The sequence below is a fragment of the Pinus tabuliformis genome, chromosome Q (genome assembly GCF_031772625.1).
Source record: "Pinus tabuliformis cultivar Carrire ecotype Pingquan chromosome Q, CPIR1, whole genome shotgun sequence".
In the NCBI taxonomy this organism is placed as follows: Eukaryota; Viridiplantae; Streptophyta; class Pinopsida; order Pinales; family Pinaceae; genus Pinus; species Pinus tabuliformis.
The window spans coordinates 174553589-174625677 of record NC_142296.1 but is presented as its reverse complement, the minus strand read 5'-3'; positions in this window follow the sequence as shown (position 1 = coordinate 174625677).

The following is a 72089-nucleotide window of genomic DNA, read 5'->3' as shown; positions in this document are numbered from 1 at the left end:
TTTCTCCCTCATCCCCAATGAGGCTCATCAATGGATAAATTATATGGACCTTGATGCACCTCCAGCTTACTAAAATAAACTTTTCTCATAATTCTTTACATGTTTTGATTATATTTTTCTTAATGAGAAGAGTAAATATAAGATGTCATGTCTAGTGGTCTAATGTGCATTGATTGCAGGTTTTTGAGCAAATTTTGGCTAATTAAAGTGCAATAAATTGAAGGAGAAAAGCAAGATGGATTATAGGAGATAAGATCCCCCTCCTTAACTCCTCACTCACTCAAATATTCGTCAATCAAATCTCATCAACTTGGGGTTGCAAGCAGTCGAGCCATTAGGATCATTAGCAACCCAGCTAGTGATAGTCGAAGACAAGTTGATCTCGAGATTGGGAGCCAAGACTCCCTAGATTTAAGGAAGTTTTCGGTAACTTTAGTTTTATAAATAAAGATTCCTAGAGCCTCATTAGGATTCAGATTTTTTTTCATTGTAGCCAAGAAGCATTTTCGAGTTGAAGCATTGTGACTGATCACTCTTGTGTATTTTTTTTATATTTTAATGAAAATGAGAAGCATTCCCTTCATCCAACACTGAGTCGACTCAGAGGGCTGAATCTCTTATGTTAGGTCCCGACCACAGCAACAAAGGTTCCTCTTCTTGTAGATGTATGCTTAGATTACATTCATAGTTAGATGTTGAACTAATTTTGTTGTTGTTAATTTGCAAGTATTAGTGTCATTAAATAGTTTTCTTCCATTTTTGGATAGTTAGGATAGTAGTATCATAGTGACAGAAGGAATTTTTGAAAAGCTAGTGATAGTGGTTTTCACCTCATCTCGCTCTTTTGGGATCAAGACTTGAGGGACACTTTCATACAGTCCAAAAACTGAGTTCTTGCTTTGTTGCATAAACTAGGGTTTCTTAATGAGTAGTTCTTTGTCTTTAGGTTTATTAGGATAAGTTGCAAGTGTCAGTTCTAATCTGTTAGGTTTTGTATTGGTTTCAAAGCACTTTTGTATTGATTTCAAGAACTTCAATTCATGCACTTAGCCATCAGATGGCAACAACTCTGTTTTCTTCCATGTAATAAATATTTCCTATGCATAGATGAATTTGTGTATAGATACAGAAAAGAATGTGTGTCTGTGAAGGAGCTTCTTCATCGCATGGAGACCTCATCTCGTTTGCTTCATCCAAGCCTTATCCACCCATGTTGCCAAAATCCACTAAAATCTCAATCCGAATTCTTGTTTTATAAGCAAACATTGCCATTTCCATTGAGAAAATACAACCATATCGAAGCACTTTCTTGAGCTATGGGTAGTGTCCACCACCTCTAGGCCTTATTATCCCATTATTTACCTCTTCCAAGCTTCATTCCACCTCCTAGACCACTTCCTAAGTTTTTGGCATGTTCCTATAGTAAAACAGGGGATCCTGTAGGAGAACTAGGACATCTTGTAGTTTTCCTATAGGAAATCCTGTAGCAGCCTATTTAGAGCCTGAATTGAGAAAAATCATCACTAAAGCTAGGATTAGGCCTCTACTTGACCTCCATGCCATAAAAAACATTCTAACCCTCTTCCTTCGTACATGTCTCCCCTACCAAAGAACAAGGAAACATTAGCATTTGCGTTCATAAAATGAAAAGATAAATAAAAAAGAGTTCTTTTTATTTCTTAAGTAGCACATGCATGTAGTAGTTAATACTCTCTAGATTAAATTCCATACTCAGTTAGTTTGAATCATTACATGTGATAAATAGGGTTAAACTAGGGTTATTTTGCAAGCAAAATGTGTCAATGAGTAGATAGAGGATTTCATGTTACTTTACAAGCATCTTCCAATTCAATTTTTCATTCCTTAAATTAGGCAGCATTTCTTTTCTCTCATTTAGGTTAAATTTCCCTTCTCCAGTTGGTAGTCAAACTTCTTCTAGTCAATAGAAGGTTGGTTTGAGAAACCCTAGTGGTACATCACCCTAGTTGAATAGTGACAAAAGTAGACCTTACATCTACTTGTGTATACATCACTGTCACCACTTCATCAAGTTTGTACGAACCCCGTTTGATGAAGTAACCTTGGTTGCCCCAGGAGTTGTAGCATTATTGCTCCAATACGAGTGCTCATCACTTTTTGGAATCGTTGTCGGGGAGGTGTTTGAGTAGATGTAATTTATTCTTTCTTTCTTTCTTTCCTTATTTCTTTCTCATTATGCAATTAGCTCCATTCAGTAAGTAGTTTCAATTTAATTTTGGTTTCTTTCCATTTAGCAAGTAGTTGCAATTTAATTTTGGTTTCTTTCCATTCAGCAAGTAGTTGCAAGTTGGTTTTTCTTTCTTTCCATTCTGCAATAAGTTCCATTGAGCAAGTAGTTGCAATTTATTTTTGTTTTCTTTCCATTCTACAAGTTGTTCAAAACAAAAGAAAAACCTGAAAAAAACACAAAAAAACTCCTTTCATGCCTCGTAGGAGTAGAGACAACTTAGGAAAAATTTTGCCAAATACCCCCACAACATCAGAAAACCAACCTCCCCTCTTCTTTGGTGGTTGTGAGCTATAGGACCCCTTAGGTGAACAACCATATAATTTTGAAGAGCCTATGGGGGAAGAAGAAGAAGAGACCATTACACCAACTTACACCATGGGTGAAAATAGAAATGAAAGGGGAGACAGAGATAGAGTTGAGGTTGATTTTCCCATCAGAGAAACTAATGGGGATGTTAAGATGAAAAACATAAGCCCCTCTGCTCTTCCTTACTTCCATGGCCTAACCTCAGAAGACCCAGATACTTTTTTTTTGAGTTTATTTTCATATGCAGAACTTATGATTACACCTCTCACAATCAAAAGTTAAAATTATTTCCATCCACTCTCAAAGATGTAGCCCTAGGCTAGTTCATGGGTTTACCTGGGGATAGTATCACCACTTGGGCTTAGATGAAACAAGCCTTCAAAAAAAATTATAGGGACTACTGCAAGTCCAAAGATACCAAAGATGAAATTTTTAGAATGACCATGGGACATGATGAATCTTAGAATATTATGAGGAAAGATTCCAACTCAGCTACAAAAGGGCAAGGTGCACCCTAAATCATGAATCACTTAAATTAGTCCTTCTCTGGGGGATTAGGAAAGATCTCCTAGAAACCGTAAACTTGTTGTTAGGAGGGGACATCTACAAGTTACCCTATGATGATATCAAGATAGTTTTCAAGAATCATTCTAGGGCATCTAGAAAGAAGGCTAGGGCTAGTCAAGGTGTGGCCAGTTTGTCCTCTTCCAACACATCCATAAAAAGTGAAATTGGGAAAATGTTGGAAGACTTTAAGAGTGAAATGTTGCATACCCTTGCTTAGCAAATGGACACCATGCAAATCAAGAGGGTGTAGGAGGAAGCAGAGAGATCCTTAGCTATCTTCTGCCCTAGATGTATGAGGAGGCACCCCAGGAAAGAATTTCCATTGAATATTATAAAAATATGCTTGGTCTATGAGAAAAACCACTCCATAGAAAAGTTCCCTTCCCTACTATTGATGCCCCGAAAATCGTTGTGTCAACATTGGGGGATAACCACCCGGTTCGGACCTTAGTACAACTCCTTTTCCGTTTGGAATGGTGGCTCCGACTAGGGATAATGGGACCAGTTTCCCAGAAATGGATAAACGGGATGAATGAATGATTGGTTGACTAATCTAATGATAGGCGAATAACTTAATCTATCGGCGAAATAAAAGAACTACTACTAATCCCGGGAACTATTGTACTTTTAAAGTGTAGTGCTTGATGATCTATGTTTATAAACAGGCATGTAGATGACTCTATTAAATAAACATGGACTTTTATTCTTTCAAGAATTACTTTGCGTAAATCGTTAAACAAAGGGATTAGCGCAATATTGCTACACTTTATATATCATAGATACATATATGATCAAAGGAAAAGAATCCCATAAACATCCAATAGTGGAGGGAATAAAGAAATGTTGTTAAAACACATACATATATTCGATAATAGCAAAGGCAATCAAATAACAATTCATATGGAAAGAATGAATTCAGACATAGATAATAGTACCATATGAACTGCTAGTCACTCCCAATGTCAATCGCTATTTGAGATTCTTCTTCCAACATAGAAATACTTTCAAACAAAGACAGTAGTGCACATTTGCATAAAAGCTTCCTTGTCAAAATTCGAATAATTGGTCCAGTTTTATAGAAGAATATGGTTGAAGCACAATAGTGCAACTTTAGTCTTTAAGTCAAGTACAAAACTTTACGACCCTTTCTAAAACAATGAAAGGGTCTATAAATACTTAATTAAGCTAACTATCTATGAAACTGAAATCCTACTTAATTGGTATCAATTGATTTTGATCATATTTTCCTCAGCAACCTGGCAGTCGGCGGCATGAATCATCAAGTAGGCTGTTTGCCTTTAAATCTGAGCTGACTTATCGCAAGCATCGGCTCCACTTCGGGCGTCTGTTGAGGCAAGAGCTAAGCTGGTTAGCATAGGTGGCATCCTGAATATCGGGGATAATATTCCCGATTGCATCTGTAAGGCACTTGGCGGCGGCTCTTTGAGTATGTGGTTTTAACAAGAAGAACCAATAGGTGTCCCATGTTAAACTGTTAATTCCAGCAATTAATCTCCCCTTTTCCTCTAGATCTGGATAACATGACTGCTCCAATGTTTTCATCACTGTCAATTTTCCTGGCGTGGATTGGGAAATCATATTTGACAAGTAGAGAGTGTTATTAACCAATTCAACCAAATTGCTTGTTGTTGATTTGCACCTTGAAATTGCCCTCTCTGCTTTCATTAACTGGGACTGCCATTCTGTAAACAATATATCTTTATGTGACTCTAAAATTCTTGGTAAATTCGCCGCTTTTCCCTGATCAGTATCCTACCAGTCAAGAAATGCAGCTATCGTTTCTTTAGCTTGATCCAATTCCGTTCTAGCCTTTTCTATTTTCTCACTTATTGATGTTGTCAATTCACATAGTGGCTCCGCCTAGGCGATTTGTTGACATAGAAGCTTGATTTGGGCTATTAATTCCGTATTTATATGTAGTGCTTCTACTGTGAATTCAGTTATTTGTGGAACTCCCTTTGTCTTCTCAAGCTGTGCTGATAGTTGAGCAATCTGCTCATCTTTTGTTTTTAGCATTTGCTCATTTGCTGCCCTCAGTTGTGCCAAAGCCTCTGACAACTCTTTCTGCTTTTGGATTGCGCTGTGATCAATCCTTTGTTTCTCTGCCTGCAATTGTTGAGTTAATTGACTATTTACTTGTTGTTGTGTCAACAATTGTTGTTTTCTGCCTGCTCTGCTTTCTGTTGTGCTTATGTTAGTTGTGCCTGTAATAAGAAGATTTCTTGGTCTTTTGTTTTCAATAAAAGACTCACCTCCGATGCTTTGTCTATTGTTGCTGCCGAATAGGCTCCAGCATATTGTGATAGTTTTTTCAGGTCATCAAAGGGGTCAAATTCCTCCTTCCAAACCACATTGCCCGTGACCGTCTGTTCTGGGAAAAGGGAAGGTTGATAAGTCCTTCTTCTCTTCCTCTGTCGTTTTACTACAGCTTTATGCCTTGGGCTATAGAAGACATCCAAGGGAGGAATCTCTTCTACCTGCAAAATGATTTGATCGGAGGGGTCCTTTGGTATTATTTCTACTTCCTTCGAACTGGGTAGGCCGCTGGTTCCACTTGGAACCTGTTGTGAAGTGGTTTCCTATTTGTCTGCTGCGTTCGAAGTTTCGATGTGTCCTTTGAACATTCCAGACTGCTAATAATAGAATCAAATTGCTGCCATTCCTAGAGAAGTTTTGGATCAATATGGGTATCCACATTTACTTCAATGTTGCTCTGTTTCTGCTCTTTAGTCTGGGTCTCCTCCCGTACTTTCTCCTGCTCTTTAGTCTGAGTTTCCTCCTGTGGTTTTTCTTGTTCTTTTGTTGTAACCGGAGGTTCCTTTGACTGTTCCCGTTCAGGCTCGCTTGATGATGTTGTTGGGGTTGTTGCTAACAGATCTAGAGGCAGAGTTTGCAACCTCTGTTCTCTAAGTCTGTTGAATTCAACCAACCCTTCATCTTGATATTTCATTCTGGCAAATGCCTTAACCTGCATTATTGACTCGGCTGAGGAGAACAGGTCATCGAAAATATCTTCTTTATGATCAAACTTTTCCAATTTGGCGTGTTCAAGTGCATTATAGGCGACTTTGTTGGGATCAAATTGCCTATTAGGAAGAGTTGCTAGAGTTAATGATTTTATCTTTGTAGATTCTTTCTCTGCATGTTTGAAATCATGCAACGTGTAGACACCACATCTCAAAGGAAAAGAGGGCCAGCCCTGCTTCTTATTTTTCTTGAGAGTCTATGTAACTCCCTCGGCAATGATCTGATAGGTTATTTCCCTCGCAGCAGTTTATCAGGTATGTACAAGGGAAGGACATGAGGTTCGGCTTGGCTACCGAAAACTCTTATATAAGTGAACTTTTCCTCCCCGAACCATCTTCCTACTGATGTTAAGTCAATCCCGGCTTGGTAGGAAATATTGGGAGCAGGTTTATCAAAAATAGAGTAATGAATGGGTAACATAAAGCCATTGCAGACTTGGTATAAATGGTGCTTATAAGAGGATTTCCACAATTTCTGATGGTATATGTGAATAGGCATGGGGTCTTGTGATGTCCACCTCCAGCCGAGCACAGGAAATTCATAATTAAAACATAAGGTATCTAAAATATAGGCACTGTAGTAGAATGGGGGAATTAACCTTTCAATAACACGGGTCTTATTTCTAAACTCAAGAACAGCTGTTGCTAGTTTATCTGACAGTATAGTTTCCCAATCCATTATTTCACTATTACACGCTGCTTCCATCAAGGGAACCATTTCTATAGTGAAATTAGCGGAATCGTGCAACCCCCACAATCTACACATGATTATCCCAGCATAACAATAAGGAGAGCATATGGAATCAACAGAATACTTACCCGAAGATTCATGCTTGTGTTTTGCTGGATTTTGTCTCCAATCCCGGATGGGTTCGGATTCAATTTCGTTTTCTTTTCAGAATTTCTCCAAAAACGCCTTGTTGTACTTCTTCTCTGGCTCAGGAAAATGATACATTTGCCTTAAATCATCAGCCTTGAATGAACCGAAAATTCTCCCGTTTCTGGTGCAGAAGGTTCTGTCCATGATTGGGATTTCCTCAATTGCCCACCGCACTACATCCGTATATGAGAGAATTTGTTCCCGAGCTGATATCCGATGAAGGAAGGAGTCGGCTAAGTCCCTTAAAGTACCATCAGATTTTCGAGTTGAATCTGTAGAGGCTTGTACTGTTGTCACTTCAGGTTCTTCGGCTTCAATCAAATTATAGGTACTTTCCCAAGTAGTTTTGCCGAGACCAGAACATGTAGTATCAGATATCAATCCTTTCTTTTTATTTGTTGGATCAGCGACGGCTTGTCCTGTGGCTGGCGCAACAGAAGCGAATGTGGTTTTCTTAGACTTCTTCCCCATTCTGCTTGAGTTGTCTGCGTTGGAAGAATTATGCACAGGCGTGAAAATAAGCGTAACACAGAGAATTGGTAGTGAAAATCGAATATGAGAGAGATATATTGATCAATGCATGATGAGATATTAACTTTAAAGTGGCTGCGGATACAATCTATGGGAAGATTTTAGGACTTACTATTACATTAAATGGCCATTTAAAACTGCCAATCCTTTAAATGCCCATCATATCATTAATCGGCCGAATGATTTGTTTAAGCGTGCCTTGGATGTTTTGGCGGTTGAGCGCAGGTAAATCATTGTTCGACAGATCAGGCTTTTAATATGAATTGATCGTAATATCCCTCTGTTTTAACGACTTTTTTGAAATTTGCGCTTTTGGCTTTATCGTAATCGGGCGTTGGGGAAAACTTAACTCCTTATATTGACACCTTTTGAAATCCCCAATCGCCGATAGCGATATCGCATCGCATCGGGAGTATGGGCACTCTACGAAAACATGCATAGCATATCGTCGATCGCCGATAGCGATATCGCATCGCATCGGGTGTATTACCTGGGGTGATTTAAGAACATGCATAGTATATTGCCAATCGCCGATAGCGATATCGCATCGCATCAGGGTGAAAGGAACATTATTGCATCGGGGAAAACCAATGGGCCGTTAAAATATGCTTCCTATGTCATTGCGATATGCGATCTTGCGATCGCTTTATCGCAATGATAAAAGATTGATTATTTATATTATAAGATCAAAATTGGTTTATCGAAAAGGTTTTTATAATGTTTTCATTTTGTTTTCGGACCTTTTTTGAATAATACAATGTTGATACCAATCAAAACTAAAAGGGACCCATTTCATATGATAGTTTTTTTTGAATAAATAATGATATGAAATGGGGGGTTGTTGTAGAGCACAACAATTGGCGATTCGCTGGAAGAAATAGTTATCTCTGAAAAGTATGGAAATACTTAAACTTTTTCAAAATAGAGTTCTCATTAAAGGGGAAAATTCTAATATAACTAGGTATATATGCATTCTAAATAAAATGAATCTATCTTTGTTAATTTTCTCTCTTGTTTAAAATTAGATACATTTTAAGTTTTAAATTGGCCTTTATTGGTTTATAATGATAAAACGGAGAACCTTTCCAAATCAGCTTTTAAAATTGACTCCTTTGACATAGGTAGAGCCTCTGCTGCCAGCAAACGTTCATAGTTTCGACAGGGATACCTTTAAACCATATTATTGTCCATTGTCCCATCCATTTAAGAGTGCGATTAACAGAATGAATTCAAAACATGTTTTCATATTTTTTATTTCCTTTCTTTTTCTGTTATTGCTAAGATAAAAATCCATTGTCCTGTTTTGGTGGCTAGCTATTAACAATGCCATTCACTGGTAGTAATCTAACCGAACAAGCTGGCTCGTGATGAGACCCCTTGTCTTATAATTCTAAGCATTACCCTGTTTTGGTATGCAGTATTGGTAATGTCGGTTAACTTTTCCCTATGAACATGGTAAGAAGGCTTGTAATAAGACCTCTTATCTATTTATATCAGATATTTTAGAATTACACTCTGAGTAACCATAAACTTTGGTGATGGGATGGACAATTTTTTCCTTAAGAGTAAATGGATGACAGGGTAAGAGTTAAAGATGTTGAAGTTGGATTAGTTTCTGTTTTGATATTGATAACCCTTTTGTGGCCAATCTGAAAACATAAAATGATTTACAATACTTCTAAACTTTGAGAAGGGTTCACAAAAATTGAAGTGTGATTTTGGAATGCAATTATACCTAGTTTCCTAGAAATTATCCCTCTTATGTAAGACTTCTATTATTTAAAAGTAAATATCCACACTACTTCTGTTGAGCAACTTTTAAGTACAGCAAAGGTCAATGGAAGATACCTTACAACTTTATTTTCTAATGGTCCTACAAACTACAAAACTCTATTAAACTAAAAAGGAGAAGGGGTTACCTCCTCAATTAAAGAATTTCTTTAAGATAAGGCCATTAACAGGGAGAGAATCTCTCAAACCTAATAAATCTTGTAATATGAAGGTTGAATGACCTATCTTCTCACAGATCTGAAATGGCCCAAGCCACATCTTCTAGAACTTGGTGTGTTTTCCCTTGTCCTCATGGGCTTTGTCCCATTTCAGAACTAAATCACCGACTTGAAATTGTTTTGAACCGGATGAGACTGAATCAAAGGATGACTTGATGATTTGCTGATGTTTTGCATGAATAACCTTGGCTTTTTCCCTTTCCTCTTCTAATTTTAGAATTTGGTCATGTCTAAGTTGAATAGAAGAAGAAGGGCTTTCCTCAATAAACTGAACTAAGGCTAGGGAAGGAAGGACAAGATTTGTTGGTAACACTGCTTCTTTTCCATACACAAGGTTAAACGGAGAAGATCCTATGGAAGCCTTTTGTGTTATCCTATCAGCCCATAGTGCAAATATTAAGGATTTGTGCCATGTTTTATGGTTCTGTTCGATAGTTCGCTTAATAATTTTAATCAGATTTTTATTTGAAGACTCTGCTAAACCATTACCCTGAGGATAGTAATTAGCAGAATATTTTAATTTAAATCCTCTTTTAATAGCGAAATCAAACATAGCATTGCCTGAAAAGTAAGATGCATTATCAAAAACAAGAGCATTTGGGACACCAAACCTGGTAATGATGAATTGATCTATGAATTCAATGATTGCCTCAGAATTTGTTGTCTTCAAAGGAATTACTTCAACCCACTTAGTAAAATAATCAGTAGTAGTAAGGATATACTTATGCTGTTTGGAAGAATGCAGAGTAATTTCCCCAATGATATCCAATCCCCATTGCTCAAATGGTTGTTCAATGTTGACCGGCTGCAAAGGAAAAGCTGATTTTCTTTGTCTTCCACTAGAAGTTTGAAAATTTTGGCATTTCCTTACATATTCATGAGCATCTCTAAACAGAGTGGGCCAATAATAGCCAGCATGAATGATTTTATGGGCTGTTGTGTCAGCTCCAAAATGTCCTCCTGCTGGTGCATCATGTAATTCCTGCAAAACCTTTTGTGCTTCAGGTTTTTCTAGGCATCTTAATAAGATTGAATCATAATTTTGCCTAAAAAGCACATCATCAATAATTGTGAAATTTTTTGCTTTTAATCTAATGGCCCTTTTGTTTTTGTAAGATAGGTTAGGAGGTGCATATCCATTTTTCAAATAAAAGATTAAGTCAGCATATTGTGACTCAGAATCAGTAATACTTATCTGGTTGATTTCTTCGGTTTGATCTGTATCACCTGATTCTGGAATGTTGGATGCTCCTGCCAATAACCTGCAAAAACCTTGGCCTCTAACAATCTTTGCTAGTTTAATTTCTAAGTCATATTCTTGAAGTACTGTAACCCAATTTGCCCTTTTTTCACCTAGTTCCCTTTGGATCAATATTTGCCTTACTGTAGGAAAAGGAACTATAACTTTTGTGTGGGTTTTTAAAAGGAAGGGTCTGTAATGTTTGACAGCTTTATATACAACAAAGGCTTGTTTTTATACTTCGGAGTAATTCAATTCAGCACCCTGAAGATTTGAACTATAAAATGAAATGGGTGCTTCCAAATTGTGATCATTAAGCTGTGTGAGTACTGCTGCATAGGACAAGTTGGATGCGATAGTATACAATGTAAAATGATTAGAAAAATTAGGAGTATTTAAGGCTGGGGCATTGATTATTGATTATTTGATTAAATCAAACGCTTCCTTTTCTGCTGATCCCCACTTAAAGACTGAATTTTTCTTAATCATAGTTTGAAGTGGCAAAATAATTTGAGAAAAATATGGAACAAATCTTTTGACAAAATTGATTTGACCTAAAAATGACTGCATGGATTTTTTATTATGAGGGAAAGGGATTTCAGAGATTTCTTTGATCCTGTCAGGATCAATATAAATGCCATCTTTAGACACAATAAAGCCTAAGAGCTTTCCTTGGTCAAGAGCGAAGAAAGATTTTTTAGGGTTAAGAGAAATACCATATCTTTTGCAGCGTTGAAAGATTTGATTTAAATCATGCAAATGATTGGACTTCTCCTTAGAAAATACAGTGATATCGTCTAGATAGACGACTACTGTTCTATTAATCAACCCTTTAAAAGCTATATCCATCGCTCTTTGAAACATCGCTCCTGCATTAATAAGTCCGAAAGGCATTTTCTGATACGCATATGTTCCCCATTTTGTTCTGAATGTGGTTTTAAGCTGGTCATCGGGATGGACCAAAACTTGGTTATATCCTGAGAAACCGTCTAGAAAGGACTTTAACTCAGAGCCTGCTACTGATTGGAGTATCTGCTCCATAGTAGGTAATGGGAAATTATCTTTTAAACTCGCCTTGTTCAAATTTCTGAAATCGATACAAATCCTAATGTCGCCATTTTTCTTTCTGACTGGCACCATATGGGAGACCCAGTTTGAGTTCCGAACGGGAAAAATAATCTTAGCTTTCAAGAGTTTGTTAAGTTCAGATTTTATTTGACTCTCTAAGTTCAGATGTATTTTCCTCAACTTCTGCTGAATTGGTTTCTGATCGAGAAGCATTGGAATGGTATGCTGGATGATAGATGTATCTTATGTCTTTAAATCATCATATTTCCAAGCAAAAAACCGTTTATTTTTCCTTAACAGTCTAATGAATGCCTCCTTCTCTTCCAAGGAAAGTTCTAATCCTAAATTAATGTTTTGAGGAGTTTACTCAGTGCCAAGGTTTATCAACTCAAACCTTAGGGTAGAACTTTGGAGCTTTGCATTAGTCACAGGTTTAAACCTGTCTTTAATATCATAAAGATCCTCAAGCTTTACCAGAGGCTTAGGGATTGAATTTTCCTCAGTTTTACCTCTTATTTGAAGGTCATGCTTGTTTTCCTCGATGATTTGATCATCATAGGACTTTTCGGAAGTTAAGAACTGTAAAATGTCTTCATCATGGTTGAATACTCTCAAATTAGTGACATTGTCAGGAATTGATGGCCTAAAAAGCAATTCTACTGAAAATATATCTGGGTTGTAGTCTTCGGAAGGTATGAGCTTGGAAGCAACATTGGCTAGCAAGTCAGCTGTCAAATTTTGAGGCCTGGGAATAGAAGAAATATTGAATGCCAAAAAGTGGGAGGTAAGTTCCTGTGTCAGCGATTGATAATGCTTGAGATGGGTGGAAAGACAATGAATTGTATTTCTTACCTGTTTGATAATAATTTCAGAATCTCTGAACACTTTCAAATATTGGACCTTGAGGCCAATGGCTTTATATAGTCCTTGGACTAAGGCTTCATACTCTGCTGTGTTATTTGTGCATTCAAATTCTAACCTACAGGACAACATTGTTTTTTCCCCTTGTGGGGTAATCAAAATACATCCTGCTCGTGAGCCCTCACTAGATTTGGACCCATCGAAATATAACGACCAAAATAAAGAAGTATTAACAATTTTATTTACAGTTTTCTCAGTACCATTGAAACATCTTGACCTATCTGTTTGTGAAAAATTTTCAATCTGAGATGTAAAATGGTTTGCTGAGAAAGGGGATGGCTGGGCAGCGAAGTTGCCAAAGAATGAATCTCATGAATAATTCCCCAAAATGTTGTTATTAAATGCTATTGGTTGGTTTTCTTGCTCAAACTCAGTAACTGTATGGGTCATATGTTTTTCTTGATCGATCCTTATTTTATTTGGCTTACCCTTATAGGGAAGCCACATATGTGACCAATCAGTAGAAATATACCCATGTAGTTTCTCAGACCAATCCCTACTCAAGATTAAACCATAAAATTCAGGTATATCGGCTATTAGGATATCAATCCTTTGTACTATTCTGGGATCAACAGATAACCTGATAGTTACGAAATTAATCTCTCCCAAAACCTGTACTTTAGTCCTGTCCAACTGTACAATATGAATAGTAGACTTCTGGGGTTCAATGTTCAGTTTGGAACAAACTGAAGCTGGCATTATGTTAGAAGATGCCCCTGAGTCAATCAAACAGTTGTGCAGGTTTCTATTGTAGATCTCATAGGTTAGAAGGAAAGGTGGAGTATGAGAGTTTGATCTATCTCCTATTAGGACTGCATCAGTAGCTTCAACCATACCAGAAGGTGGTTGACCTGTATCGTTTGCAGCTTTAGCACTGGGAAGAGGTGAAGTAGGAACAACATTTAATTCTTTAAGAAGTAATTTTTGCTGATGTTTTAATTTGCTAAGTTCAAACATGGTAATGTTTGCCTTAGTTTTCTTCATATCATCAACAATATTGTAATCCATTGAATCAGATACTACCAAAGTTTTAGATGTTAAAGGAGTATTTGAGGTTGAAGGTTGGTTTTGAGGAACTGCTGCAGGTGGCTTCTTTGTAGATACTTTTTCCTTTGTTGTAGCAGCACCTGCACTCCTTTTCTTTGAAGTTGCCTGAACAGGTTCGGAGGTACTTTTACTCCTAGTAGTGACAGGAAACACTTCTTCTTCATTATCTGTATCGGATTTAGGTAGTATGAAATCCCACATTCCATGACATTCAACAATCTCCTCTTCTTCATCAGTAGGTGTAGCTGTTTCTTCTTCTCCTTCTTCAAGATCTGAATCTGCATTTGATATAACATTTGGTGGTTTTGATTCAGTTTTCTTATAATTTCTAAAGGGTCTTTTGATCGAGGTTTCGGCTACCTGTTTTTTAATTTCAACCATTTCGTTTGACAAAGTCTTGAGGACGTTTTGCAGACCCTCCATGTCATATGGATCTTTTGGGGTTTTCTTCTTTGAGTCATCTTTAAAAGAAACCTTTTTGGCTTTTCTGTCTTCTAGAGCAGCTTTCTTTTCTAGAGCATTAATGCATTTCTCCACAACAAGTGCTTCTTTCATGTTTTCAGCTAAAGTAGGTTTCCCAGCCCTATCTACAAAAATAGCTATATTGGCAGGTAGGGCAGTTATATACCATTCGCTTCGGATTTGCTCACTTGGTTTGGAGGCCGTTGGGATTTTATTCAAGAGTTTATTGAATCGGGCATTAAATTCCTTAATTGGTTCCCTATGCTCTATCCTAAGATTGGAGAGATCGTTTATTAGTGTAGCCAAAGACCTATCATCTCCATACTTAGTAAGAAACTATTCTTGGCAAGTGTTCCAATTGGTAATGGAACCAGAAGGTAAAGAAAAATACTAGGATCCTGCTGATCTTTGCAAAGTATAAGGGAAAAGTCTAACAACAACATCTTGTTCTGTTACTCCTTTTAAGTTGATTGCCAACATGAAGTTATTAATATGTTCCTCAGCTTGTGTCCCATCATCTGGGTTAAACTTAGGTAGCCATTTTTCAGGAGCATCAGGTAATGCATGCAATGGTGCAAGCATGTTGACTGCACTAGGCCTGGTCCATGGATCTGCCATTATAACAGTAGTAGTAGATGATACTACTGTTGAAATTCCAAATGTCTAGGAAGGAAATGATATTGTGGAGTAAGCAGGTTGGGACGTTAAAGTTCCTAATCCCTGATGAACAACAATATGTAATGGGGGAGTGGATGGTTGACTTCGCACAAGGGAAGGTGAGATGGAGGATGTGGGTGAAAGCTCTTCACTATCAGATCCTTCAGTATATTTCTTCGCCTTTTTCCTTTTGGGTAAAGGCAACTTAGTGGGTTCAATACCAAGATTTTCGCTCTGAAGTCTGGTGAGAGGGTGAGGTAAACTAAACTGCGAAGTCGCACTGCGTTGTGATACCTCAGATTTCTATGGTGAAATCCAGAAGCTCTGAAGTTTGTGGATAAGAGACTGGAGTTCAGGGGATTCAAGACTTAATTGTTCTGGAGTATGATGGGTTTGAGCAGTGGTAGTTGATTCCTCTTCTTCTTGTTTGGATACTGGAGAACCAGCATGCAATTGGGAAGTACGAAGTGATACAGAGGGAGAATTACTCTTAGAATGGCCTACAGATTTGGGTTTGCTTTCCATTCACAGTTGGGACCTCCTTCTAGCGCCAATAATGTTGATGCCCCGAAAATCGTTGTATCAACATTGGGGGATAACCACCCAGTCCGGACATTAGTACAACTCCTTTTCCGTTTGGAATGGTGGCTCCGATTGGGGATAATGGGACCAATTTCCCAGAAATGGATAAACGGGATGAATGAATGATTGGTTGACTAATCTAATGATAGGCGAATAACTTAATCTATCGGCGAAATAAAAAAACTACTAATAATCCCGGGAACTATTGTACTTTTAAAGTGTAGCGCTTGATGATCTATGTTTATAAACAGGCATGTAGATGACTCTATTCAATAAACATGGACTTTTATTCTTTCAAGAATTACTTTGCGTAAATCGTTAAACAAAGGGATTAGCACAATATTGCTACACTTTATATATCATCGATACATATATGATCAAAGGAAAAGCATCCCATAAACATCCAATAGTGGAGGGAATAAAGAAATGTTGTTAAAACACATACATATATTCGATAATAGCAAAGGCAATCAAATAACAATTCATATGGAAAGAATGAATTCAGACATAGATAATAGTACCATATGAACTGCTAGTCACTCCCAATATCAATCACTATTTGAGATTCTTCTTCCAACGCAGAAATACTTTCAAACAAATACAGTAGTGCACATTTGCATAAAAGCTTCCTTGTCAAAATTCAAATAACTAGTCCAGTTTTATAAAAGAATATGGCTGAAGCACAATAGTGCAACTTCAGTCTTTAAGTCAAGTGTTTAGTCAATTTAACGTCTTAAATTGCTCTACATAAATTATCAATCCGGGGATCGTAAACTGATGAAGTTTGGTGCACTATATGTGCTTAGTTAACCTCTTTCTTACTTCGTTGTTTTATAAAGTTATAATGTTCAACTCTTCCTAACCTTCTGCTTTCAACATATAGTACTATGTTAAGCATGATTAGAAATAAGTCCAAAAAGTAATCAAGCTCTAAGGTGACAAGTAAGAAAAACCACTTTAAAGACCAGTTATAATGTTCAACTCTTCCTAACTCCCTGCTTCAACATATAGTATTATGTTAAACACGATTAAGAAGTAGTTAGAAATAAGTCTAGAAAGTAATCAAACTTTAAACTTGCAAAGAAAGAGCTTGAAAGGAATAACTTGAAATGAAACTGAAAGCAAAGCATAAAAACCACTTTCTAATGGCACTAGACACCATTCATGCTGCCGCAAATAAAAGAAATAATAAAATCACTTCAAGGACTGATGATAATGGTTATCTCTTCCTAACTCCCTGCTTCTACCACATAGTACTGTGTAAAACACGATTAGGAAGTAGCTAAAGACAATTCCAAGAAATGATAAAAACTCTAAATGACAAATTATAACACTACTATGCCTTTTCCATCATACTGCTTCCTACATACATGATTATGTGTAACAAGTGGAAAAAGAATTAGTGCTACAAGCCAAGACTACTTCAAAACAAGCTGCAATTCATTAGTATTCGGTTCTCTTAAAGATAAATAATTCATGATAAAGAGACCATAAATTAGTTAGCATACAACTTGTAAAACTAAACTAAAAGTAAGCTAGAAAATCAAAGTAAAGGCAGCAACTTTGAATCTGTCAACTGAAAATACCATCAGATATAAAGCAAATACAACAAAGACACACAATCCCGGGAGAAAATAAAATGCAGTAATTCAAACTGTACAAGGCAGGGGCCCCCTTCTACCTATGAAATCAAAGCAAAATTAAACACACTTGCATAAATTAAAATTGCATGAATGAAAATCTAATCTACCTTACATTCTACAAAGCAATATTTACAAAATGAAATCTAATCTACTTACATCCTAATATGCTCCATGACATCTACTTCACATCTCCTTCCATGTTGAGAACATCAAAGCTTTATTCAATTTCTTCAAAAGTGCAAAGTACAACAAAGCTCTCCAAAGCTTTCAAAAGCCATGGGACTAACAAACTAAAAGGACTAAGAAAAGACTAAAGGAAAGACCAAAGAGAGACTAATTAATGAAGGAGAGAGACCTCCTATTTATACAAAAAGATGAGAGCCATCTCATTAATGATAATCCATGAATCTCTCCCTCTACCTCTAGAGTCCTAATCAAAATAGGAACTAATAAGACACATGTCTTTTAGAGTTACAATACAATTAGGAGATGTGACACATATCCTCATGATCCCATGATTCTTTCCAACCAAATTCGAATTTGGCCTTAGAGTGCCACATAAGGGTCTTCTAGAAGTCTCCTTTCAACCTACACATGTCAACAAACTCAACCCATTTGTTAGGTATAAGCATATGCACATTATTTTCTAATGTTTAACCACAAATTCACTTAAAAGGCTTAGAAATAATAAATATTGGAAAAACATAAAGGTAGCCCAATGATAATGAAAGTGGGATGAATGTGGTGGCATAGCAGTGAAATGTAGGTGAAATGGAGGTGATATAATGGACATAATAGTGAAAGTGTAATGGAAATGAATGACATTTTCAAGACTCAACATATCCCCCAACTGAAGCTATTGCATGTCCTCATGCAACATATATTACATTGACTCTTTTGATCCTTGAGCTTTGGCTTAACTTTGCATGATATCATTTGATAACTTCATATTTCTACAAAGTGTTTTACTTGAATTGCAACATGGTTGGTTCTTGTGTTACAACCATTTTTTTTTTTTTTTTGTTGCCTTCTATTTTGATCTTTGAACTTTGCATAATGATATTTTGATTATTGTTGCAAAGTATATCTTTATTGGATTGCATGATGGTTGGTTCTTGTGTGACAACCATGATTTTGTTTGTATCCAATTTATCCTTTAAGCACTTTTTCAAAAGCCATTGTATGCTCATAATAGCAATGTAATAATTAATATATGTTGGAAGTATGTGAGCTCTTGAATATGTTATGGACATGGAAAGATATGAATATGAATGTATTCCCCCCCCCCCCAACTGATGGTATTGGCAATTTTATGCAATGAGGAAGAGAAATGTTTTTCCAACAATTATCATTCTAGCTTTTTATGGAATTCTATGGTTAAAAGTTAGAAAATGCCGTACCTTCACTTACCCTTTGGAATGGATGAGTTGTATGTGTGGTGGCTGAAAACTTCTGATCATATTCTTCTTCAAGTGGCTGATCAAGAGGAGTCATGGATAGAGAGATAAGATGGCTTTTTATTGCTTCTACTAAAACTTGCTGAATCTGCTCCAAAATGCTGAAAATAATAGTCTTCATGTCTTCAAAACTCATTGGCACAATTCCTACTATGTGAAAAGATGTTCTGATGTCGAACATAGTAGGAAATTGTTGGCTTAGTGGCCATTAATGGATGCCGCTAGTCAACACGAGATCTCTCACCATTGATGACAATGAGAGTCATGATGTCCAAACACATCTTGCTAGGTACGAATGAATTTGCTGATGTCGAGTCACCTAGAAGATCTAACGAACAAGGGACATTAATGTATTCCCATTGTTTGTCAGCATGAGGACTTGCCATTAAGGCATGCAAGTCTCAAGGTGTTTTTACAAAGAACTTAGACTCAAAGGACTATGGACTCAATAATTTGCATTGAAGCAGAACTTATTTGCGGAATGAAAATGACAAGGAATGGAAAGTGAAAATGGAAAATGGCAATGGAGAACAGAAATGACAATGGGAAATAAGCATGTGAATGAGCCTTTTGCTTTTATTGGTGGGTTATGAATGGACAAAAAGAGATGGAAAGTGTATGTAAATGAAAATGGAGTGGAATGAGGTGAATGGTTTATTATGAAGTATGGATGTGATGGAGACAATAGTATCTGAAGGTTTTTCAAGTGTTTGGATCTGATTTTGCATCAGCTTATTTCCTCTTTGTTGTTGATCATCCTCTTATGAAACAAATTGGTCTCTTAGAGAGATATCATTCTCTTGTAGTCATTTGTCCTTCCTCCTGGAACCTGCAAAAAAAACTAATACTTCTTCTGCAATGGAATGTAAGATTATCAAAGGAGAGAGGTGATCAATCTCTCTAGTTATGATATTTACACACAAAACTAAGAATTTGTATTAATGAAACAAGTTCTCAAAGGAAAAAATCAAAAGAATTTATACCTACTTTGGAATAAGTGCCTCAAGTTGATGTTGCTTCTTTTCAGCAATTTATTTCATTATTTGTCATTTCAAACTCTAATGATATATTTCTCATTGTATAGATCTTGTTGAGATCTTTCCAATGGTACTTAAATCATCAAAATCTGATTTTGTATGAGAAAGATAGGCTGATTTGAACAATGATGTTTTTCTGGCTGCGGAATTGAGGAACAGCGCTGTAGCTAAAAATCTTGAATAAAAAGTTAGCCATTCAATTTTCATTATCAGTCCAAAATTAATCAATACCTTCAGAAAAGTGAGAAAATAACTTGTTCATTTCATTGATTCAAAATTATTATTTTTTCCTTGACATGCGGCGACTTAGTGTGGCGACTTTATGATAACACCCAATTTGACTTCCCTTTGACCGGGGTCTTTTTCATCAAATTTGACCGAATGAATAGGACAACATCCATGTACTGAAATTTCCCTAGCTACCCATGTGACTTGTTTTGCCTGATGACACCTACAACCTAGAGTTTAACAAAACAGCTGCGGAATCACCAGATGGCCGCGGAATCGCTGAATGGCTGCGGAAAGTGCAGAGTGTAGAAAGTGCTGTGAAATGGAGTGGTTGTGTGCGTGGAAGAGAAAAAAATGTGCCCCTTCAAGACAACTAACACGGTTCAGCTCTGCCAAGCTTTGTTTGAGCTGCAATTAACTGATTTGACTTTCGCTTCAAATAAATCACTTGAGTTTGACGATTTTTCAGCAAAGCATGTGAGGTGTATGGTATGTAGCTCATTCATACTGATATTCTCCATATTTTTCAGTTTACTAGGCTTATGTAGCACACAAAATCACTGCCTAGTGAGTAACACAGATAGCCTATTATCTATGAGTGAATTCCTGATCATCAGTTTAAATGAATGCTATCAGTCAACGTATGGTGCTGTAGTAATGACTGAACCAAATATTGATGGGAGCTTAGGCTACGCTGTGCTGCATAATAGTTTTTTTTTTTTTTTTCAACATGCTGCACCAACATATATCAACGTAATGAACCATGCAATTTTAAGGTTTGCAACACATGAGTCAAACGTGTCCATTCAAACGCAAAATCATCCATTGCCTATGACAGAATCACAGCACACTCAGCATCATGATTTGGATGCATCGGTCACGTCTCAAGAGTATAACTATAATTAGGCTTTGAACAACAGCACATAGATAACTCCTATTTGGATTTCTCCTCCTCAGACACGCGGAGTTAGTTTAATTAATCAAACTATCAGTTAATAACTCACGTTTTTCTTCACGCGGTGGCAAAAAAGAGGCTCCAAAGAACCGAAGATTTCTCCCAGACCGCGACGAATTTTCTCAAATGGTTTCTGGGTTATCTAATTAACCCACCTGGCAAAAAAACCCATGTTTTAGTTTTTTGAAATTCGTCTCTGTTTGGGAGAATCGAAGGTGTGAAGTTTGACGTTTTTCTGCTGTTTACGTTTTTCTCTGAGTTAATTTTTTCTGTTCTGCACTTTTGATGAATTGCTGCGTTCGGCTTTTTGGGAGAATAGGCTAAGACCAAGGCGCATATCCCTCATGAAGACTCAGCAACTGGATCTCAGTTATCTGCTTTCTAGTGTTGGACGACTAAAATGGAGCAGCACAAAGATACGACAACAAAACGTTCACACAAATGGGCCTGTTCTAGATGACATTTTGTTGGCGGATCCTCAGATTTCAGATGCAATAGAGAAGGAACTATACATCGTCAAATCTCTGGTTGTGAAGCTATATATCCACTAGGTTCATGGCCGTTGGAATTTCCTTTTTGATACGAGTCATAACTTATTGTTTTGGCTATAATGCTGGTATTAAAGGTGATGTCTGTGGGAAAAAATTTAGCGCAGATTTCCAGCTAATGTTCAGACTACTCAAACTCTTTCTATTCCTTGGATTTTTCATACATAACCCAGCAAGCCCATGCATGATTGAAGAGAGTTTTGAGCCCAAATTGAAACCACACATGACAACAAAATCCACCACTGAATCCAAATGGACCAAAGCTTGATCAGGGAGGCAGATTTTTTTTTTTTTTTTGAAGCCACAATGAAAAATAGGAATGGAGACAGCCATAGATTGCTTTTCTCTTCTTTTTTTTCTTCTCTGAAATTGTAAATTTTTTTATAAAAAGGATTAATGATTTTCAATTTCAGGCAGCAAATACTTCAAGAAAAACATGTTAAAAACAAGACTTTGACTGAGGTCCTAGGCTGGTTTTTCATCGATCTGAGCTGGGTGACTAGGATAGGATCCATGTCGGGACAATTCTGGAGATGCCCATGTGGTCGGTTTTTTCATTGGATGCCTGTAACCTGCTAAACCTTGAAACAGCTGCGGAATTGTCAGATGGCTGCGGAATCAGGGCAGTTTCTGCAGCTAAGTGGCAAAACCTTATTTGAACAAGATACAGTGTTTTGAAGACCACTACAAAGCATAACCAGACAATTTTGGATAATTTGAACCTATCAAAGCACTTGAGTTTCATTTTTTCATTTTTTTTTTTATTGAATCAATTGAAGTGATGAAGTTTATTTTGTCTCCTATTATTTTTTTTATTTTTTTTTAACAATTATTTTTCTGATCCTCCAGATCACACAGAGTGCAGGAGGAGAGCATACTCAAGAATTATTATTTTGTCTTTTTTTTTATTTAACAATCCTTTTTCTGATCCTCTAGATCGCACAAAGTGCAGGAGGAGAGCATACTCAAGGATTATTAATTTTTTTTTTCAGATGTAAGAAATAAGGTCTCCTAATTACACTTCCCCGGCAACGGCGCCAAAATGTTTAGTCAATTTAACGTCTTAAAATGCTCTACATAAATTATCAATTCGGGTATCGTAAACTGATGAAGTGTGGTGCACTATATGTGCTTAGTTAACCTCTTTCTTACTTCGTTGTTTTATAAAGTTATAATGTTCAACTCTTTCTAACCTTCTGCTTTGAACATATAGTACTATGTTAAGCATGATTAGAAATAAGTCCAAAAAGTAATCAAGCTCTAAGGTGACAAGTAAGAAAAACCACTTTAAAGACCAGTTATAATGTTCAACTCTTCCTAACTCCCTGCTTCAACATATAGTACTATGTTAAACACGATTAAGAAGTAGTTAGAAATAAGTCTAGAAAGTAATCAAACTTTAAACTTGCAAAGAAAGAGCTTGAAAGGAATAACTTGAAATGAAACTGAAAGCAAAGCATAAAAACCACTTTCTAATGGCACTAGACACCATTCATGCTGCTGCAAATAAAAGAAATAAGAAAATCACTTCAAGGACTGATGATAATGGTTATCTCTTCCTAACTCCCTGCTTCTACCACATAGTACTGTGTAAAACACGATTAGGAAGTAGCTAAAGACAATTCCAAGAAATGATAAAAACTCTAAATGACAAATTATAACACTACTATGCATTTTCCATCATACTGCTTCCTACATACATGATTATGTGTAACAAGTGGAAAAAGAATTAGTGCTACAAGCCAAGACTACTTCAAAACAAGCTGCAATTCATTAGTATTCGGTTCTTTTAAAGATAAATAATTCATGATAAAGAGACCATAAATTAGTTAGCATACAACTTGTAAAACTAAACTAAAAGTAAGCTAGAAAATCAAAGTAAAGGCAACAACTTTGAATCTGTCAACTGAAAATACCATCAGATATAAAGCAAATACAACAAAGACACACAATCCCGGGAGAAAATAAAATGCAGTAATTCAAACTGTACAAGGCAGGGGCCCCCTTCTACCTATGAAATCAAAGCAAAATTAAACACACTTGCATAAATTAAAATTGCATGAATGAAAATCTAATCTACCTTACATTCTACAAAGCAATATTTACAAAATGAAATCTAATCTACTTACATCCTAATATGCTCCATGACATCTACTTCATATCTCCTTCCATGTTGAGAACATCAAAGCTTTATTCAATTTCTTCAAAAGTGAAAAGTACAACAAAGCTCTCCAAAGCTTTCAAAAGCCATGGGACTAACAAACTAAAAGGACTAAGAAAAGACTAAAGGAAAGACCAAAGAGAGACTAACTAATGAAGGAGAGAGACCTCCTATTTATACAAAAAAATGAGAGCCATCTCATTAATGATAATCCATGAATCTCTCCCTCTACCTCTAGAGTCCTAATCAAAATAGGAACTAATAAAACACATGTCTTTTAGAGTTACAATACAATTAGGAGATGTGACACATATCCTCATGATCCCATGATTCTTTCCAACCAAATTCGAATTTGGCCTTAGAGTGCCACATAAGGGTCTTCTAGAAGTCTCCTTTCAACCTACACATGTCAACAAACTCAACCCATTTGTTAGGTATAAGCATATGCACATTATTTTCTAATGTTTAACCACAAATTCACTTAAAAGGCTTAGAAATAATAAATATTGGAAAAACATAAAGGTAGCCCAATGATAATGAAAGTGGGATGAATGTGGTGACATAGCAGTGAAATGTAGGTGAAATGGAGGTGATATAATGGACATAATAGTGAAAGTGTAATGGAAATGAATGACATTTTCAAGACTCAACATCAAGTACAAAAATTTACGACCCTTTCCAAAACAATGAAAGGGTCTATAAATACTTAATTAAGATAACTATCTATGAAACTGAAATCCTACTTAATTGGTATTAATTGATTTTGATCATATTTTCCTTAGCAACCTGACAGTCGACGGCATGAATCATCAAGTAGGCTGTTTGCCTTTAAATCTGAGCTGACTTATCGCAAGCATCGGCTCCACTTCGGGCGGTATGTTGAGGCGAGAGCTAAGATGGGCGGCATAGGTGGCATCCTGAATATCGGGGATAATATACCCGATTGCATCTGTAAGGCACTTGGGGGCGGCTCTTTGAGTGTGTGGTTTTACCAAGAAGAACCAATAGGTGTCCCATGTTAAACTGTTAATTCCAGCAATTAATCTCCCCTTTTCCTCTAGATCTGGATAACATGACTGCTCCAATGTTTTCATCGCTGTCAATTTTCCTGGCGTGCATTGGGAAATCATATTTGACAAGTAGAGAGTGTTATTAACCAATTCAACCAAATTGCTTGTAGTTGATTTGCACCTTGAAATTGCCCTCTCTGCTTTCATTAACTGGGACTACCATTCTGTAAACAATATATCTTTATGTGACTCTAAAATTATTGGTAAATTCGACGCTTGTCCCTGATCAGTATCCTGCCAGTCAAGAAATGCAGCTATCGTTTCTTCATCTTGATCCAATTCCGTTCTAGCCTTTTCTATTTTCTCACTTATTGATGTCATCAATTCACATAGTGGCTCCGCCTGGGCGATTTGTTGACATAGAAGCTTGATTTGGGCTTTAATGTTGTATTTATCTATAGTGCTTCTACTCTGAATTCAGTTATTTATGGAACGCCCTTTGTCTTCTCAAGCTGTGCTGATAGTTCAACAATCTGCTCATCTATTGTTTTTAGCATTTGCTCATTTGCTGCCCTCAGTTGTGCCAAAGCCTCTGACAACTCTTTCTGCTTCTGGATTGCGCTGTGATCAATCCTTTGTTTCTCTGTCTGCAATTGTTGAGTTAATTGACTATTTACTTGCTGTTGTGTCAACAATTGATGTTCTGCCTGCTCCGCTTTCTGCTGTGCTTCTGTTAGTTGTGCCTGTAATAAGAAGATTTCCTGGTATTTTGTTTTCAATAAAAGACTCACCTTTGATGCTTTGTCTATTGTTGCTGCCGAATAGGCTCCAGCATATTGTGATAGTTTTGTCAGGTCATCAGAGGGGTCAAATTCCTCCTTCCAAACCACATTGCTCGTGACCGTCTGTTCTGGGAAAAGGGAAGGTGTATCAGTCCTTCTTCTCTTCCTCTGTCATTTTACTACAACTTTATGCCTTGGGCTATAGAAGACATCCAAGGGAGGAATCTCTTCTACCTGCGAAATGATTTGATCGGAGGGGTCCTTTGGTATTATTTCTACTTCCTTCGAACTGGGTAGGCTGCTGGTTCCACTAGGAACCTATTGTGAAGTGGTTTCCTGTGTGTCTGCTGCTTTCGAAGTTTCGGTGTCCTTTGAACATTCCAGACTGCTGATAATAGAATCAAATTGCTGCCATTCCTATAGCAGTTTTGGATCAATATGGGTATCCACATTTACTTCAATGTTGCTCTGTTTCTGCTCTTTAGTCTGGGTCTCCTCCCGTACTTTCTCCTGCTCTTTAGTCTGGGTTTCCTCCTGTGGTTTTTCTTGTTCTTTTGTTGTAACCGAAGGTTCCTTTGACTATTCCCGTTCAGGCTCGCTTGATGATGTTGTTGGGGTTGTTGCTAACAGATCTAGAGGCAGAGTTTGCAACCTCTGTTCTCTAAGTCTGTTGAATTCAACCAACCCTTCATCTTGATATTTCATTCTGGCAAATGCCTTAACCTGCATTATTGACTCGGCTGAGGAGAATAGGTCATCAAACATATCTTCTTTATGATCAAGCTTTGCCAATTTGGCCTGTTCAAGTGCATTATAGGCAACTTTGTTGAGATCAAATTTCCTATTAGGGAGAGTTGCTAGAGTTAATGATTTTATCTTTGTAGCTTCTTTCTCTGCATGTTTGAAATCATGCAACATGTATACACCACATCTCAAAGGAAAAGAGGGCCAGCCCTACTTCTTATTTTTGTTGAGAGTCTGTGTAACTCCCTCGGCAATGATCTGATAGGCTATTTACCTCGCCAGCAGTTTATCAGGTATGTACAAGGGAAGGACATGAGGTTCGGCTTGGCTACTGAAAACTCTTAAAGTGAACCTTTCCTCCCCAAACCATCTTCCTACTGATGTTAAGTCAATCCCAGCTTGGTAGGAAATCTTGGGAGCAGGTTTATCAAAAATAGAGTAATGAATGGGTAACATAAAGCCATTGCAGACTTGGTATAAATGGTGCTTATAAGAGGATTTCCACAATTTCTGATAGTATATGTGAATAGGCATGGGGTCTTGTGATGTCCACCTCCAGTCGAGCACAGGAAATTCAGAATTAAAACACAAGGTATCTAAAATATAGGCACTGTAGTAGAATGGGGGAATTAACCTTTCAGTAACACGGGTCTTATTTCTAAACTCAAGAACAGCTGTTGCTAGTTTATCTGACAGTATAGTTGCCCAATCCATTATTTCACTGTTACACGCCGCTTCCATCAAGGGAACCATTTCTATAGTGAAATTAGCAGAATCGTGCAACCCCCACAATCTACACATCATTATCCCAACATAAAAATAAGGAGAGCATAGGGAATCAACAGAATACTTACCGGAAGATTCATGCTTGTGTTTTTCCAGATTTTGTCTCCAATCCCGGATGGGTTCGGATTCAATTTCGTTTTCTTTTCGGAATTTCTCCAAAAACGCCTTGTTGTACTTCTTCTCTGGCCCAGGCAAATGATACATTTGCCTTAAATCATCAGCCTTCAATGAACCAAAAATTCTCCCGCCTCTGGTGCAGAAGGTTCTGTCCATGATTGGGATTTCCTCAATTGCCCACCGCACTACATCCGTATATGGGAGAATTTGTTCCCGAGCTGCTATCCGATGAAGGAAGGAGTCGGCTAAGTCCTTTAAAGTACCATCAGATTTCCGAGTTGAATCTGCAGAGTCTTGTACTGTTGTCACTTCAGGTTCTTCGGCTTCAATCAAATTATAGGTACTTTTCCAAGTAGTTTTGCCGAGACCAGAACATGTAGTATCAGATATCAATCCTTTCTTTTTATTTGTTGGATGAGCGACGGCTTGTCCTGTGGCTGGCGCAGCGGAAGCGACTGTGGTTTTTTTAGACTTCTTCCCCATTCTGCTTGAGTTGTCTGCTTTGGAAGAATTCTGCACAAGCGTGAAAATAAGCGTAACACAGAGAATTGGTAGTGAAAATCGAATATGAGAGTGATATATTGATCAATGCATGATGAGAGATTAACTTTAAAGTGGCTGCGGATACAATCTATGGGAAGATTTTAGGACTTACTATTACATTAAATGGTCGTTTAATACCTGCCAATCCTTTAAATGCCCATCATATCATTAATCGGCCGAATGATTTGTTTAAGCATGCCTTGGATGTTTTGGCGGTTGGGCGCAGGTAAATCATTGTTCGACAAATCAAGCTTTTAATATGAATTGATCGTAATATCCCTCTGTTTTAACGGCTTTTTTGAAATTTGCGCTTTTGGCTTTATCGCAATCGGGCATCGGGGAAAACTTAACTCCTTATATTGACACCTTTTGAAATCCCAGATCGCCGATAGCGATATCGCATCGCATCGGGAGTATGGGCACTCTACGAAAACATGCATAGCATATCGCCGATCGCCGATAGCGATATCGCATCACATCAGGTGTATTACCTGGGGTGCTTTAAGAACATGCATAGTATATTGCCGATCGCCGATAGCGATATCGCATCGCATTGGGGTGAAAGGAACATTATCACATCGGGGAAAACCAATGGGCTGTTAAAATATGCTTCCTATGTCATTGTGATATGCAATCTTGCGATCACTTTATCGCAATGATAAAAGATTGATTATTTATATTATAAGATCAAAATTGGTTTATCAAAAAGGTTTTTATAATGTTTTCATTTTGTTTCCAGACCTTTTTTGAATAATACAATGTTGATACCAATCAAAACTAAAAGGGACCCATTTCATATGATAGTTTTTTTTGAATAAATATTGATATGAAATGGGGGGTTGTTATAGAGCACAACACCTACCTAGATTAAAATCTATGTATGAGGGAACCAAAGGGGTGATTGAACAACTCTGCTAAATCATTCAAAGGAGGCCTCAAGGACCTTGACCATACCAGCAAGGCATGCAAGGGGCATCCTATTAATATTACAACCCTAATAAAAATACATCCATTCCCCAGTATTTTTCACCTCAATACCATTCCCAATCTGCCAACCAACTATTTCAGCCATATGCTCCTCCACAACCTCAGTTGAATGCACCATCCCAAGGGTGGAGGCCCCCATATAACCAAGCTCCAACTCTATTCCCTCCACCTCCATCTCAACTATAGCTCCTACACCCTCCTCCACCTAAACAACCTCAAATTCCCACCCAACCGAATCCAAACCTGAACAACAGACAAGAACAATAGGTCTACAGTGGAGAAACATCCTACCCTACATATGCTGTGGAAATTCAAGAAATTAACCTTAGGTCTGGGAGAGTGCTTCAGGATAACCAACCTCCATCTCCACCCGAGGAGCATGAAGAGGAAAAAGAGGAAAGTGTACCTCAAGCAAATCCACCTCCTTTTCCTAAGAGATTAACCCATCCTATAAAGCACACCCCAGAAGAGACTGAACTTATGGGTGAGTTGAAAAATATGTGTGTCAAAAGCCAACTTCTCCAAGATATTAAAGATGTCCCCATCTAAAACAAGATAATCAAGAAGAAGTGTTTCAAACATCCGAGAAGGTGAAATAAAGACACCCTTACCATTAATGTCATTGGACAACTGTCTAACGTAATGTTGGGGTGGGTAATTTGCCCAAAGTATCTAGATCCTGGAAGTCCTTTAGTAGATGTACACATTGATGGCACTGTTGTCCCCCATACCTTGATTAGTCTTAGGGCAGCCATTATTGTGATGACTAAGGAGACTATGCTTAAGTTGAATCTCCAGGGATCATTAAGAAAGACCACAATAGTCTTGCATCTTGCAGATAGATCCATAGTATCTCCTAAGGGAATTGTTGAGGACGCGATGGTATCCATTTATTCCTGGGAATACCCTGCTCAATTCTTAGTTCTCCAACCTAATACCAAGTTCAATGGTTATCCTATCATCCTTGGGAGGCCTTGGTTAGCCATTTTCAATGCTTACACAAGTTGCAAGGCTAGGAATATGACCATGAAAAATGGGCATATTTCCAAGCAACTGGTCTTGTACCCTCCTGCTCAACCATCTCTAGAGCGTGACTTACCTTTATGGTTAGAAGAGGAGGAAGGATATGAAGTCTACTCTTCCCCAATCTATACCCTAGATGCTCCTATAGGAGGGAGACAACCTGATGAAGATGACCTGATTGAACACATCCTCCAAAATCAATTCCCCAACACCATGTCACTTAAGGAGTTAGTAAAGGAATCCAAAGACAACCCTTGGATTGATCTATGTTTAGCTTACTCAAACCCTACTCATGTCAGTATGATAGAATTTGGCCCTGAAAGAGCATTGGAAACCAACCCCTCTCTCTTTGTACACCAAGAAGAGGATTTATGTGACATGCTAAGAAAACATTTGGATACCTTTGTTTGAAATTACAAGGAAATGAAGGAAGTGCACCCTTCGGTGTGTACTCACCACATTTACATCAAGGAAGGTTGCAAGCTAGTCTACCAACGTCAAAGGAGAATGAACCCAACCCTCAAGGATATAGTCAAAGTAGAACTGCAGAAGTTGTTGGATGCATGGTTCATTTACCCCATCTCAGATAGTGAGTGAGAGTCTCCTCAAGTTCTGGTTCCAAAGAAAAATGGAAATTGGAGGATCTGTGTGGATTACCGAGAGCTAAACAAAGCCACAAAAAAGGACCATTTCCCTCTACCTTTCATTGACCAAGTATAGATGGTCTGGCAGGAAATAAGTTCTTCTCTTTCCTGGATGGATTCAATGGTTACAATCAAATCTAGATCAACCCAGAGGAGCGGGATAAAACCACGTTCACTTGTCCCTATGGTACCTTTTCTTATAGGGTCCTTCCTTTTGGTTTATGTAATTCCCCTGCCACTTTCCAGAGAACAATGATGAGCATCTTTGCAGAGCTAGTCTAGATTATGTGTAAATTTATATGGACGATTTCACCCCCTATGGGTGTGATTTCCTGGTGACTCTCTCTAAGTTGGGAAAGTTGTTAAACAAATGCATTGAAATGAACGTATCCCTTAGTCCCAAGAAGTGTGAGTTCTTAATAACTGTAAGGACTATTCTAGGTCACTCAATGTCGTAGGAAGGATTGCAAGTAGACCCAAATAAGATAGTCATCATAAAAAGGGTCCCTACTCCTCATAAGCAGAGGCATGTCAAAAGTTTCTTAGGCTTAGATAGATACTATAGGAGATGTATAAAATACTTCAGCAAGGTAGCCTCACCCTTGTTTAGGATATTGTCCAAGGACTCTAAATTTTTATGGTCATCAAGTTACCAAGAGGCCCTAGAAACCTTGAAGGACAAGTTGATTGCTACACCTATTCTCTGAGACCCAAATTGGGCTCTTCCTTTTCACATTCATGTTGATGCCTTTCACAAAGCTATAGGATCAACTCTGGGCCAGATAGATGACAAGCTACCTTATGCCATTTACTTTTATCAAAAATCTGTCCAAAGTCGAGTTAAAATACATAGTGACTAAAAAAGAGCTCCTAGTTGTTGTGCATTCATCGAATAAATTTAGGCAATACATTACTATTTACCAAAAATTTGTACATACTGACCATGTTGCCATTAAATATTTGATGAAAAAACCTGATGTGAGTGCTCGGCTTATTAAATGGTTACTTTTGTTATAAAAATTTGATCTAACTATTATTGATAAGCATGGTAGAGAAAATGTAGTTGCAGATTTTTTATCCAAATTGACTTTGCCTGCAGGTGAGGAAGGAATGGTTGATGACCAGTTGCCAAATGAGCATTTATTCACTATTTCAGTTCTCTCTCCATGGTTTTTTGGCATAGCCAACTACTTAGTAGCTACACAGTTCCCTCCAAATTCTCCCTTGAAGGAGAAGAGCAGAATCATAAGGAAAAGCGCCCCATTCACTTGGATTGGGGGCAATCTCTTCAAGATGTGCCCAGATCAAAGTCTGAGAAGATGTGTAAGGGAGGAGGAAGTTTTTGAAATCCTTCTTTCCTATCATGTTAGGCCTTGTGGAGGTCACTTTGCAGCCAAAAGGACAACATTCAAGATACTACAAGCTGGCTATTAATGGCCCACTCTCCACTAGGATGGAAAAAGGTATACCAACTAGTGTGATCGGTGCCAATGGATGGGGAAACCTACCCCCAGGGATGAAATGCCTCTGCAACCTCAAGTGAATTTCGAGCCATTTGAAAAGTAGGGCATGGATTTCATTGGCCCCATTGATCCTCCATCCAAACAAAAAAGGTACATCATTGTGTGCACCGACTACTTAAAAAAGTGGGCTGAAGCCAAAGCTGTAAAGGTAGCCACAGAGGAAAAAGTGGTTGAATTCTTGAGGGAGAATGTGTTTTACAAGTTTGGATACCCTAGAGAGTTGGTCATTGGTCAAGGTAGTCAGTTCACATCACACATGATTGAGAATTTATTAAGCCAATATAAGATCAAGGACAAAAAATCCACTCCTTACCACCCACAGGCTAATGGACAAGTAGAAGTCACCAACTGAGCATTGGAAAGAATTTTTACCAAAGTGGTTAGCAGTAGCAGAAAGGATTAGGTAGACAGACTGATTGAGGCCACTTGGGCCTACAATACTACTTGGAAGACCACCACTGGCTTCACCCATTATGATCTGGTCTATGGGAAGAAGGTCATGTTGTCCATTGAATTTGAATACAACACCTTAAGGATGGAAACACAATTGGATCTAGATGTCACAAGGACATAAAAAGAGAGATTGCTCCAATTGAATGGGTTAAATGAATTCGGGATGCAAGCCCTCCTACACATAGAAGTGACTCAAGTACAAAGAAAAATATGGCATGACAGGAATATCAAAGACAAATTATTTGAAGAAGGTGATTGGGCCTTGCTGTATTGTTGGGTGTGGAGCCTGATTATCTCATGTATTCAAAGGTTTCATCCAAATGTATACCCTAAGGAGACTGTACACGCCTCCACGTGGGGGGGGGGGGTGCGGGGGGGCTTGTCCCCCCCGCAGGGGCTAATCCCCCCTGGCTGGGGGGTCCGAGGGCCAGTGATCCCCCGACGGGGGTTCGGGGGTAGCGCCCCCAAAGCTAAAAATAGATGAAAAATTTCCTTGTAAAAGTCTATTAATTTCTAGTCAATCTGGGTTGTTCATTAGGTGGATGACCTGAAGGTATAAGTTATGTTTAATTTAGGTTTTTTTGCCCTAGAAGGGAACCCCTCACTATATATGAGGGAATTGTGTTGCATCTATGCATATCTATATTCGAAGTGAGGAAAAGAGAGGAGATTGAGAGCGAATAAGGAGTTACAGCAGATCTGTCGTAGGTTGTATCTCTTCAATTTGTTGGATAATATAATAAAAGAAGGACTAGCTGCTTCTCCGTGGATGTAGCCCAAACTGGGTGAACCACATATATATGTCTCTCTTGTTTTATGCGTTTTCTGTGTTTATATTTTTGCAATATTTTGTGTTCCATTGCTCTGTAATATATAATTTTCTAACATGTATGACTCTCGGTACAAAGATTTCAAAGGAAATTTGATGACTAGATGGTTGGGACCATATGTGATAGAAAAGTGGCTTGATAATGGCATTGTTCAGACAAGAACCATCGATGAAGAAGGTATCCCTTTGCTTATCAATGGGTACTGGTTAAAAGCCTACAAAAAGCCTTTTTTAAAGGAAGAGTTCATCGGTAGCATCAACAAGGTATAGATGGTGATTGAAGGAATCTCGACTTCCACCTCACCAGGTTATTGAGGTCTAGTGAAGGTTTAGCGCTCTTGAGGTTCTTAGCATAGACATTACATCCTTGATTTGTTTCACATAACCACTAAGAAACCCACTCATACATCACCAAAACCTTTTATTTCATGAAGTCTATCGTTAGGTAAATATATTTTAGTGCCATTAATTTTATAATGATAAGTTTAAAACCAATTTGTACAACATGAAATATGAATAGAATAACCTCAATATATGAATTATGCATTAAAATCATCTATATTTGCTAACAAAGTTACATCGAAAATAAATAACCTGAGATTTTTGAGATCGGTACTTATTGAATGTCTTCTAAGTTCTATATTTGGACTCATGAAGCCTTTTTTTTTCCAGTGCTTAGCATAATGTCCAAAGTTTCCAAAATAGTAACATTAGTCACTCTTCTTCACACTTGTGTTTGTCCTTGCTAATGCCCCACCTTGATGTCATTTTACATTTAACTAGCTCCAATGTTCCTTTCCCATAGATTTCATTTGTATGTCTTTTTTGCCTTGGCCATCAATGGAAAATTTGAACGTCAAAGCCTACTATTAAGATTTTTCATTTGTTCCTCTTTTTGTAATAAGAACTTGTTCAATCATCAAAAGAATGTGTTGTCTCTCTTGCTACAAGATTGGTAATAAATATCTTATTTTCATCAAATATATTGTTGTCGCTTCTACAACACCCTCCAAACTTTTGGATTGTGCTCAATTTCGGAGCCTTCCTTGGTCTTGTACATTGTTGTCGCAAACATTGAAACTCATTCCAGGTGTTTTCTTGAAGAGTTTTGGTTCCTTTTTGAAATATAGGTAAAATGTCGTCTTCTCGCATGTTAGTTGTCGCATAATGTGGATAAGCCTATTTTGGTCGTTTCAAGGGGTCATATTTTTGTAAATGAGTTCATATAACCATATAAACATCCATTTAACTCATTTCCAAAGTTTTAAAGATTGTTTCACAAGTGTCATTATGATTGTCACAAAGTGTATCTTTAGTGTTGTACTTGTCGTAAGTTGTCGAAAGTTGTTGCACTAAGGGAAGTTTATTGTTAATGTGTCCCCGATGATCTATGTTGTTATTTCATCAAGTATTCTAAGTGTGTGATCACAGTTGAAGTCTTTGCACTATTCACATCACCATCCCTGATTCCGCACTTAGTAAATTTATCAAAACTTTCTGACCAAGTAACCCAGCCTCATTCAGCCTTTCTAAACTATGCTTGCACAGTCTTGACCCACTAGTTGTGACCTTGCCTCTAGACATTGTGAAATGCACAGTTCCTTCCTCTTAGGACTCCTGCACTACATAGTTCCAGCGCTCAAGCCCAAACCTTGGCTCCCAGAATTACGCAATCCATACTCCTAACTGATCTGAAATGGAACAAATTAATAATGTTGTGATAATTCCCCATTCAGAATAAATCCGAAGATTATTATCATTTTCTTATCAAGTTCTTAACGATTCACCATTTTTTCTTAATTAACTGATTCCCATGAGAGTTTCTTATGTAAATGTTATAAACAATTTAACATAAAACATATGTTAAACAACGTCAAAATAATATCAAAGAACACCAAAATACGATACACAACACAAAGATTTGTTGAGGAGTTCACCCATCCTGGGCTATGTCTCCTTGGTCCAGCTTCTAATGCTTGGGCCTCTCTATTATGCTCCAAATTACAACAAAAGTGTGTTTGCTGTTATCACTCCAGGAAAATATCCTAGGTTGTAGATTAGAGATGCCTGGTAAAATATAATCTTCAATATTGTTCTCTGAACTATTGGAATAAATGATGTTTTGGATCAAGGCAGATAACCATTTCAACTATGTTTTTACTCAAGACATGCATGAACATCCTCAGCTTACAAGGCTTTAGACCACTAATGCTCAATAGTTTGTAGATTCAATGAATGGGTGGAGAATACTGACCATACCGGTAGATGCATACATAAACATAAATGAAAGGCTAGCTACAGGAAGCAATAAAGGATACTGACTGTACCGGCAGATGCATATATGAACACATATGAATGGCTAGCTACAGGCAGCAAAGAAGCTTTCAAATCTAATTCATCAACGCAGGGATAAGATGACAGTTATCTGGCATTAGACACAAAAGAAACATGAACAACCTATTCAAGTGAAAGCTTAGAGCATAAGAGAAAATGGACATTGAACATATAACAACAAAAGAAGCTTCTATTACTAATGAATGAAGATGAGAAGCTTGAGTAGAAAAGTCTCATTAGTCTCCAAAAGTTGAACCGGTACTACATTTTGCTTTCAAATATTTATATCTCTTTACAATGATGCTGAGCCTTCTGAGGCTTAGAGTCTTAATCTGTCTAATCAGTCTTGTTAATTGATTGATTCCCTCAATAGGCAAACATGGCTCAGAGGTTTTCTCCTTCTGACAGAGGAATAACCACCTTCAGATATTTTGGGTAGTTTGCTGCACTGTTTGGGAGCTCTCTCATGTCAAAGATGCCCCACAATCATTCTGTTTGTTCTGGCTGTGTTGTGTTGTGGTTCCCTGATCATTTCTGGTGTATTTGGCTATGTTGTGCTGTCTATGCTCCTTGATCAATTCTATTGTCGGCCGCATCATGTTGTGCTATCGCCTTTCCACTTCCAACCTTCTATCTCTATCTCTCGACCTCTTTTAGGTGATGGAATGGCTATTCGGGCCTCTGTGATCTCTTTAAAATGTTTAATAGTGATTGTTTTCTATTCTATACAGAAAAACTGTAACACTAAGAAATCCTGCCCATTCTACTTCTTTCGGACATGAAAAGTCATCAAGTATGGTTTATTTATCTATTAGGTCCGCCCTTCAGTCGCTGTCACCTGTCACACTCGACCTGTCCTATGGTTCCCTTTGTATTTTGTTTAAACAATGAAAACACAAAAATACATTAAAAATGGCTCCCTCCGGACTTGAAATAATATGTGATTTCATTCCAAAAACCCATTGGGTCTAGGTTTCATCACTATCGCACTACCCCAAGGTTCCTTTGTATTTTGTTTAAACAAGAAAAACACACAAAAAAAACATTAAAAAATGGGCTTTTGCGGACTTGAAAATATATATATATTTTTCTTCTGAAACCCATCGGGTCCAGGTCTTATCACATCGTGCAAATATATGCAAAGGCCCCGCTCCATGGTGATTGCCGATGTGATATAGCGATGCAGTCAATCGCAATTGCATATTTCCCTAGATAGAGGTCCATGGTTAGCGCTCATAGTAATCCCCGATAGCGATCACCAATTTCCATCACAAGTTCCCTTCGACCCACACCGATTTCTACTGATTGCCTCCCGCCGATCAGATCTGGACTGTTGATCGACCAGATCTGACGACTGCTGTTCATTCCTCTTCTTAAGCCTACGATACTTGATTTTCATTGTTTTCTTTGGTTTTTTACCTCCCAATAGTGTATTTTCGCCCTTCCAAGGGCTCTCCTCTTGCACTGATTTTGACTTTGAATGATCCTTAAGAGGATTTTGAAGACTTTTGGGGCATACTTGGATCCTTTGGCATGATTTTAAGCAAACCTTGGAGACTTTGGGAGTGTTTTGGGTCCATTTTTGGGCCAAATACCAACAAAGATAACACTGGATCCTTTTGGGGATGAAATCCTCCTTGTGAGGTTTCAAGAACTACATAACAATGCCTTTCCTGTGAAAAATAAGATGAAATCTTCCTCCTAGTGTTGCATTGGGTGTGGAGTCTATTTAGACTGAAATAAAAACTTGAAGAAACATATTTACAATACCAAGGCTTGAAAGCCTTAACTAAAATAAAGTTTCAAAAACTTCCCATTGACGAGGCCATCAAAAACATCTCCTCCTTCCTTTGATGCATCCCTTTTGAGAAAACAATCGCCAAACTGAAGACTCTTTTTACCTTTCTATCAAAGGTTTCTTTCTCTTGGTCAATATGCATATCAGCAAATTCATCAAGGACTTGCAAAAGCCTATTAATTTGATCATCTACTTCAAAAACTCTCCAGCATTTGATATTTTCAGGCAGAGGTGGTCTACATTTTTCCTCCTATCTCTATGCTTTTAGCCTTGGATGTTTTGCTTGGAAGGTTTTGTACACCTGTTGAATGATAAGGTCTGCTTCATACTCTACTTTGTCATTTGTGACCTGAAAGGTTAATATAAAAGATGAATCAATGCATTCTTATGTGGGGGACATAAGGACTTCACCTATTCCTACAACTTCCTTAGAGCAAGCCCCATAAAAGAACATGTCCCAAATCTGTGGTCCTTCTTCCTCTGTGATCTAGAAAACTGGTTTTTTAAGCTACGTAGATGCCAACTAATAAGGCTTGGTAATGTCAAGACCGAGCTTATCCATGACAGCCTTGGGCATTGGATTATGGCTGGATCTAGTGTCTAGAAGGCAATTATGAAGGATTTTATCATGAATAGTTAGAGATACATAGAATGATGGGGAGATTTCTTCACAATTTTCAATCACTGGGCTAAGAATAACAGCTGGTTGGTCATCTTGCATATTTACATAGTCAGTGGAAGCTTGGATGGCATTAGGCTCAAGAGCCTCATGGATAGATTTCTTGAAGGACTCATTCTTCACCGGTTCAATCAGAGGCATAGGTATTCTTGGCTTTTGAATTTTTGATTGAAAACTGAAGGAAGAAGGGGACTTTTCAAGGCCTCTTAACTCTATGGCTGGAGCCTTGAGGATGATAGGATCAACTGCTAGTTGCTTCTACTTATTAGCTTATTGTTCTGCAGGGACAACAAATTTATGAATAGGATTTTCCTTGACATTATTCATCATCAACCTTAGATTATATTGGTGTTGATCTTCAGTTTTTAGAACAGCTTCACCATCCCATTCTTGGATGATCTGGTCATTGAATAATGACTTATCATAGGCAGCTTTGGTTAAAAAGGTGGCACTGCCTTTGTCTTCCATACAATGGATCTCATCATCTTCTTTGAACTGCTCTTCTTCCATGATTGCATTTTGAAAAGGGACCTTCACCCTTTGGTCTTCATTGGCATCTTTGTTTCTTTGCAAAATCTGCAACTGGTCAATTGCCCTTCTATATGGATTTGGATTTGGAGGAGAAAAGGTATTAGGAACCCTTCCTTTCCCAGAATGCTGCTCAACCTTTAATTTGGAAACTTCAGACACTAATGACTCTATCATCTTGGCCATTTTATCAATCTTGGGATCTGAAGATGATGAAGGCTCACCCCTCCGTCTCCTTCTATTAGAATTACCTTTTAGCTTTTCTGCAGCCATGATGTTTGATTCTACTTCCAGGGCTGCATCTTTCATATTAGCCAAAGAAGCACATCGCCTCTCCCTCAACAATAAATAGAAGTTAGAATCAAAGGCGCTGGCATAGATGAGTCTAGCATAGGTAGTGGTAGGTTTCACTTCAACTGGTATCTTGCTATACATGCGGTTAAATCTCTTATTAAAATCAGATAGTAGCTCACCATTTTACCTCTTTAAGTTCCTAAACTTAGTGTGGTAATAAAGGAGATCCTTCTTATCCCCCCAATTCTTTAGGAATGCATCATCTAAGGCCTCAATATCTACTATAGATCTTGGGGTCAGTTCCCTAAACCATTTTCTGGCCTCTCCATCTAGGCTTTGGACAAAGACTCTCATCCATACATCATCTTCACTAATGTCCAAGTTATTAGCATAGCTATAGAATGACTCAAGATGTTCTTCAGCTGAAACACCTTCAGTCCCAGTGAACTTAGGCATATTCTTATGATACTCTCCAGTAGGCATGGCATTTAAAGGAGTGGGAAATATTAGAGGTCCATACCTAGTAGCTATTATTTTTTCCATTTTGGTAGGTGTTTGTGGACCTGCCATAGTTGTGGTGGCTAAAAGAGTACTGGCAGTATGAATGATAGAGGGCTGAGGAGTGACTCATAAGACTAAAGGAGTATGATCGATAAGAGGTGAGGTTTCCTTTGGGCATACAACAAAAGGAAAACCTAAAGAATAAGGAGCTTTATCAATCTCTAAGAGCTTTTCTTCGCTGCTAGTATTAGAAGCTATACTCTCAACATATATTTGTTCTATCACAGGCCTTTCTTGAAGAGATATAGAGATTGTTTAGGTTTACCTGAACCTGATGCTCCTTTCTACAATACCTTTCTCTCTTTGATGATTTTTTCAGGGTCAGGTACTGGGTCAGCTTGTAGCTTCTAAGGATTTCTTCGAGTATGTCTCACAAACTGAGTCTTAACTATGATGTGGAGTTGCCAAGAGGTTTGGCCTCCAATAGAGTCACCAGATAGATGATTACAACCAAAAATGTGCCCGGAATTTGTCTATCATCAAAGCTAGATCTGTGTCGTTTCCCAGGGAAGCTGAGCTTTAGTTTCCTCTCCCCGGTAACAGTGCCAATTATGTTATCACTCCAGGAAACTCTACTAGGTTGTATATCAACGATGCCTAGTAACATATAATCTTCAATATTTTTCTTTGAACTATTGGAATAAATGATGGTTTGGATCAAGCCAGATAACCATTTCAACTATGTTTTTACTCAAGACATGCATGAACACCCTCAACTTACAAGGCTTTAGACCACTAATGCTCAATAGTTTGTAGATTCAATGAATGGGTGGAGAATACTGACCATACTGGCAGATGCATACATAAACATAAATGAATGGCCAGCTACAGGCATCAAAAGAGAAAATTGACTATATTGACAGATGCATATATGACCACATATGAATGGCTAGCTACAGGTAGCAAAGAAGCTTGCAATTCTAATTCATCAACGCAGGGATAAGATGACAGTTATCTGGCATTAGACACAAAAGATACATGAACAACCTGTTCAAGTGCAAGCTTAGAGAAAAAGAGAAAATGGACATTGAACATATAACAACAAAAGAAGCTTGTATTACTAATGAATGAAGATGAGAAGCTTGAGCAGCAAACTCTCATTAGTCTCCAGAAGTTGAACCCGTATTACATTTTTCTTTCAGATATTTATATCTCTTTGTAATGATGTTGAGCCTTCTGAGGCTTGGAGTCTTAATCTGTCTAATCTGTCTTGTTAACTGATTGATTCCCTCAATAGGAAAACATGGCTCAGAGGTTTTCTCTTTCTGACAGAGGAATAACCACCTTCAGATATTTAGGGTAGTTTGTTGCTTTGTCTGGAATCTCTCTTGTGTCAAAGATGCCCGACAATCATTCTATTTGTTCTGGTTGTGTTGTGTTGTGGTTCCGTGATCGTTTTTGGTCGCTTTGGTTGTGTTGCGTTGTCTATGCTCCCTGGTCACTTTTTTAATGGACTGCGTCATGTTGTGTTGTCGCCTTTCCACTTCAAGCCTTTTGTCTCTCTCTCTTGGCCCCTTTTAGGTGATGGAATGGATATTCAGGCCTCTGTGATCTCTTTAAAATGTTTAATAGTAATTTTTTTATGTTCTATATAGAAAATGTTGTAATATTGAGAAATCCCACTCATTCTGCTTCTTTCAGACTTCAAAAGTCCTCAAGTATGGTTTATTATCTATCGAATCCGCCCTTGGGTCATTGTCGCCTATCGAACTCAACCTATCCTGTGGTTCCATTTGTATTTCATTTAAACAATGAAAACACAAAAATACATTGAAAATGGCTCCCTCCGGACTTGAAATAATATGTGATTTCATTCCGAAAACCCATCGGGTCTAGGTTTCATCGCTATCACACTACCCCAAGCTTCCTTTGTATTTTGTTTAAACAACGAAAATACACAAAAATACATTAAAAAATGGGCTTTTGCGGACTTTAATATATATATATATATATATATATATATATATATATATATATATATATATATATATATATATATATATATAGCTTCTGAAACCCATCGAGTTCGGGTCTTATCACATTGCGCACATATATGCAAAGGCCTCGCTTCATGGTGATCACTGATACGATATAGCGATACGATCAATCGCAATCGCATATCACCCGAGCTAGAGGTCCATGGTTAGTGCTCATAGTAATCCCCGATAGTGATCGCCGATCGCCATTGCAAGTTCCCTTGGTCCCACGCCGATTTCTGTCGATTGCCTTGCGCTGATCAGATCTGGACCATTGATCAACCAGATCTGATGGTTGTTGTTCATTCCTCTGCTTAAGCCTACGATACTTGATTTTCATTGTTTTGTTTGGTTTTTTACCTCCCGATAGTGTATTTCTGCCCTTCCAAGGGCTCTCCTCTTGTGATAATTTTGACTTTGAATGATCCTTAAGAGGATTTTGAAGACTTTTGGGGCATACTTGGATCCTTTGGCATGATTTTAAGCAAACCTTGGAGACTTTGGGAGTGTTTTGGGTCCATTTTTGGGCCAAACGCCAACAAAGCTAACATTTACCATGCTGAAATGCCTCTGAAACCTGTCTCAATGAGTTCAAAATAGCCAAAGCTATTATAATTGACTCCTTTTGCACCTAATTTGGATAAGAATTGAAGAAGTTATGACCTCTCCCAGTTCTCCCACAATTTTCTCCTCCAAATTTGCTAACTTCTAGTTAATTCATTATCCGAAGCTAATTCTGGAAGTTCTGCTGAAATTAGCGGTCCCGCCAACTTCCTCGCCTATATCGCGGTTAAGGCCGAGTGGTCACGCAGTGGTTATATCAGACGGTTTAGGCGATAGTTTTGGCAGGCTCCATCGTAAATTGAAATCAGCGGAACCATTGGCGTACAGGCGTTTTGTAATAAGATGGACCCGCCGAATTATAAAACTCAACATATAACAATATTGTATTTGGTGCCCTATCGCAAATCGCAATTGGCGGTGAAAACCAGGACCGCTTTGTAAACACCAACCCCTTTTGTGATTTTGATATGCGATAGATCGCATCGAAACTAAGCACTATTGGGGACTGATTTATTAAGCTTCTTCTTCCTTTTGCTTCGATATGCAATATCAAATTTGCAAATCAGCAATGTTGGGGCCCGATTTATTAAGCTTCTTCTTCCTTTTGCTTCGATATGCAATATGCGGGACCCAATGGCAACATGCCATTTGTTTTTCCCCATTCCTGAGACCTTTGCCACATCATTTCCTCCTGTCACCTGGACAAGTCAAGCTTGAACTTTGAATTTCTCTAACTCCTGCATACAAGCTCAGATTTAAGTTTCATTCACATCATTGGAATCAGAATGACGAGCTCTTTGATATGAAGCTAAGTTTAATAGAATTCCAACACTTTGAATCTGTGCATAATTTTGAGCGCCTGATCACTCCGCCCCACTAGAAGCATTTTGGACCCCAAAAGATCATATCCAGTTATTGAACAGATGAGGGTATTGTTCCCTCACCTTCCCCTCTTCAATCCTTTTTGCTTTTGATGGATTTGTACCTTTGAGACCCACTCGAAGATAATCGGTACTTCCCCTTTTTGATGTCCTTGATCTTCTATCAAGTATAATGTCTTGTTGAAGCAAATCAAGGAAATCGGGAGAAAAGTCGTCAATTGATGGAATCTGTACACTTTCTCCTTGATCTTCAATCAATGGAGGCTCTTACCATCTCAAATTTTTAACATTAACAATAGAATAAATTTTCATATATGAAGGCAAATCAAGCTTGAAAGCATTATTACCAATTTTTTCCAGAATTTTAAATGGACTATAACAGATTGGTTTCAGCTTTTTACCTTCACCTTGAAGCCTTTCTTTGCTAATGTAAAGCCAAACTTCATCACCTACTTAAAACTGATGATCCACACAATGCTTATCATTCCTTGCCTTATACTTGCCTTGACTCCTTTATAGTTGTTCTTGAACTATTTGGTGAATCAACTAAATTTGCTCAATGAATTTCTTTGCTCTGTCTATGTTGCTATGTCCATCTACAGCTACATCTTTCTCAAAGATGAAATCTAAAGGCAATTTAGGAAAATAACCAAGAAATGCCTCAAAAGGTGAAGCTAGAGTAGAAGAGTGCTTTACTCAGTTGTAAGCATTCTGAATATAATGCAATTGTTCATCCCACAAGTTAGGATGTTTCCTACAATATCCTCCTAGAAAATGAATAGATGTCATGTTAACCACTTCAGTTTGACCATCTATTTGTAGATTGAAGGCTATACTTTTCTTCAACTTGGTGTCCATCAAGTTCCATACTTTGACAAAAAATTCCCAACAAATCGCTAATCACAATCACTTACAATAGAAGTAGGCAATCCAAAATGAACCCATACATTTTGAAATAAAAGTTGAGTTGTTTTTTCAAATGTAATTTGTTTTTTACAAGGCATTTATATGCACATCTTTTTGAACCTATCCACAAATACATAAAAATAATCATGACCTTTTCTTGATAAAGGAAGACCTCCTACAAAATCCATATGAACACTCTCCCATGGATGTGAAGGAAGTGGAAGTGGTGTGTACAATCCTAGTTTCCTATTACTAGGCTTACTGACTGCACACAATGAACAACCTTTGATAAAACGTGACACACTTTCAAGCACACAAGGCTAGTAAGAATACCTATAAATATTTGCAATTGTTTTACTTACACCGAAATGTCCAACAATAAAACAAGTGTGCACTTCCCTTGTGAAATTTACTCTCTCTCCCTGTGGAACAAAAAGTTTTCCGAAATGATACAATAGATTATCATGTACATGGTAGTCCAATTCCTCAACTTGGTGGCCTTGACTCAAGTTTGAATACACATCTTTAAACTCATCATCATGTGCATATTGTTCAACATAACTTTTAGGCAAAACATAATGATTCTTAAGTAAAATGGCTACATTAAAAACCGATCTATAAAGCATATCAACAACTCTGTTATGAATACCTTTCTTGTACTTGACTACCAAGTGGAATTGTTGTAAGAATCCCATCCAATGAAAGTGCCTTGATTGCTGCAATTTTGTTTGAGATTGCAGATATTGCAATGGTTGATGATCGATATGAATAATGGTTTTTGTACCCATTAAGTAATACTTCCATTTCTTCACACTTTGCACCAATGCATAAAGCTCTTTCTCATATGTAGGATATTTAATAACAACACCATTAAAAATATCATAATGAAATGAAATGGGCTTACCATGCTATAAAATAACTGCACCCATGGTGTAGTCACTTGCATCTGTTTGTATTTCAACTTGTTGTTTAAAATCCGGCAATGCTAAAACTAGGGATGAACTGATATTTTTTTTAAATCATCAAATGACTTTTTCTGTTTTCTTCCCCACTGGGGAACAACCTTCACGTTGGTCAAAGCATGTAGTGGAGCTGCTATGGAAGAGAAATTGGCAATGAACATCCTCCAGTACTGCGTTGCTCCCAGAAAATGCCTTAATTCTATGACTAATTTGGGTATTGGCCAATTCACAATGACTGAAACTCTAGAGGTTTCAATCTTCAACTCACCTCCTCCAACTGTGTGGCCCAAATGCACTAAAGAAGTTTTCCCGAATTCACATTTAGACATCTTGAGAAATAATTGTTCTTTTTTCAATACATACAACACTTTCCTCACATGCTTGACATGCACTTCTCATGATTTGTTGAATATCAAAATATCATCTAAATAGACAATTACAAACTCATAAGGAAGGATCTTGAAACATCATTCATAACTCTCATGAATTTAGTTGGAGCATTGCAAAGACCGAAAGGAATAACCAACCACTCAAACAATCCCTGTTTGGTTTTAAAATTAGTGCTCCAAATATCCTCCTCAGTTATTCTAACTTGATGATATCCACTTCTCAATTCTAAATTAGTGACATATTTTTCATTCTTCAATTGATCTAGCAAATCATCTATTCTGGACAGTGGGTATCAATTTTTTTATGGTAATTTTATTTACAAATATCAATAATCTACACGCATGCGCTAGGTTCCACCTTTCCTGGGTACCAAAACAATTGGTGAACCATATGGCGAAGTAGAGGGATGAATTACACCTTTCTCTGACAATTCCTGGACTTTTTTCTTAATTTCTAAACTTTCCATTATTAACATTCGATACATAATGATATTTGGGAGTGGGCATTCTTATTGTAGCTGCATTTTGTATTGAATTCCCATTTTTTGTGGGAATCCCTTTGGTTCGTGAAACAAATCTCCATATTGATTATCCACATCAACCAATTCGGCTTTCAACTTCACGTCACAGCCTGCAAAGAATTCACACTCCGTGTCATTCTTCTGCTTGATCATAAGGAGCACGATATTCTTGTTGGAATTGACCAGTCGCTTCATTTTCCTTGCGCTTGCTAAAGAAAGATTAAGATTTATATGGTGGGCTCTCATAATATACTCCACTCCATATTTGAACAAATGATATTTTTTCTCAAATATAGGGAAAACGGCTTTCGGGTCATACAAATATGGGCTTCCCAACACAATTATAAAAATATCCAGCGAGAATACATCTAATTCGACTTCATCAACGAAATTGGTAGTAATAGTAAACCTGAAAACACATTTCCTTGTGACCTAAAGATTTTCATCCTTTTTTATCCAACCCAATGGATATGGCTTATGATGAGGCATAGTTTCTAGATTCAAATTCTTGACCAAGTCTGTAGAAATTAAATTTTCCTGGGACCCACTGTTAAACAATGTATCAATATTGGTGTGTTTGGAAATAATTCTGATATGGAACAACTCATTTTTTTCTTCATTTGAAGCATTGTTGGAGTTATTTGTTGCACTGGTGCTTGCCACAACTTCCTCTTTGCTTGTTTTTGCAGCGACTTTTTCTTTAGTGACTATGGCTGCAATATTTGTTTCATCACCTAAGTCAGAACCCAAGTCTTGTTGTACAAAAATGTTTGTCTTATGTTTCCATTTATTATTAAATTTCTTCGGTCTTAATTTAGAATGAAGCTTCCAGCAATGTGCTTCATCATGGACCTCTTTGAAACAATTCTTGCACATGGGTTTCTCGCCTTCGTTCTTAACAGAAGCATTTTTGTTCTCCTTTCCTTCAGATTTCTTTCCTTTTTCACAACTCTGGAATGGCTTCTTCTTACCTTATTCTTGTACATTTTTCCCTCTTGGTTTGAGGTGTGTAGCTTGAACACAGACCTCATCAAGAATCATGGGATTAAACATAAGAAGGGTGTGTTGAAGATATTTATGCAAACCTCCTATGTATTTCAGCAAAGAATCTTGTGACTACAAGTCTACTCCTAGCATAAGAGTTATTCTCCTAAACTCTTGACTATACTCTTACACATTTTGACCTTTTAACTGTCTGAAATTTTTCCAATTCATGATATTTTTTTGCATATGAGCTAAAGAGTAGAATTGTCTTTTTATAGCAACAATGAAACTAGACCAAGTAATAGAGATCTTACTATGTATTTTGATCTCGTCTTGATTCCTTGCTTCCCACTAAATGAGTGTTGTACCCTCCATTCTCAATGAAGCCAACTGAATTTTGATATCATCCTCTTGAAGGTTCTTAATCCTGTAATAGACCTCTAACTGACAAATCCAATTATCAAGATCCTTTGCATTCATTTCACCATTATACATGGGCAACTCAAATTTAACATCAAGTTTTTAAAAAGGTTATTTACTAGTTCCTTTTGAAGAATGATGTTGAGTATGAGTAAGGGTTGTACTATTGGAAGAGTGTCAAGATGCTTGTGAAGAATAATATGAAGAAGATGGTAGAGAGGGTGGATGTTTGTCTCCATTCCCATTACCTCCTTTTCCATTACCTCTTTTTCCATTACCTTCTCCTAAAGAACCTTCTCCATTAGGAGGTTTGGAACTTTCTCCTTGCAATTTTCTATTCCTCTCTTCATAAAGTACCTTAACCATCTCAGCCATATCGAAAAATCCTTTCTGAATGCTCTTTCATCATCAGTCATGGTAGGTTCTCCTTCATGAGACATGGTTTCTGAAGGCTCAACTGCAACTTCTGCAACTTGAGGATGTATTTGTGTAGAAGAATTTGGAAACCTTGCTCTTCTTCCACTTGAGGCAACTATAGGGATTTAAACCAACTTCCCTTCTCCTCTTTTGAGTTTTAACCTTGTTAGCATGACACAAAACTAACAAATAATACTCCTTCTTTGCACAAGAAAATATATTAAGCAAAAACCAGTGCTCTGATACCAACTCGATCTGAAATGGAGCATATTAGTAATGCTATGCTAATTCCCCATTAAGAATAAAACCCAAGATGCTTATCATTTACTTATCAAGTGATTAAGGATTCACCATTTTTTCTTGATTAAATTATTCACATGGGAGTTTCTTATGTAAATGTTATAAACAATTTAACATAAAACATATGTTGAATGGTAGCAAAATAACAACAATGAACATCAAAATACAACACACAACACAAATATTTGATGAGGAGTTCACCACTCCTAGGTTACGTCTCTTTGATCCTGCTTCCAATGCTTGGGCCTCTCTATTATGCCCCAGATTACAACAAAAGTGTGGTTACCGTGCTCAAATTCCCCTTAAACTTGTCTCAATGAGTTCAGAATAGCCAAAACGGCTATAATTGACTCCTTTTGCACCTAATTTTGATAATAAATAAATAAGTTATGACCTCTCCCAGTTCTCCCACAATTGGCTCCTCCAAATCTAGCTAGCTTCCAGTTAAATTCATTATCTGGAGCTAATTATAGCAGTTCCACCAAAATTGGCAATCCCGCCAACTTCCCTGCTTGTCTCATGGTTAAGGCTGAGTGGTCACACAATGGTTAGATTCATCGTTTAGGTGATAGTTTCGAAAGGCTCCATCTCAATTCGCAATCACAATCAGTGAAACCATCGGCATACAGGCATTCTTTGATAAGACAGACCTGCCGAAATTATAAAACTCAACATATACCAATATTGCATCTAGCGCCCTATCACAAATCGCAATCGGCAGTTACAACCGGGGCCACTTTGTAAACACTAGTCCCTTTTGTGATTGCAATATGCGATATATCGCATCACAACTAAGCTCTGTCAAGGGCCGATTCATAACCACTTGTCCACCTCCAATATGCAATATGTGATATCACAATCTAAATCGGAAATGTTGGGAGCCAATTCCGTAAGCCACTTCTTCCTTTTGCTCTGATATGCAATATGTGGGACCCAATGGAAACCTGCCACTTGGTGATTCCCCATTCGCTGATACCTTTGCCACGTCATCTCCTCCTGCCACCTCGATTAGTCAAATTTGAACTTTGACTTGCTCTAACTTCTTCATACAAGCTCAGATTTGAGTGACATTCACACCGTTCGAATTAGAATGATGAGCTCCTCGATTTGAAGCTAAGTTTTAAAAAAAGTATAACACTTTGATTTTTGAGAATATTTCGAGCACTTTATCACTAGCTTGGCCTCAATTGCACATTGCGCAATCCCTAGCTACAGGCTTAATGCTTGAGCCCCTAAGCTATGCAATTTTGTAATGGCTGAGCCTCCTCTATATCTCGGAACTGCACAATGGGATGATCATGTGACCATCCCGTCATCTTGTTACACTGACCTTCAAAATTGTGCATTTTTCTCCCTCATCCCAGCCTGGACTATGCATTGCATAGTCTTAAGGCTAAAGGATCACCCTGACTACTTGAACTGCACAATTGTGCAGTCACTGAGTCCTCCCCCAACTTATCACCTGATTCCATCTTAGTCAATGGATCAATGTGCACTATCTTAGATTAGGGGTTTTTGTCAGACTGATGTCGTCTCATCATGAGTGAATTTGTTATGAAACCTGCTCAAGAAAAGATAGATCAACGCCTTAGAATTCAACCTCTTCAAGGGGGCAACCTCCTTTACATTACATAAATGAACAATTCTTGGATGATTCAAATGAAAAAGCCTCCTTTCTATATATAGGAGTCTAAGGAGTCACAATATAACCCAGTCGACCTAACAATAATAATATAAAGCCACAAAAATAACAATAGAGGGATTCTATGGGGCACAGTAATAAAAATATGGGGACAATAGGGGCACAACAATATTAATAAGGGATACAACTACAATAGTAATGGGGTAATCACTAGTATTATAGGGACCTATCATGCCCCTCTCCTTCAAGAAAAGTGTTGTCCTCAACGCTTGAGTAGTTCTAGATGCTTCTGTATAAAATTCTCATCCTCCCATGTGGAATATTTAGCAGATAAGTTCTTCCACTTGATGAGATACTCCGATATTGATCGATTTCATAGCTGTTGAGTTCTTGTTTCTGTGTTTGCTTCCGATTCAAATATAATTTTTCCTTCCTCGTCAAGTTCTGGCAATATTTTTTGAACTGGGAGCTTATCGCCTATAACCTTCTTTAAACATGACACATGGAAAACTGGGTGCACTCGAGACACTGTAGGAAGCTCCAATTTGTATGCCATAGTACCAATCTTTTGCAACACCTTGTACAGACCATAATACTTTGGTGATAATTTATTATCCTTCTTAGCTTGCTTGAGGGACATTTGTTTATATGGTTATAGTCGTAGGAATACCCAATCGCCTACATCAAAACTTCTTTCACTGCGATGTTGATCTGCCTGTTGTTTCATTCTATTTTATGCCAACACAAGGTTATCCCTTAAGAGTTGGAGGACTTATCGTTGATGTTCAACGTGATGTTCCACTGCTTGAACCTTAGAATTTTCTCTTAAATATGATGTGATGGATGGTGGCTAATATCCATAAAGTGCCATAAATGGGGTCATTTTTGTTGCTGTATGGAAGGAAGTGTTATACCACCATTCAGCCAGAGGCAACCATTTGACCCATTGTGTCTGTTTATCAGATACAAAGCAACGAAGATATCCTTCCAAACATTTGTTTACTATCTCAGTTTGCCCATCAAATTGAGGATGATAAGATGATCTATGAGCTAACTGAGTACCAAGACAAGAAAATAATTCTGTCCAAAAATTTCCAGTGAAAATGGGATCTCTGTCACTTACAATAATCTTTGGGTTTCCATGTAGCTTTTGAATTATTTCCATAAATGCAGTAGAAACTGTAGTGGCTTTCAATGGATGTGATAATGCACAAAGGTGTGCATACTTGGTAAGTCTGTCAACTACCACCATGATGACGCTCTTTCCCTCAGACTTGGGTAAACCTGTGATAAATCCATTGAAACCTCCTGCCAATGTTGGCTTGGAATGGATAAAGGTTGTAACAGACCCAGGGTCTTAATTGTTTCAACTTTATTTTGTTGGCAAACCAAACATTCTGCCACAAACTTTTGAATATCTTATTTAAGGCCATCCCAAAAAAATTCCTTCTTAACCCTATGGTATATTTTTAAAAATCCTGAGTGCCCTCCTAAGGGAGAAGTGTGCAATTCCATAAGAATCTTTGTTTGAGTTACGAATTCTTACATAGGTATAAGCGATATTTGTACCATAATGAATCATTTTTGCAGCTAAATGTATCAGATGTATTGGAATCTTGTTGTAACTTTTGAATAAGTGCCCACACTTCTTCATCATTCTTCCACTGCTCCCTTACTTCATTTATCAAATCTGGCTGGATAATAGAAATGGCGCACAACAACGCTTCCACATCCTCATCCTTTCTTGAGAGTACCACCACATTTTGCTTCCCTTTTTTGTAGATGATTTCAAAGTCATAAACCAACATCTTTGTGACCCACTTTTGTTTCTCTTCAAAGGATAATCTTTGTTCTAAAAAGTATTTAAGGCTATCATGATCCGTTTTTACCTTTAAGTGTCTTCCCATTAGGTAGGGTCACCATTTCTTAAGTGCATGTAGTATTTCCAACATTTCCTTCTCATAAATAGCTTTGTGTAAAAACTTTCCCTTGATTGGACAGCTTTCAAAAGCAATGGGTCTTTCATCTTGCATTAAAACAGCACCAATTCCATTTCCTGAAGCATCACATTCCACAGTAAAGGTTTTTGTGAAGTCTGGTGTAGCTAAGACCGGTGCTTGGCACATTGCCTCTTTAAGATGTTCGAAGGCCTTTGTTGTTAGCAGTGCTACTATTCTCCCATAATTCTTAAAAAACTTGTGATAATACCTTGTCAACCTGAGAAATCCTCGCAGATGATTTATGGATGTGGGAATTTTCCATTCCTTAATGGATTTAATTTTGCTAGGGTCTACCTTAACTCCTTCATGAGATAGAATATGACCCAGATATTCCACCTCTTGTACTCCAAAGAAACATTTGGATCCTTTTACATATAAATGTTTCTCCTCCAATAGTTGTAGCACCCTATCAACATGTTCAACATGTTCAACATGATCCTTCCAAGACTTTTTGTAGATTAGTATATCATCAAAAAATACTAACACAAATTTTCTAAGGGTTTGAAAATGGAATTCATCAAACCTTGAAATGTAGAAGGTGCATTGGTAAGGCCAAAAGGCATGACCAAAAATTCATAATGGCCCTCATGAGTTCTAAATGTTGTTTTTGGAATGTCTTCAGTCTTCATTCTTATTTGATGATATCCGGAATGAAGATCCAACTTGGTGAAGTAAATTGATCCATGAAATTCTTCCAATAATTCATCAATGACAGGAATGGGAAACTTATCTTTAATAGTGAGCTTGTTGAGCTCCCTATAATCTGGACACATGCTCCATGATCCATCCTTCTTGTGCACCAATACTAGTGGCGCAAAGAAAGAACTTTGACTAGGTTGAATTATACCAGCCTTTAGCATTTTTGCAACCATACGTTCAATTTCACTCTTTTTGGCATAGGGATATCTGTACAGCCTGATGTTTGGAGGAACACTTCCTGGAATTAGATGAATAGCATGATCATGATCATGAATAGGTGGGAGACCTTTGGGAGTCTCAAATACCTTGGAATGATTGTCCAAGACTTTTTGGAGATCTGGAGAAATAGATGATTCCGATGTGGAAACATCTAGTGAACATAATTGTGCAATTACACCACTTTGTTCCTGTTTTAGAAGCTTTGTCATGCCGTTAGAGCTGATTATCTTTCCCGGTTTCCCTAAAATACCCCTTAATTCAACATCCTTTCCTTCCGTATAAAATTTCATGAAAATTTCTTGAAAATTAAAAGCTATTGTACCCAAGGATTGTAGCCATTGGACTCCTAGTACAACATCAGCACCTCCCATTGGAATGGAAAGCATTGGGCTAATCAATACATATTCTCCCATGGATAGCTTAATATTATGGCACTTTCCAGAGCAATTTATCATTCCTCCATTTGCAATCATCACTTGAAACTTTGGTGCTGGATATAGGAAGCAATTCAATTCCTTTGCTACCTTATACAATGAATAAAATTGTGGGTACTTCCTGAATCAATCAACACTATTACCTTTTTCTTCTTGATTTGTCCTTCTATCTTGATGGTTTGAGGATTGGTAATTCCAGCCAATGCATTACAAGATATGGTCGGATTCATTTCTTATTTATCTAGGCTTTGTTCCTGGAGTATATCCTCTTCCTTTGACATTTCTTGCTCCTTTTCTTCTTCCTCTTCACGATCTATGTAAAATAATTTATTCTCAGCACACTTATGACCTTTAGTGTATTTTCTATCACAACTGTAACAAAGCCCTTTTGCTCTTTTTTCTTCCAATTTTTGTGGTGTCTACCTTATAGGTTGTGGAAGGCTAGGTGTAACAACACTTCCATATTTATAGTTGTGACTGGTATGCTTCCTGGTTGCCATAATTTTTCTTTCCATTTTTCTTGCTAACCTGAATGCCTTCTCTAATGAATCAGGTTCCCAAAGGCGAACATCATGTTGGATATTATCCTTTTAAGTCCCTATGAACACATCAATCCTATGCTCCTCTAGAATATCTTTTACCCATATGTTCAATTTTTGGAACTCCTTAATGTGCTGCATTATTGAACCCTTTTGTTTGAGACTTATCAATTGGCTAAAAAAAGTGTTGCTTTTTGTATCCTCATAATGTGCTGTCAATTCTTCTATGAAAATTGCCGAAGTGATAATTTGTTTACGAGAGCAAAGCCATTGATACCATAAAAACTGATTTGGTTCCAAATATAAAGTTGCAATACGTACCTTTTGTGTGTTTTTCACATTATTGAGATCGAAAAATTGCTCCATCTATAATATCCATGTTGCGGGATCCTTGCCATCAAACTTCCTCATATTGATTTTTGGAATATGGTGGGTCTTCGATCCAACATTAGAGTCTATGGTATCATGATTAACATTTATTTTGTTCTCATCATGAGTTTCCTTAATACCCTTTCACCATTAGTGACCATTTCTTGTAGCAACTTATTCATATTTATCTTTAATTCTTCCATGTCTGTATTCAAATATATCTTCAAACCGTCCATCTTAGCTTCCACGTCATTCATCTTAGCTTCTATGCCTTTCTTTAAACAATCCATCTTAGCTTCTACGCCTTTCTTTAAACCATCCATCTTAGCTTCTACATCTTTCTTTAAACCATCCATCTTAGATTCTGTTCCTTTTTGTGCAAGTGACACTTGTTGCACTTGGTCTCGTAATTTTGATATATCATGTTGCATTTCTTCCTCTTCTTCATGAGTCATGCTATAGCTTTCAGGTTTCCTACTAGGTGTTTTCATTTTCTTTCGTCGGGGCATCAATTACCTATAATAATGCTTTACTATGCCCTTTGAATTCCTTCAATCTAATTTTTCAAACCAAGCTTATGCAAAAATTTAAAAAAAAACTACACACCTTTTTTCACTTTGTAGGAGCTTGATATTGAATCTGATGTATCTCTGTAATTTCGGATCATCTAGTTCTAAAATTGTGACCTGTAGTATCTCTCTATGTCCTCTTTCCAATTCCACCATTCTGATCCAAATTGGATTCTCCAAGAAAGAGTTATGCACAATCTCCCACAGTGACTTGATTATAGACTAGTTTAGTAGAGCAAACTTGTATGGCATACCACGAGTCACTGTTTCGACTTTTGGATCTGAAAAATATATACAAGAAACTAAAGTCCATCCTATTTCTGTACCTTCTGACGAAATTTAAATCCAATGCTCAGAAAGAAGGTTATGACAATTTTCCCCAGGTCACCTGTTTGGAATGTAATTTAGGAGTTTGCAAAAAGACCAACTTCCTCAGATCATATCTCCGCAAATATAGTTCGAAAAGCTCTAAAATTCGGACCCGAGATTCAGAGTGATTTCTTATCAAATGGGTTTTTTTTTAGCTTTTGAAACATTGCAAAAAAAGAGTTATAGCGAAAATTCCACAATGACCTGTTTGGAGCAGCGAAACCCTAGAATCCAAAGCTCTGATACCAAATGTTATAAAACCAACTCAAGAAAAGATAGATCAACGCCTTATAATTCAGCCTCTTCGAGGGGGCAACCTCCTTTACATTACATAAATGAACAATTCTTGGATGATTCAAATGAAAAAATCTCCTTCCTATATATAGGAGTCTAAGGAGTCACAATATAACCCAGCCGACCTAACAATAATAATATAAATCCACAAAAATAACAATAGAGCGATTCTATGGGGCACAGTAATAAAAATATGGGGACAATAGGGCCACAACAATATTAATAAGGGATACAACTACAATAGTAATGGGGTAATCACTAGTATTAAAGGGACCTATCAGAATTGCAGATGCATGTACCTTATCATGCCATGTCAAGATGATGAAGAAGGGAAACATGTTGAAATACCTCTTTTTAGTTGAGTATGAAAGTTGATCAATAGAGAGAAATCAAATGGGCACTAGTTTTCGACCACAACTCAAGGCTTGAGATCATTAAAGACTCCTGACTATCAAGTCATATAGAGGTGGATAGAAGAACACTCTCAAGAAAACACATAGCAGGGAGCAACAAGAGTGGCTTGACATTGCCATATCATCATGAATTCCATGTCAGCAGTGGCATGTCATGTCATGTCATGAGTTGTCACATGCCACACAATATTTTGGATGATGTAAATAATGTTTTGAAAATGTACTGTAAAGTGGAATCCAAATGATGTGTATGGAATAAGAAGAGTCATGTAAAGTTGAAAAGTCATAGGAAGTCAAACATTCATGAGGGTAGATGAACAGTCACAAGGAAGGTGAAGCATCACCTCCTCATTGGTTATATATACACCCTCATTGTATGAGCAAAGGAATTTTCACCTTAGCTCCTCCCACAAAAGCATTAGAGAGACAAGCTAGTTATTTTGAGGAGCAAGGAGTGGATCCAACGCTCCACTATTAGAGCTAGTAGTGTTCATTGTATACATGTGTCTTGGAAATTTTACTTAATATTAGAAGCCATATGGCCAATAGGGTCTTCATGCCTGGATTATGGATATTTGTAAGACTATTCTGTGAATGTTTGTAATTCATGTTTTCATTCATTTGTGCTAAAGTAGTTGAACTATTTCAGTTATTTTGGTACTTATTATATTGAGAATGTGTCGTAATTGTTATTATCATTGTCACATTCTTGTGGACTATTCTATTGGATGTTGCATTGGTTCCAATAATCATTGCATCTCTGTGGACTATTTTTCTTGATATTGAACATATTCTTCTTGTTTATGTGTGTCTCTACTAGGGTGGTACTATTACATCTCTCTTAGAGGCTCACTTGTCGTCCCCCTCCTTAGTAAAAGAAATTTGACACACATATCAACGAACACTCACTAGGCACACCCCCTTCCTTTTCGAAGGAATATTTGTGCTCCTATCTCTTACTGAAAGTTAGAGCCAAGGCATATATTTAAGAAAACTAGCAACCGGTCCATATTTCGGATGTGGATCCTATCCAAAATGGCATGAGGTCTAATTAGTACCACATATTGAGGATACCTCTTGAATGTTAGGGGGTTTAGCACAATTAAAATTTCTAGCGCTAGAAGGAGGGAAGCCAAATTTTTATGGCTGATAACCTCACTCACCCTAATCCAACTTCCTCCAGTCAAAGCAGTAATATTCCCAACACATCCCCTCTGCATATTCTTCAAGTTCGTAATCCTTCTCATCCTGATCTGGGCCATTCATCCTATCACCTATAAGTTTACAAGAGTTATTGGATTGATACCCGAAGTACATAATCTTCCATATTTTCCAAAGTAGAAACCAACCACTCACACCGGGATAGAAATTTCGACTGTTGAAGATTTGGCTCTTGCCACCCTTAAGTAGCTAGCAAACCATGAAGAGAATGCAGAAAAACTAGAAAAACCTCCATCCTTCAACGATGGTGATGATGATAACGTGGTACTCTCAGATGATACTTTCTATAGGTTAGGCGGTGAAGAAGAAGAAGAAGAAGAAGACCAATCATATTATGATGAAGAGGAGGAAAACACTGATAAAGATGTGGTGGACCAAGATCTAGACTAGATGACTCAGGGCCCACTTACACTATTGGGTGTGTTACACAAGATGCCGAGGCACCCAAAGAAGCTAATGACAAAGTATGTCCCTGACAAAGAAATGAAGGTAGAAGACCACTTAGACAAATTTTACCTATGTCTGCAAATGCTTGAGGTACGTTACAATGATGTCGCATGTAGACTTTTTATGTGTACCTTAGATGGAAGTGAAGTTGTATGGTATCACAACCTTCCACCAAACGAGGGGTTTTAAGACACCCTTTCTTAAGAAATTTGTTGATGAAAAAGTCCCTGCTATGTTATTAAGAGAGTTGGGCAGTCTTAAGATGGAGAAGAAAGAGAAATTGAAGGATTTCAATCAGGGTTTCAATCCTATCTTGAATATATTTTGAGTTGACACAAAACATCATGACTCCATTACCATTTATTATTACACATCTCCCCTACCAACAAGCATTGCACAGTTCATGAAAAGAACTACGAAGCCAACACTAGCTGAAAATTACATAGAAGCGATCACAGTTGAGAAGGACTTGCATGCGATAGGAGTCATCACAGATGATGAACTAACAAAGGACTCCAAATACACGGGTAAAAGGTCTCAGGCATCCACAATTAACGCCATGGAGAAAGAAGTAACTAACCTTGAGAGCTTGTCCTACACCATCAAGTCTTTATCAATTGAATTGGCAAAGATGAAACGAAGGTCAAGTGAAACAACCATGAGTAGTAAGCCTCCTAAATTCAGTTTTTTGACAAGGACTTCTAACTCCGACAATAGCAGCAACGAGTCGTCCAAGTCCGCGCAAAGCTCGAATGTTGTGTTGAACATTGAAAGTGTGGGCATGGACCAGTACTATTTATTTTACCAAAAATATCACTCAGAAAAGCATGCCCACAATGGAACAACGTCATGAACACTCTTGTTGCGCATTTTATTGACACAATACTTTATGATGAGAAAGCCAAGTCAACAGAAGAAAAGAAAGAAACTATTGGAAATGAAGAAACTCCAAGTGTGGGGAACGCAGTGAACACATTCAGTTGCATACTCAGAGTTGAAAAGAGCATTGCCGAAATGCAGCCACTGAACGATGGCACGGACCAGAGGCAGAGCAATTAGTATAATTTGAGAATCCAAGGGTCGACCAGCTAACAAGAGCTGACAAAGCAGAAATTGAAAGAGAATTTGTTAATGAAGATCAGTCTTCTTATCAAATCAACCCAAAACACCCAGAGAAAGTCTGGAAATGTAGGTATAGTGAAAAGTACTTATGCAAGCAGTAAGAGCAATACTGTCACTCCGGAAGTCACGTACCAAGTTACTCCTCCAAGCACTTTGTCAATATCTCCCACACTAGATTATAACATAGTTGAAGAGATGAAAAAATATCACACGAATATTTTTCTTTTCAAACTAACAAAGATCGCGAGCCAACATAAATTGCTTCTCTACGCCCTCAAACAGTCTTCCTTAGGTAATGATTCTTCTTCACAGAAGGGATCTGGTAAGTCCTCTAGTTCCCTTAAATTTGTACTTAATGCTTTAACTCTGGATACAAACACACTATGCCATCCATTTTTGTTAACATTGGAAATTTTTAATTATAACATACACAATAGCTTAATTGATTCCAGTGCATCAGTGAACATAATGCCATTATCTATTGCAAAGAAAATCAACACAAAATGGGATAAAATAGATGCACAGATCATTTAGTTGGACAGGACTATTATCCATGTGGTTGGTGAACTAAAAAATGTTCTTATTCGCTTATCATCCGACCACCAAGTTCACCAATGTATAAATATAGTAATTGTGCCAGAAGCATACGATGTATTATTGGGCAAGAACTGGTCCAAAAACCTAGAGAGGTATTTTGCTATGGAGTGGTCACATTTATGGCTTCTATACAAGGGCATAAATAATTAGATCTAGGTGAACTCAGAGAGGTACATGAAACACATGGTCACTCCCTTCAAAGGAAAGAATGAACCGATGGCTTTCACGAATCTTATATTTGGAAATTGCTTCTTGGAAACTGATATGGGGTGTTATCTTGCTCAACCATCCCCAGTTCCACCAGACACATAGTTGGAGCTCCTTCCTAGTCCAACTAGGGAAAATGACATTTGTACAGTTAGTAGTAGTAGTAATAATAGTATTAGTGTAGCACATAGTCCTTATACATATAATGTTTGGACATTGTATTTTGATGGTTCCAAAACACATGAGGAATTTGGAGATGGTTGTGTTTTAGTGGACCCACGACAGAGGAAATAATTGATCTCCAACTGCTTCAAATTCAAGCACACAAACAACACCATAGAATACAAAGCACTCATCTTGGGTTTGTAAAGAGTCAGTGACCTCAATGTTGCAATCCTCAAAATAGTAGGTGACTCATAAATTATTGTACAACAGGTATGTGATACTATACACTTTGTTCCACCCCATCTCAAGATTTACCAACAAGAGGTATGCCATTTGATTTCACATTTCGAAGCGTTCAATATTATTTATGTTCCTAGATTACACAACACAACTGCAGATGCATTGGAAAATGTTGTTTTTAGGTTGTTACCACTTAGGGACAGTTTTTATGTAGAAATTCTTTATAAACCATATTTCCCTAACAATATCACTAATTTACGCATTTTTAATGATGACTAGTAGATACTCCACTTCACGGCGAACACCGATGTATTCAGGGATGCAACTATCAATGAAGACGAGCACGATAAATCATTACAGGATGAAGCTTGCACAAACAAAGAGAACACGATGTTGAAAGGCATGGTATCATTGAAAAAGATATATGATCTGTAGAACCTATTTCGGGGGCGAGTCAATGCAAAAACCCATAGTTCAACGCTGTCACACGCAAATAAATCTTGGGACAAAAAAGGATCTGAAGTTTGTCAATATTGGTACTTGCTACATGCCACATGAGTGGCAAGATTTCATCCGCTTATTCAAGAAGTGTTGAGATGTATTCATATGGAAATACGATGAGCTCAAAACTTTTGAAACATGAATAATCCAGCATGTGATTCCAATAAAAGAGGTGGCCAAGTCATTTCAACAAAATTTGTGGAAGGTAAATCAAACACTTGAGCCTCTGATTCAAAAGGAGTTAAGGAAACTGTTAGATGCCCAGATCATCTACAAATCACGAAATTCTACTTGGGTATCGAACTTGGTCCTACTGAGAAAGAAGTCCAGGAAATTTATTGGTGCGTTGTTTTTTGCAACTTGAACCATGCCTCAGACAATGATAATTATCCTGTGTCATCTATGGAATAAAGACTACAAATAGTGTCAAGGTTAGAGATGTTTTCTCTGTTGGATGGATATTCCGGTTTCTAGTCTCAAAGCCTCACAAACTAAAGACAACATTCTACATGAAGTGGGGTACATTCGCATTTAAAAGAAAGCCATTTGGGTTTATTAATGTTGGTACAACATTTCAACGTGCCATGGAAATCGCATTCTGTGGATTAAGCAGACAGAGCATAGTGGTCTATCACGATGATGTCATAGTATTTTCGAAGAATAGATCTAACCACATACGCCACCTAAAGAAAATTTTCGAGCGATGTCACAAATACGAAATATTCGTTAACCCCAAAAAGAGTATTTTTGTAGTGTCTGAGGGTAACCTCTTTCACCATATCTTTTCCAAAAGTGGGATTAAAGTAGACCCAAAGAAGCTCAAAGCAATTATGCAGATTCCCTTCCCTTTGAAAAAGAAGGTAATGCAATCCTTCATAGGGAAAATTAACTTCCTCTGTAAGTTCAGCTCCGATTATTCTCAAATGGTGAAGCCAATACAGGACATGGTAAAGAAGGATGCAATCTACAAATGGGATAAAAGGGAAAAGGATGTGCTTTCCCACATTAAGAAAACTATTGCAGAAGCACCTTCTTTATACAACCCAGATTTTAGAAAATATTTTCTACTCTACACTTTCACTTCTGGCACTTCTCTTGTCCTTGTGCTCGTGCAAAAAGATGACCAAAACAATGAGTGACCAATATCTTTCATGAGCGCTAGCCTCCAAGGACCTAAACTCAACTAACCCACCATTGAAAAACAAGCTTATGAAATTTGTAAGGCGGTGAAACATTTCCAAGCACATCCCTTGAACAATCATTGCATCATATTTGTTATGCACCCAACAATCAGATCATTGTTCGTTCAATAAGAGTTGGGTGAGAGAAAAGATAACTTGATGACTAGTTTACAGGAGTACAATCTGAATTTCAAACTAGTTCACACAATCAAGGGCCACTGTCTATGTCGACTAGCAGTAGATGCAAAAGAAGAATATCCTTTCATATGGGAGGAGGAGATCGAAATGTACAATATTGAGTGAGATTATCCCACTAACATTTCGAACTCTTGGTTTGTAGATGTGCACCAATACCTTGAGCACAGCACTATACCATTTATCCACATGGAAGAAGACATAACTCAGGCTTAAAGCATTATCTTATTAGCTAGTGCATGGGGTGCTTTTCAGGAAGAACCATAAGGGAGAGTTACTAAGGTGCCTAGAAGAGCATGATTCAAAGAATAATTGTGTCTCAATTTATTCCTATAAGCTCCTAAAGAGATCATCTATTAAGAGAATGGATTAATGAACTGTATGTTTAGCTAATCCCCTCTAATCAATAAATCATCAGTATCTTGTGTAAGGTTAAGTATACTACCTTGAATCTTTGGAATGTAGTTCAGAAGGTTTTCACACTTATGATTGTTCTATTTTATAGTCTGGAAACTGTGATAATCATATTATTTTTTGTCTTCTTCTCACCACTATTTTTTATCTATATCACTATGTAAATCTTTATAGCAACCCTTTGCTGAGATATTAATATAACCCAAAGGATTAAGTATTTCAATTCTACATCTATCTTCATTCATTGGTCTTTCAAAACTAAAACCAAAAACCAAAAAACAATTATTTTAGATGCTCTGGCATTGGTAGCTGACCTACTACTATCTCAAAGGTACAACACCTTCCTTATTCTTTGATCTAGCTTGATATTGGTGTCCACCATCCTATTCCACCTAGATCCCCCATTCAATTTCATCTGTTTCCTTAATTTTATCACATTTTACTATTTTTGGAATTTTTTCGGGTCCTAAACTTCCGGAGCCATTTTGAGGCGCTAAACGATGTTTTTTTTTGGCAAAAGTCCTTTTGGGCACTTCCAAGGCAATCACGCCAATAGTTTTAGTCCTCGAAGACATATTTCCAACAAGTTATCATACGCATGAAACAGAGATAATACGACCAAGTTACGACCCTAGGAAGTTGGCTACCCAACTAACCCCAACGGGGCCCATAAAATCTTGGTGTTGCATCTCCTCGGGTTAGGGTTTTGGTTGTTTAGGGTTTTCCCTTATTGTTCAATAATAAAAAGGCCCTTGAGCTTCATTGTAACTTAGCTCAGAGGCATGTGGCCGCCATATCTCTCCACAGAGATAAGCTACCATCACCCGAGCTATCTTATTGCCATTTTATTTTTAAGCATAGTTTAGTAATTTTATATTAATGAAATGAAGTGTTTTTTTGCTGCATCTACGTGTTTATGATTATATCTGTAAGTTGTTGTGTTCCTGTTTAAGTTCGGATTAGTGGTATTAGAGCAGTTTTCTCTTTCTTTATTTTTCTTTGCATGTCCCCAACGAGGTCCAGGTATAAGGAGTTAGGGCTCGATCTAGTTGACCCATTACAAGATTAGCCTCGCAAAACCTGACAACCTCCCACGGCGGAAGAAAATAAAGACAAGGGGGTAGGAGATCCTTTCAAAATGTTTCTCAAAGAAGCCCTCGAGTGACAGAGGGAAGCGATGATGGATAATTTTTCCCTAATCCTTCGACGGCTACCCACAGGCGATGCATCTTCATCTAGTAGCCACTCTAGAGGAGCCACTCCTTTCAAGGTACAAGTTAACTTTGATATTCCGATATTTGAAGGCCTAATAAATGCAAACATCGTAGATAAATGGTTAAATCTATTGGAAGGATATTTTTTAGTTCATTTCTTTTCTAATCGGGAAAATATTATGTTTACACTTCTAAAAGTCGCCCCACACGTCAAGGACTGGTGGGAAACCCACTGAAAAAAAGGAGGAGAGTGAACCCTCATTGTTTTCAGCTGCACCCACTTGGAATTATTTTTGAGAAGCCATCAAGGAATAGTATTACCATATCGGGAGCTATGAAGATAAATACATAAAGTGCACCATGCTACAGCAGGGAAGGGACCAAGATGTGTGGGAGTTCAAAAATAATTTCCATGCCCTTCACATGAAGCTAGACATCAAGGATACTGAGCAACATTTGGTGCTCAAGTACGGCGACTGTCTACACAAGTACATCCAAAACGAGATGGAGTTCCTGGACATTTCCTCGCTTGCTATCGAGAAAACTAGTGTCCATTCAGAGCTGCTAGTACCACTAAGACAAGTATCTATCTTAGAAAGAAACAAACCAAAGTTACTTGTGTTTTCCTTTGTGAGAGATAAATGAGAGAGAAGCAGAGAGTACCAACCTCAGTCTTTCACTTGTCTCCTTGCTTGTTTCCTCCGTCCTTTAATAGAGCTTCGCCACTACTTCCTCACTTGTCTCACTTCAAAGAACACCTATAGATTAAAAGCAGCATAATACCAGCAAGGCATAGAGATCTATAACCATAAACAATATAGGATCAGATGTATATTAACCATACAAATGCATACACCAATACATGATTCAGAAATATACAAGTATATGGAGGAAAACTCAAATAGCTTTATTAATAGAAGTAGTAGAAGAAAGGATTACAACCCAGTGATCTGATCCAGCACCATCCTCCTAGCATGAAAGCCCTCTTCACCTCATGAAAAGCTAGGTCACCCAAAACTACAATGGTTCACAGAGAAACCAAAAACACTTCCTTACAAAATACAAAATTCCAGCCCTTGGAGCTCTAGGATGAGAGATCAATATATAGATATTTGCAGGTGGGTGAGTCAGCTTCTAGGATTTTGATTAGTTTCATTTCACTGATATATCTTGGTTCCACTTGGAGATTTCATGATCTCTTACTCATCCCTGCACGAATTCAGAGAGGCAAGTGTAAAATGAGTAGTTTCTAGAAGAATCTCTAGGTTTCCACCTAGAAAAATGTCTCTGCCATTTGTCTACTCTCACCCATCGCACCCTATAGAAGGGATTTTCGGTATGCATCGCATCCCCCATGTGCAATAGGTGAGATGCATCGCACCCTTACCATGAAGCAGGTGAGATGGTTTAGTTTTGACCAGTTCTGAGCAGTTTTTCAGGGAGAACTTCTAGGAAATGATGTAATTAGTTGACCTTGTTCCTTTAGGGTATGAAACAACACTTTTATGGGTTTAGAAGCCCTTCTTTTATGGACATATGTGATTGGGGTTGCAGTGCCCAAATATATCTATAACAGTTGCCCCCTAAAGCATGAGGTCGTAAATCTTCTAATGTCGAGTGAAATGCTTTATCATGAGGATCTGAGGTTTTTCGAACTGGAAGGTGACCTGTAATAAGATACAATACAATACATTATCTTCATAATGTTTTCATGATCTAGCTGAGGTGGGCATTCCCATGCTCAGCTTTATAAATTCATTTTCATGTACATAGGACAGACAACCGTCTGTGTGGCAGACTGATGATTCTGGTAGAGCCATCATCCCTTGGCTTGGATGATTGTCTATGTAGCTATGATGTACATTTGATGTCTTTATTTTCCTGAATATATCGCAGCCCGAATGGATGAAACTAGATCCGGGGTCTTCAAACTCGTTCAATCTTCACCCGAAGTACAAGTCGATCTCGTTCAATCTTCACCCGAAGTAAAATTCGATCCATGTGAAAGGATGTTCTGGTGTCGAACATGGAAAGACATTGCCTTATTACCAACCAATGATGTAAGCTATTAACAGGTGTGAAAGGAATCACCGATAATGATAATGACCCTCAAGGTACTACAGTACAATTCACGTGGTGTGAATACATGAGTCGATGTCGAACACCACGCAAAATCTTTCGGTCGAAAGCCATTGATGTAAACCTGTCTCTGGAAGTGTGAAACTTGCCATTGAGGCATGCAAGCTTCAAAGTACTGAAAGGGTTGTTCCTAAGTCGGCTTCTTGGATAATGACCTGATGTCGACAAGAAGTGACCCGTCATAGGAGGGCCTTAATGAATCCCACATCTATGACACAGAACAAAGAAAATGCTTTTGTGGAGGTGAAAACGATCTGATGATACAAGGTTCAAGGTGGCGGTCATGAAAGAATGGAGCGTGAAGGTATTGTAGTGGATGAGGTGTTAGCTGGGTTAGTGAATTCTCTTAGCGACTTCTCTTGAACATATCGGTGACATTGAAATGGATTGGTAGCACTAACCCCAAAAATGGATGGTACGGAGGACCAATGGTGATATGACCGGTGAACAGAATAACCAAACCCGACTCAATCATGGTGATAGAGTGAAAGTGTCATGTTCAAGAGTGACCTGCTACCAATGAAGTTCTTCAAGTTTTTTTCCCAATTTTACCCAGTCATTGTTGACCAGTACCTCTTTATTTTTGTCAAGCTTGAGGACGATAACATATGCTTGTTCTATAATTTTCCCTTCGGGCAAACCTGTTACTATTTTTTAGCGAGCCTAGCGACAGTGAAACTTGCTCTTGTCTGTATTGGACAAGTTTGTCGCTATTGTTTTAATGAGTTTAATGACAAATATAAATCGGTCCTTTTCAGTTTTAGAGAGTCTAAAAAGAGACAGAAAGGAAACTCCAGTGATCCTTTTTCATAGTATAATCCCTTAAGTCCGAAAAAGTATAAAATAATACGAAAGGGATGACTTTTCCAATCATTTTAACGAGCCGAAAAAGACAAGCGCTCGATCTTTTTGTGTAATGATCCCTCAGGTCCAAAAAGATTAAAATATAAAGGAGGGATGGCACTTCAATCACTTTAACGAGCTGGAGAGGCCAATTTCTCGACAATATTTTTATATTTTACGAGTCTAAAAAGAGCTTAAAGAGACTCATGTTTGAGGAACGAGTGATATTTTCGGGTAGCAGCTGGTTCTAGGTAAGGTTTGGAACTTTTCAATCATGGCAGTGTAAAGAAGGTGGCTAACAAAATCACTCGTTGCAATTGTTCCTTAAAAGGGTAAACAATCAAGTGGAGGCGTATGATCAGCTAAAAAGTGGAGGTGATGGTAAGAACACGACCAAGGCTCAAAAGCTGATAGTAATGTGATCACAAAGGTTATTTACCGAAAGTGGGTTCATTTTTTAATGAGCTTGAACTCTGGGGGAACATATGCTCATAGCTAGGTTTAGTTTTTAACAAGCTTGAACTTTGTGGGAACATTGCTCGTGCCAGTCATATAATAAGGATGTCTCTCATTAGTAGGTTCATTTTTTAGGGAGCTTGCCCCATGGGAAACTTTTCTCTGGAGCCTTTTGTATGCAAGCTAGGAATGACCAACTACTATACTAGGGGTTAAAGAACTACTAAGGTTAGGTAGGATAGTTTCATGACGAGAAACCTTTCCTTTACTTTGCTGTTTCCGTCGATCCCAGCAAAGGTGAATGGTTGATCAGACCAATCACCTAACTTAAGTAGTTGAAGTTAGTAAAAACTACGGGGTTAGAGTTACACTGGTATCTTTTCACTTACATACAAAAGGTGTGCATGCCCCCAGGTATAAAGAAAAATAGAGTTTCCAGGTTACCATATGGATGTTCTTGCATTCAAGTAAGGTTGTTCCATCCGCATTTGAAAACAAAACACTTCCTTGGCTCTATCCATCGAAATAAACAAAGGTGAATGGTGGGAGCTTCCACTCACATAAAGTTTGATGAGGGAATCCTTTTCCAGTCTAATCCCATTTTGCTAAATGGACGGGTGTATCAGACTAGTCATATATCCTACGCGGAAACCTACCTTATATCTGGGGTTTTCCTACCAAAGCAGACCAGGGCACATGCCCCCTGGGTTTAGTCACATTTACTGAATCACTAGCGCTCATCAAGTGGACGGACTGGAGGTTGATGAGACATTCCTTGTGCAAAAATACCAGTTAGGGATGGTATTTGACTAGTAGCCATGTTTGAACCGGGCAATGGAAGTTGTTCTACGAGCTGGACCATTTTTCCTTCATATGGGAAACACGTCACTTACAATAGTGAGGAAACAATAGCTCCCATGTTATAAATGTAGTCACGCCCAAGGAGTAGATTGTAATCTAGAGGCCCTTGGACTACCATCACATTTATATGAATGGTTTTCCTTCTCAAAGTTATAGGCAAATTTGGAAGGATCCCTAACAGTCAACTGGTTCCTTTGTTGAAGCCTGATAGATTTCGAATCTCAGGAAAAAGCGATGGTGAACCAAGCACTTTCCAATTATTTGAGGAAAGGATACTCATGGAAGCCCCTTCATCTATGATAGTACCAGCCATGATCATTCTGTAAGCTTGTACTATGATTCAGAATGGTACATTAGATGGTAGGCAGGGTCTCCCTAGTAGATTCCAATCGAAGGAAATGACTAGATTGCTTGGAGGAGGGACTAAATAAACGGCCAGATGAATCTCTGATGAACTTCCTTCCTATGGTAAAGGAACGGGTAGATTTCCCCCACATTCATTGGATTCTGTGTTAACAAAAAGAATTTTAATGATGTCGTTCTCATTCTCTTTGGGGACTGTATCATCTGAAGGTGGACCTTCTAAAGACAAAACTGGGTTGACTGCCGTCTCGACCGGTTGACTTTGGTCCGGTGTGGACTCAGAGAGTTTATCTTCAATGATAGGTGCTTCGACTAACAACAAAGGTGTGTCAGTCGAATTTTCAACTAGCGATGGACTCGGCAAGAGTTTCTTGTATCCAAGAGGAAGTCGCTGTGGTGAAGCAGGACGGTTATCCAAGACTATTTTAGCTTCGTCCAGGAAAGGACAACGGTGGAGGGCATGATCGCCTTCACACAGTCTACAAGGAAATTTAGATCTTCCTTTCTATCCATTGACTTCATTTTCACTAGTTGATGGTGTATGCTCAACATGATCATCAGAGGTTGAAGACACCGGATTGTACAAGCAGGGAGACCAGTCCCTTAAGATCCTTAGGATGCAAGGAAAATCTCGATGATAGTGGTCTCCTTTGAAAATGACACATGGAGATTTAGGTTTGGATGGTGCAGTGTGTGTATTTTTGCCAGACAACACATTATTTCCCCCTTTCGCCATTGGCTTCTTCTTCTTTTTCTCCTTCCCTTTCTTCTTCTTCTCAGTTACTTGGTTTTTAGTGTTACTAGTTTCACCAAGCGAAGAGGAAGAAGGAGATGGAGAAACAAATGAAGTAGAAGGTGGGGGAGCAACTCTAGTATGATCTGGTTGTTGATTTGATTGTTCATGAATTACAGTGTTTTCAATGATAGAGGTCGAAAAAAGCCATACTGGCAGGCCAATTGTGAGTCCTTGAAGGGACAATGTAGCCATGTCTGGAGCACCAACATCTCCCCAAGAAGAGAAAGGACTATGATTCCCCCCAAGGGGAAATACTTGATTAGTGGACTCCATTTTCTCAACCTAAGACCAACGAGGGAATAGTGATGTTATTCTGATTAAAATAAATTTTATGATGCTTTGACACAAATTGCTTTTTCAATTTTTAAGAGTCGAGAAAAAGCTAAAGATGACTCTAGTCACCTTCGATTTTTAATGAGCCTGAAGTGAAAAGTGCTTAGATGGACCTTTTCTTTTAAGGAGTCTGAAAAGGAATGAAAGTGACTACTCTAGAAATCTAGACAGAGGGATTACCAAACCAATCGCAAAACTATAGAATACTTTTTACGTACGGCAGTCAATCTTCCCAAATGCTGTGTTCAGTGCATTGCGATCGATAGGGCGGTAGACACGGCTTCCTAAGGATAAAGGATATATCCTATTGTGGTGTCCTAATATATACTTGATGGTACGTGGGAGCACAAGTCCGTACTGGCACTTTCCATATCAAAGAGGAGGAATCACCCAACCTACGACGAAAACGATAGTTACCAAACTTTACGACACTGGAATACATCTCTAGCCTAGACTTCTAGATGTTGTGCGTTAGGTTCCAAAGCGTTTTTACATTCATTGAGGTTTATTTTACAGTTGATCTTTCTTAAGAAGTTTGCCTTTAAGGTTCACCATGTTATGTAGATATGCAATTTCTAAATATGCAATCTAATATGATAAACAGTCATTTACTTTCTTTTAGCAATGAAAATCCTAGCTACTAAGGAAAGAGAAGTAAAATTCTTTCAACATAGTAGAGAGCACACACTAAGATGCACTATCCTAAATCAATTTTTGCATGTAGTCTAAATGCAAATGCACATGCATGTATTTGTTTTTCAGTTTCCTTAATGTGAGAATGACAAAAGGAAAACTAATTATAGATCTGAACTATCTTTCCTCAAAGCGACACTTTAGCAATTTCTGTTAAAAATGAAAGGAAGATTAAGACGACACTTTCAAGTTCGACTTGAAAACTTCTTTCTATACTTCAAAGAATTGATGATTCAAATCAAATACACTAGAAAAATTGTAATCAACTATCTAAAAGAGGAAGACTTTATCACACTCTTTTTCTTGACTGAAAACGACAGTTGCGACGCTTTCAAATCAAAAGACGACAATTCGATTAAGCTACGGTTTGCAAAGGAGAAGTGTAAATGATGAAAAATACATTAAAAACATTCACAATTATTTATCAATGGAGGTTGAATAATGCAAAGGAAAAAGGTTTCAACAGTGATATATTGATCATAGACAACAAAACAACTGAATAAAACTGAAGACAATTAATAGAAAACCAAAATTTGGAGGCAGAAACAGTCTCACGCAATCATCGCACTTGTAACACAGGGAAGCAGAGATGCATCTCACCTATAACACGTGGGAGGTGTGATGCATCTAGGTTTCCAATGAGAGACAGTGCAATGGTCCAGGGACGAGACTGAGCTTGGTTTTTACTCACAGTTTGCAGCTAAGTTCAGGGGTTTAGGCTGAGCTTATGATAGGCAGTAAACACAAATTATAGGGGCTGATATAATGAGGTTATTTGAGCTACCGCCAGGGCACTTAGGATGTTTTCAAGTCAGATGTTTAGTTCATAAACCAACCAGGAGATTGACTAAAGCAACATTGATCTACTTTGCAGTTGCATAGCAAAAGCAATTCGAAGGCTAGTTGGCTTAACCTCAGGCTCCGTCTGTGGTTTATAAAGCAAACAACAGTGACTAACAATCAAACTATTCGGTCCCCAGTGGAGTCGCCATTTTGTTGTCGGGAAAACTAGTGTCCATTTAGAGCTACTAGTCCCACTAAGATAGGTAGCTATCTTAGAAACAAACAAACCAAAGTTACTTGTGTTTTCCTTTATGAGAGATATATGAGAGAGAAGCAGAGAGTACCAACCTCAATCTTTCGCTTGTCTCCTTGCCTGTTTCCTCCCTCCTTTGACAAAGCTTGGCCACTCCTTCCTCACTTGTCCCACTTCAAAGAACACCTGTAGAGTCAAAGAAGCATAATACCATCAAAGCATAGAGATCTATAACCATAAAAAATATAGGATCAGATGTATATTAACCACACAAATTCATACACCAATACAAGATTCAGAAATATACAAGTATATGGAGGAAAAATCAAATAGCTTTATTGATAGAAGTAGTAGAAGAGAGGATTACAACCTAATGATCTGATCCAGTGCCATCCTCCCGGCATGAAAGCCCTCTTCACCTCATGAAAAGCTATATCACCCAATACTACAATGTTTCACAAAGAAACCAACAACACTTCCTTACAAAATACAAAATTCCAGCCCTTGGATCTCTAGGATGAGGGATCCATATAGAGATATTTGTAGGTGGGTGAGTCAGCTTCTAGGATTTTGATTAGTGTCATTTCACTGATAGTTCTTGGTTACACTTTGAGATTTCATGATCTCTCACTCATCCCTGCACGAATTCAGAGAGGCAAGTGTCAAATGAGTAGTTTCTAGAAGATTCTCTGGGTTTCCACCTAGCAAACTGCCTCTGCCATTTGTCTACTTTCACCCATCTCACCCTATAGAAGGGATCATCAGTATGCATCACACCCCCCATGTGCAATAGGTGAGATGCATCACACCCTGACCATGGAGCAGGTGAGATGGTCTAGTTTTGACCAGTTTTGAGAAGTTTTTCAGGGAGAACTTTTGGGAAATGATGTAATCAGTTGACCTTGTTCCTTTAGGGTATGAAACAACACTTTTAGGGGTTTAGAAGCCCTTAGTTTATGGACATATGTGATTGTGGTTGTAGTGCCTATCTCTTTTATCACTGTAAAGCAATGCAGTAATATCATTTCCCAGAGCAAGAAATTTTCTTTCCTTATGATTCACCCATAAAGCAAGAAGAAGGTTGTGGCCAAGACTTCCAGGCGGGGCTCCTCTGTACAGCAACAACAGATGGACAAGATCACGGAGGATTATAGGGACATTTTCGCCTCACCCATAGGGGTGCCTCTGCACTGTCAGGCCAAGCACTCCCTTGTCCTAACCTCAAGCGAGTCGTTTCCCAATGGACCGATCTATCGATGCTCTGTTCCAGAGAACGATGAGATCAAGAGATAGATTTAGGAACTACTGCAAAAAGTGCACATCAGGCCAAGGTCGTCACCCTGTGGGAGCCTAATTGTATTGGTACAAAAGAAGGATAGGATCTAGAGGATTTTTATTGTCTATCGGATGCTAAACAAGATCGTTGTCCAGAGAACATACCCAATCTTGTGGATTGATGACCTTCTGGACCAACTAAAGTAGACCAAATATTTCATCAATATTGACTTGAAGTCAGGTTATCACCAAGTGCCTATTGAACCCTCCGATGTGTGTAATACTGCCTTCAAATCCAAGAAAGGCCTTTTTGAGTGGTTGGTCATGCTGTTCATATTGATGAACACCCTTGAAACCTTCATGATATTGATGGACAGCATCTTGCAACCCTTCACCAATACATTCATGGTGATTTATTTAGATGACATCTTGATCTTCAGCCAGAGTTGGGAAGAGCACCTCCACCATATTCGACAGGTCCTTCAAACCTTTTGACAACACAAGTTGTGTGCTAACTTGGAGAAATGCACCTTTTGCCTGACCCAGGTTCAATATCTAGGGTACATCATTGATGTGCAGGGTGTACATGTGGACCCATCCAAGATAGAAGTCATTCGGGATTGGCCAACCCCAACCACTCTAACAGAGCTCTGTAGCTTTTTTGGTCTTGCCA